Here is a 72,089-nt window from a genome sequence, read left to right on the forward strand (position 1 = left end):
CCCCTTCCCCACTTGCACACTGTCTCTAGCTCTCAAAAATAAACATTTTATATGTATATATACATACATATATGAAATATACTATTTTACCATTTTTAGACATGGATCAGGAAGAAGGAAATAAATGATATTTTGAGTCTGTATTATCTAGGGCAAAGTTTACTACAGTGCTTGCTAGCAAAAGTGAAGGTTAGCTTAAAATGGGAAAAGTAGATGTTAAACTAAATGCCTTTCCCTTCAACCCTTTCCCAGCAATCATTGTTTCACTAAGCTAGTAGTATTTTATTAAGGATATTTTATCTTTTGTTTCATTTGCTTGAGACCAATGAAAACAACAGTTATGAAAATTGAGCATTTATAAAACTTTAGTTGACATAAAGATTCAATAGTAAGCCTATTAAATTTTACTCAAAAGTACACTAAAATCAAATAAAAGCTGAGTTTTTACTAATGATATTAAGATGAGCAATTCATTTCACCATTTCCTAGTTTTAATTCTTTTCTATCACATTTCTAAAAACTTTTTTGTAATATTTGTTATTTTAAATTACCTATATATTGCTTCTCTGTCATCAGTTCAAATAATCAGAGGCAATGCAATCTGAATTTTGGGAAGAAAAGCATCTTATAAACTCCCATTGCTGTATGACATCCAGCAGTAGTCTCCATGATGTTTCCGCACTGTCCCATAAAAATTAGTCTTCAGTCTCTCAGTATCATGAACATATTTTCAATTAGCGATTTTCTTTCCTCCTAAATGAACGTACAAATTGGGGGAGAATTAAGTCGTGGGAGTAGGTCAAATGTGGTCCTTATCGGACCACACCATACATACTTAGCTGTGAAACCAACAAACTCTTAACATACCATCTCTTGTGCTAACAGCACATTGATGATATTTCTCTCTTCAGAGACAAAACGAATGAAGCCTATTTTGCAGAACAGGAACTTTTATCTCCATGGAAACTGAAGGAAGGATATTTTGGGCATACAAAGAGGTGTTCAGGGCTACTGCTCCACTGTGTTCACTCCTACAGTTGCCCTCAGCAGGACTGACCCCTCTATGTTCTTCCTGTCCACCAGCTACTTCCTGCCTTTCCCTTCTTACCCAGCTTAGATGCCTTGTGCATTATTTCAATCACTCCCGACCCTGTCATTTCACCTCAGCCATGTGACAAGCCCCAGCCCTAGGTGAATCCAACTCTCCACCTTCTCCGAGCCTGCCTGTGGACAGCAGAGCAGTGCTAGAGAAAAAGCCCACAGCCAGGCACTGCAAATTCATAATCCAGGATCTTAACTGGGGTACCAATTTCATCTGACAAGCTTAGCCTTTTGGCCTTTTCTAGTTAGCTTACTTTCACACTTCCCGTAACTAGTTAAAAACTTCTCCACTCTATTATTCAATGAACAATGACTGCCTGTGAGGTACCAGGCAGTCTTCTAGATACTAAGATACTACAGTGAACGTAATAGATGAAATCCCTACTCTCATCAAGCACATACTTAATGGACAGAGACAATTAACAACATAAATAAGAAAAAATATCTTAAATGCCATTAAGGAAAATAAAGAAGGGGGTTATAGAGTGCTGGAGAGGTTGTAGTTAAAAAAATGTTTTTGAAATACAATTTAACTATGGAAAAAAGGTCAATAAGCGTACAACTTGCTGGATTTTCACAAGTTGAAAAATCCTATAACTTATAAAAGAGCTGGGAAAGGCCCCACTAAAAAAAATGCCATTTAAGCAGAGACCTGAGAGAAAGGGAGTGAGGCAGTTGAAAATCTAAGGGAAGGGCATTCCAGACAGGGGAAATGGCCAGTGCAAAGGCCCTGAGGTAGCAGCTTGTGAGTCTGGGGAAGCAAGGAGACCAGTGTAGCTGGAATGCAGTGAAGGATGGAAGAGTCATAAAAGACGAGATCAGAGATGTAATGAGGACCAGATTGTACAGAACCTTGTGGGCAACCAGAAGGACTGTGGTTTTTACTGAGTGACATGGAAAACCACTGGAGAATTTTAAGCAGGAGAGTCAGCAGTATCTATGCTGTAAATAGAGGAGGTCTGAGGACTGAAGCCTGAGGTATTGCAAGTTTCAGGTCAGAAATGAAGGGAAACCTACTAAAGCATTTAAAGAGTGGATGAGTGAACTAGAAAGGGTGGCAAGAAGGAAAATCAGGAAATTCATATTATGGAAGGCCCACAAGGTGGTTACAATAATGAAATAGTGTTGAGTGCTGCAGATCGGGTGAGACAGGTCAGTGTTAACCTTGACAAGAGCAGTTTCAGAGGATCACTGGGGATGCATGCCTAACCGGAATGGGTTCAGGAGATCACCAGAGAAAGGATATGAAAATATAGAGCACTTTACTGAGGTGTTTAACTGTGAAAGGGAACAGAGAAATGGCACAGTACATGGGGAGAGTAAGGATTCAAGAGGACTATGGTGGATGTTGTGGTGAACGACTTAGATCTCAACTTTAGGACCAAGGTACTCATTCCCCCAGCACCTTTGAGTGCTGGCTGCTGATGGCTCACAGCTGCAGTGGTGCACACATTGCCTCTGGCTGATTTTGTTTTTTTAACGTTTATTTATTTTTGAGACAGAGAGAGACAGAGCATGAACAGGGGAGGGGCAGAGAGAGAGGGAGACACAGAATCTGAAACAGGCTCCAGGCTCTGAGCGGTCAGCACAGAGCCTGACGCGGGGCTCGAACTCACGGACGGTGAGATCATGACCTGAGCCGAAGTCGGACGCTTAACCGACCGAGCCACCCCGGCGCCCCTGCCTCTGGCTGTTTTACACTACTACAAAAGAGCTGACAGCACAGAGCTCACAAAGTCTGGAGTATTTACCATTTGACCTTTAACAGAAAAAGTCTGCCAACTCCTGCTTTAGTGGCTTCTTTGATGACCGAAGCTACATATAGAATTTATCAAGTCATCAAGTGATAGCAAAATAAAGTAAAATGTCTGGCTCAATTCCTTTCTATACTATCCACAACATTCTCTGGTGCCTGATGTCATAGCTAAAGAGAGATGCTTAGCTCAAGCAAAGGAGGGGAAAAAGAAAAAAGTTCAGATTCCTACACTTGTTCTTCCTTCCAAATCTAGGCCCAATTTTGCCCACCTGTAAACTACAAACACACCGTAACTGAAATGCTAACTTCACAGAAGAATTTCAAAGAGCAGTGATAAAACAGTTTAAAAAGAAAACTTATTGGTACCAGGAAGAACACTAACCTAATTTAGGAGCAAAATTCTCAGTTCATATCCCTTATGAAACTTGTTTGTGGATTAACATTTTCTCTCAATTATCTGCATTTCTTTCTATGCTCCATTTTAAGAGTTTACAAAACTCAAATCTGCTATGGTTCTTTACTATTTCTTATTACACGTTCAAGCCAAATATATACACATGGCCAACTGTTGTCTGCTCTACTGTTTCTGAACTGTTTGTTGTAAGTATTAGTCTGCCCTCCCAAAACCAGGGAGTTTATGGCCTGAATTTTAAAAAGTCAGTCATAAAAAACTGCACCATCACTTTTCCTTTATTCTAGCCTGAACATATGCTGGAATTCAGGGTAGCAATCAACATATTCCAAGAAAAGCACTTAAGGATAGAGTATAATCAACACCCATTAAAAGCCCCTAAACCTACTTATTAGCCATCAAATCTTCCAGAGTCTCAGACTCCATCTGTAAAATGGCATTAACACTGACTGTTGAAGTTTATATACAATTAGAATATAAGCATGCTATCTCACAGCATCTGAAAATATGAATGAAGCCTACTAATGCAGTGAATGCCAGCACAAATCACTTCTAACCACCTTATACCAAACACTAACCATTAACAATAGATAGCACTTACCAAATGTCAGGCATGGTGCTAACTGCTCCCTTGCATTCTCTTACCTTACACTTATACACTTTGAAGTGGACAAATGTTCCTACTATGCTAATCTTACAGGTAAAGAGAATGAGATATAGCGGTTTACTTGCTAAAAGGCATCCATCTCCTGACTGTTGGAATCAGGACTCAAAATCAGGTCTGCATGTCTTTAGAGTTAGTGATTGTGACCATGGTGCTAAATACTGCACCTCTTTAGGTCAGGAATGGACATAAATTACTAACATGAAACACAGCATCACAGGGTAGAAATACATGCTGTTCAGGTAAAGATGGTAGATTGAGCACATGCAACTACTTCCATTCCCTCCCCAAATTCCATTTAATGACAGCAAAGATTTTTGTTTTAAGCCATGAACCTAAATGAATGGAAAAAGAGAAGAGGAGATAACATCAAAAAGAAGTTGGAAAGCGGATGGACAAGTAGTAATTAACATGGTAGACCCAAGAAAAGTGAATCGAGTCAGCAGTAGAAAAGCAAAACAAACAACTCAAGTCACATCACAGAATCCTTAAAAGGTTCAGAAACTGGTACCTTCATAGACCTTTGGAAGTAGGAATGAAGGGGTAGGCACTAAAGTAAGAACTGGTTGAAGGTTTAAGTATTCAGAATGCTCTCTGCAACTTACGGTTAAGCAGCCTCTTTTCCCTAGCTCCCTCCCCAAATCAGAAGTTTACTTTCTGAAAAGGGTAAAATAGAGGGTTCTTTGGATTGTGGGATGCCAGGCAGTTATGGGCACAGGTACTGTACTCAATACAGAGACTCAGTGAGCAAATGCATACTGGACAGGAGATAAACAAGATACAAGATACAGAAAAAGATCCAACATGGAAAACAAGGAAAAGGAATTCCCAGGATTGTGGTAAAGGGAGATCCCAGAATAGAGCCATCCACCAGGCACAGGCGACTGTAGTCCAGACTGAGACAGGTCAGAAAGCTCCAGGAAAGACTTAATCGGGAAGACGGAACAGCACACTTGATGAAACTGAACACTGTGAACAATGTAGATATATGGCAAAGAGTCTAGCTGATTCAGTTTTTAAGTTCATAGAAAATGAAGCCTTGGAAAACCCGAAAGATGTACACGAAGGAAAACAAACATGGGCGCCTGGCTCAGTCAGTTAAGCATCTAACTCCTTCCTGGTTTTGGCTAAGGTCATCTCAGGGTCAGTGGGTTTGAGCCCTGAGTCAGGCTCCGTGCTCATGACACAAAGCCTGCTTGGAATTCTGTCTTCCTCTCTATCTGCCCTTCCCCCACATGTGCACGCTCTCTCTGTCTCTCAAAAATAAACATTAAAAAAAGAAAACTGGCATTTAGAGCCCTCATGAAATTAATTCAAATGAAAGCACACAAATAAGTACATTGGAAAGAAGAAGAAATGAGAAGAGATAAGAGCGCTGGAGGTAAGGATAGGAAAGAGAAGTCAGTAGGCAATGTCTACAACAGAAAAATCACAAAGTACCAATACTAACATGCTATTCAAAGACAAAAGTAAATATAGTTACCTAAATATACCAATATAGCTACCTAATTTAGTTACCTAAAAAGAGGTGAATGTAAGTTGCCTCTACAAAGAAAGTTAAGGACTGTCCTCTTCCCCTAACAAACTTAGAGAACTATTTGACTTAAATTATAGCAATTTTTTCCTTTGGTGGAACTATATATTCCCAGCATCAAGCACTAATGTTGCCTTTCACAAAGACTGCTTAATAAAATAATTTCACTCTATCAGCATTAGCAAATCCTCCAGTCCCAAACAAGAGTAACTCAAATTAACGTAGCTTGTAATAAACAATATTAAAGAGGTCTCACCAGTGATTGTTGGTCTGCAGCAAAAAGCAGGTTAAGAGAAATAAAATCCAATTTTTTTCTTAGTTGGTATTTTAATTAAAAATATAGACTAATGGTCCTGGGCTTAAATGTTGTTGTGGCTGTGTGCTGGCTTCTGTAAAATATAACTAATCAAAAGGAACTCTTCAACAAATATACTCCAGACAGAAGTAAAAAGGTAAACAGAAATGACTAAGAAGACAGTGCTATTGCAGACATAATTCCCTTATAATTTATACTTGCTAAAAAATGGAGTTTAACATTACTTACAATTAATTATATCAACATTCACAGAGGCTGAACATCACAAGCATATGGGTGTACCATCACCACAAAATGTCTTTACTTCTCAAGCAGTTTTAAATTTTAGCTATGAAGGTCAGTTACCAGAGGCCAAACTTATTCTTAATTAGTAGAATTTTTATGTCCATTCAGAGTCTCTTACATCTTCCGGGGCCTATTCATTTGCAGACAGAAGTAGAAGTTGTAACCGGGTTCCTCTTATCATGCATTCACATGTGATGTTCATCTTCATATGCTATCCAGTTTCTTTAGGATAAAAGGTGCTGAAAGAAAAATAAACATCCAGAATTTCAGATCTATTAGCCCATAAGTTATATTATGGAATTTGTAAGACTGGGTGGAAAATCTTACAGATTTAGATTTAGTTCAATACATTTTTTAAGTGACTCCAAACGATGGCCTGCACAACCCAGTAAGAGAGCCCCTGTCTTTCCAGTGTCATGAAGGTCTATTCTAAGTTTTTCTTACACTGTATAAAATCTTTTCTCTAGGAAGTTCTCCCTCATAGGGCCACAAAGAGTAAATTCAATCCTCTTTCAAAGGACATTTTTTTATTCTGGGTAATTTAACTATCAGGAACAAAACACTTGAAGAAACAAATTGGCATTTTCCACCTTTTAAAACCCATTTGAAAAAAGGCAGAAAGTGGGAGAAAACACTTAACTAGGTAATGAGGAGAGCCAGACACACATTTAGGTTCTCCCAATGATTAGCTATATATCACTTATGCAATCCAGATCACCTATGATATAGGTGAACTACTTCAGTTCAGAGAGAGAATGTGTGTGCACCCATGGAGTAGGAGCAGAGAGAGACTCTTAAGGAGGCTCCACGCCCAGCACGGAGCCAGAAACCTGAGCTGAAATCAAGAGCCAGATGCTTAACCGACTGAGCCAACCAGGTGCCCCAGTCCTACTTCAGTGCTTATGGGGGTCTGGTAGGATGGTACACACAGAAATGTCTAGAAAAAAAAAAATGCTGTCATAGGGAGCTAAAGAAGTGATATTATTGTCCTGTGTAAAAGCGCTGTGGCCAAAATAAGCACACGAAAAGAGGTTTAACATTACTAGTCACTAGGAAAATGCAAATTAAAACTACAGTGACGTACCACCTCACACCTACTAGGATGGCTACAATCAAACTGTCAGCAAGGATGTGGAAAACTTGGAACCCTTGTGCACCGTTTGTGGGAATGGAAAATGGTACAACTGCTTTGGATCAGAGTATGGTGGGTCCTAGGAAATTAAAAATAGGGTTATCTGTAGATCCATGTTAGAGCAGCATTATTCACAGTGGCTAAAATGTAGAAGCAACCCAAATCCAAAAACAGATGACTGGAGAAGCAAAAATGGTATACGACGGAATATTAGTCTTAAAAAGAGATTCTGACATACGCTATGACATGGAGGAACCTTAGGGACCCTAGGTGAAGTGAAATAAGCCATTTACAAAAAGACAAATACTGTATGATTCCACTTATGAGATCCTTAAAGAGATGTCAAAATCATAGAGACAAAGCTTCAGTTTTACAAGATAAAGAGTTCTAGAGATGGATGGTGATGGTTGTACAACATTATGCATGTATTCAATACCACTAAACTACACACTTAAAAATATTTAAGATGATAAATTTTACCACAATAAATTAAATTTTTTAAAAAAAGGGAGGAGGCTGTGTGGCCAAAAGAGCTGCCAGAAGTATCTTCTCAATACCCATAACAAAAGTAATAAAACATATTGTTAATATTAAACTGAAGATATTGAGATCTGTTGAAGGCTGACAAAGTTGGCAATATTCCCAGGTATCTCTACTAATTCTTATCAGACAAAACTGTAACATCCATCAGGTGAATGGATAAAAATGTGGCATATCCACACAATGGAATGTTATTTGGCAATAAAAAGGAAGGAAATACTAATACACGCTATAATATGGATGAACTTTGAAAACATCATGGAAAGTGAAATAAGCTAGACACAAAAAGTCACATATTCTACAATTCCATTGGCATGAAATGTCCAGAATAGGCAAATCCATAAACATGGAAAGTAGATTAGTGGCTGCCAAGGGAAAGGGAAAGGGGAAAATAATGAACAGTTAATGGACATGGAGTTCACTTTACAGTTAAAATGTTCTAAAATGGATCGTAGTGATGATTGCAAACTCTGACCATGCTAAGAACCATTCATTATACACTTTATTTTTAAATTGCTTTTATTTTAAATTAAAGTATAATTGACATACAGTATCCCTATTAGTTTCAGGTGTACATCAAAGTGATTCACAATAACTCTAGTTACCACAAGAAATTATTATAGTATTATTCTCTATGCTGTACATTGCATCCCTGTGACTTTTTTTATAACTGCAAGTTTGTACCTTTTAATCCCCTCCCCCTATTTTGTCTATTCCCTATCCTATTCCCCACTGGCAACCACCAGTTTGTCTATTTATGAGTCTGTTTCTGTTTTGTTTGTTCATTTGTTTTTTTAAATGCTTGTTTTTGAGAGAGTGAGCGCAAGCAGGGGAAGGGCAGAGAGAGAGGGGGACAGAGGATTCAAAGCAGGCTCTGTGGACAGCAGAGAGCCTGATGTGGGTGTGAACTCACAAACTGCGAGACCATGACCTGAGCCAAAGTCAGATGCTTAACTGACTGAGCCGTCCAGGTGCCCTGTTCATTTGTTTTCAAAGATTCCACATATAAGTGGAATCATGGCATTCATCCTTCTCTGATTTCACTTAGCATAATAACCTATACGTCCATCCATGGTTGTTGCAAATGGCAAGGTTTCATTTTTATGGCTAAGTAATATTCCACTGTATATACACATCTTTATCCATTTATTGGTAGACACTTAGGTTGAACTGTACACTTTAAATGGGTGAACCATATATTATGAAGTACATCTCAATTTTAAAAGTGGCAATGTGGAACAGTATTCTGTAAGTTAAAAAAAAAAAAACCAATTCATATCAGATACAAAGGTGACTGAAAAGAAGCAAGTATTTTACTGGCAGCTAAGTCAACAAAAAAAAGGTAAGAGGAGAAAGTTAAGTTGGGAGTTGCAAAAAGCTGTTGAAGGAGGACGACTTGGGAGTTTCTATTCAGCAGGGCTCCCTCTCCTGGGGAAGCAGAGTAGTAGCATAGTCACTAAAGGGTTACCAGGCTTCAGGAGCTCTGGCCTAGGCCCAACGTGAGCCTTCTACAGGGTGACCTTGGAATGCCTTCATCCCTGCCAGCAATACACAACAAGGTGCAATGAAGAGTACTGAACTGAGAACGGGGTATGTGTGTGTGAGCAAATAACTTTTGAGATGCGTATCAATAAAACTACAGAAGTGACCTACAAAACCCAGATCTAACATTCAGTGTGCCTTTAACGCTGATGTTTTGCGTTAAGACCCCCTTTGAAGGGTGAGTTCTCACTTGCAAAAGGGATATACAGAATCTCTGGCCCGGCCTCCTTCAAAGCGCTGTCAAATAAGTTTCTGCCAAACATAAATTCAAATAAGCCTTCAGGTATTATTATTAATGCTATAAACTCCTATCCTTTTATTCTCATTCCTTAAAACACAAAACACCGCAATTATTTATTTCACCCTGTGTATTAACAAGCAAAACTTCTTGTATTTCAGAGATCAGCACTGAAGAGAGGAAACCTGGTAGTAGAAGCTCTGGATTCTAGACCAAGATCATTCACTGAATCGCTGAGTGACCTTGAGCCAGCCATTTCTCTGCTCTAGATCTCCGTTTCTGTCGACAAAACGTGGGAGCAGCTAAGGAATGGGGGGGGGGGTATAATCCCTTGAGGCTCTTTCAATTCAAGCTCTCCTAAGGCAGGGCGAAGCTGGACGATAACCCTCGCAGTCCGGACCACCGCGTACACTTCTGTACCCGGACCCCGACCCGCAGACCCTAAGCCACGCATGCGCCCGCCACTCTCGACGCGCAAGTCCCACGCTCCCTGCGACCGCCCAGCTCACTCCACTCAAGGGCCCCCAAGGACTATAGGACCACAGTTAGGTGGGTGGTGTCCGCGAGCTTCCCGCTAGTCTCACGGCCAGAGCCTGGAAGGACACTCACTGACTCGCAGCAGGGCCACGTAGATGAGGAAGTTCCGTATGGAGGCGATCACATCCTCGCGCATCTTCCGTTTCATCTCCTCGGGGTCCAGCTTCGGCGCGAGGCCCTCGATTCGGAACATGCCGGCTTTCCTTTTTCCACTACCAGCTACCACGTTCTGCTTCTCTCAGCGGCTGCCCGGCACCCGGAACTCTGTCCTATCCCATTTCCTGTTCCCGCCCCTTCGTTTTAGCGCGCGGCGACGGGCGGCTGCGAGGGACAATCCTCGTTCGGACCGCGAGGTTCTGCAGGGGGCTGCCTGAAGGGGGCGGTCGCAGTCTTAGCGAGAGGTCCCCCTGGCTGTTTACACCTTCGTCTAGAACTGGGCGCGCCACAGCGCAAAGTGCTTTTACGTCTCAGAGGGGCGAAGCACGTAGATACCACTATAAATAATAATAATTACCGTTCTACGCCGTGAACTGGATATTAAAACCTTCATTTCCTAGATGAGAAAACTGAAGCACAGAAAGCTTTAAAAACAACTTGCCCCCAAATACTTTAAAATACCTTAGGGGCTAAAAAAGTGTTGAAGAGGGAAAATGAAACGGTATTAGCAAAACGTTGTAAATTGCTTAAGCTTGTGATTAACATATTGTTTTAATTTAGTCCATTTTGAGTATGTTTGAAAATTTTCGTAAGTTAAAACAAAAAGATGAAGATGATGACGCTTGAGATTACACAACTAGTAAATGCAGTAGGTTTTTTTTTTTAATATTTATTTATTTTGGGGAGACAGAGTGCAAGCAGGCAAGGGGTAGAGGGAGAGAGACACAGAATCTGAAGCAGGCTCGGAGCTCCGAGCTGTCAGCACATAGCCCTACGCGGGGCTGGAACCCACCAAGCACGGGATCATGACCTGGGCCGAAGTCGGACGCCTGACCAACTGAGCCACCCAAGCACCCCAATGCAGTAGGTTTTTTAAATAAATGTTATGGTCATCCCCATTTTATTATTTACACATTTATTTTTAAAAATGAGCTCTATGTCCAACCTGGGGCTTAAACTCTGGACCCTAAGATCAAGAGTCACATGCTGTACTGACAGAGCCAGCCAGGTGCCCCTGCAGTAGGGTTTTATATTTAGACTTGTGGGACCCTAGCATAAAAGTTTTCAACTCCATATTATTGCCGTATTCTCATTTCTGGTTTTAAGTGATCCTTACAAATTATAATATCGGTACAGTAATATAGTATGTATAAAACGAATTCAGCTCCCTTCAACATTTTACAAATGAGGAGAGGGAGGCTGAGAAACCAAGTGCACTGCTTAAAGTCATTCCGCTAGTGATAGGCAGGGCCAGGGTTCTAATGCAGGTAATCATAATGCCAAGTTGAATTCTCTTTCCCTTGCACCTCTGTTAGTCTTTAACGGTTAGTGCCTTCCTGGATGGGAATCACTGGACTCAGGAGGTAGAGGTTTAGTGCAATCAGATTTCCTGCCACAGATTCATCAAAACGGCGCTGCCCCAAATTTTGCATGCCAACTAGCCGTATATCATTTTTAGACACAAATTAGATAACTGAATTGCTCACATATTTCAAAACCAGAATGTACCTTCTAGATTGCCCACTGCATAGCAACAATGGATTTTGGATAAATTAGAACAATAATTTACTGTGATAACTGATCGCTAAAGCATTGCTGCCCACCTTCCTGGTTGACAGAATATAAAACATTGGGGCAAGAAAGAGAACTCATCTGTGCATTCAGGCTTTAGTAACCCCTTCTATCTATAATTCATGCAGTGGAATAGCAGAGGCAACTCTGGCATGGGAGGGGCTGACTCCCAAGGAATAGCCTCCATCCAACACTTTGAGAGTGTTGAAAGCCTGCACTGATGCTGGAAAGCAGCAGGGGCTGTGGAAAGAACCTGAACAGGAAGACTGGAGACATGGCCTCTAGATTTGGCACTGACACTATCAAGCCATGTGACGAAGGACAAGTCTCTCTTTCACTGCAACTCCATTTCTTTAGAAGAAGAGAGAAGGGAGAGGATATGATTAAGTGCTCTTGAGAGTCCCTTTCAGTTCTAACAATCTAAGCATTTTGAATTCTAATTGTGTCATTTAGGGCATTCTGGTCTGAAGTATATGGATATCAAAATATTATCAAATGTGGTCAGACGTCAAAACAGCCAGTGTGTATTTTCTGGGGTAGGGAGACTGTAACAATAAGGCACATCTCATCCGTCTGAATAGTGAGGCAAAATGAGTTGGCAAGGAATGAGTTCTTACGTGTGCCAGTAACTTAGATCCCTAATGCTGAGTTTAGAAAAACAGCCCTCCTAAAGAACTACCAGTTTTTCTTTACTGAGATGCTTTTGAGTAACTTGCCTGGATTCACAGGGAACCAAAGAGGGAAGAAATTAGCAGAAAATCGTGTATCTTGGTACAAAGATCCAATTTTTAGCATTTGAATTTTATTCATCCAATGCTGTATAAAGCAGCACTTGACCTGACAGGTGATGTGGAGGCAACTAGCTGACCTGATAAAAGGCAACATTATTCTCCTAACAATTCTCTTAGAGAGGCTTTGTGCTTGCCAGCCTACCTGTAGAGAGACAGGAAGGTAGTGGATAGAAATAAGGAACAGTTGGTCTTGAGGTGAGGAACTGGTTCTGGATACAATCTAGGAGGGCGAACTGCTCCTGAACTATTTCAGAAATGTTTATCCTGGGGGCAGCCAGGTGATTCATTCGGTCGGTCGAGTGGCTAACTCTCGATTTCAGCTCAGGTCCCAGCATTGTGAGAGTGAGCCCCTGCGTTGGACTGCACACTGGGTATGGAGCCTGCTTGGGATTCTCTCTCTCTCTCTTTCTCTCTCTCTCTCTTTCTCTCTCTCTCTCTTTCTTTCTCTCTGCCACTCCCCCACTCTCACTCTCTCTGTGTCTCTCAAAATAAATAGGTAAATATTAAGAAAAAACAAAAAGAAATGTTCATCCTGATGAAGGCTGTCTTCCCCTTGCCTGGCTCTTCTAACTTGTAATGGAGGAAACTCATTAAAAGAGGTTAGGCTCCTTTCTTTGTCTTTCTTTTTTTTTTTTTTTTTTTTCAACGTTTATTTATTTTTGGGACAGAGAGAGACAGAGCATGAACGGGGGAGGGGCAGAGAGAGAGGGAGACACAGAATCGGAAACAGGCTCCAGGCTCCGAGCCATCAGCCCAGAGCCTGACGCGGGGCTCGAACTCACGGACCGCGAGATCGTGACCTGGCTGAAGTCGGACGCTTAACTGACTGCGCCACCCAGGCGCCCCTCTTTGTCTTTCTTTAGTGCCCCTCGTTTTTTGGGGGTGGCATGTAGGTGGTGGTTCGTTTAAGTGAGGCAAACGGAGAGAATGTACTTCAGAAAGTTAACACTGGAGTGAGCTGTGGCACAGCTTGGACTCTTCATTTTCTTCCTCATTGCAATGATCAGGGGGTTGGGACTGATCTTTAAAATCACTTGCAGCTCAAAAATGCTGAAATTATATGTTCATCTTTTCCTGTTCTTCCTTCATAACCTTGCATTAAAGGCTAAAAGCAAAGGATTCCCTGTGATTTTGCCATGAAAAGCAAAAATAAAAACTATACACACATAATTTAATATTGATATTTGTGTTAGTCTTATCATAGAGGAAATGGTAGCTGATGTCATAGCCTGTCTTGTTTTCCATTTTGATCCCAGGAGGGCTTTAGGAGCTATTTCCTTTGCCTCAACTTCCCAGACACTACAGCACACAAACATACAGTGGGCACAATTTATCCATGAGAAAATTAAATGCTTTAATTTCCATCATTGGGGAGGAATTTGTATTTATAAGATCAGAGATTGACAGATGATTCATGATTGGGGAATAATTCCAACATGTAATCACAGGAACCTTGTGGTTTCTAATGTATAGGGAGCTATAGGCCTTGGGAATCGAATATTTGAACCCCTTCATCTGACAGATAAGGATACTGAGGTCCAGAAGGAACCTAGTTAGAGGTAGAGCTAGTTGGAACTGAGGTAGGTCTCTGGGCTCGCAGTGCAGCTCTTTTCACCATTACCTTGCAGCTTTAATACTTTGTGGATATTCTCATTGATGATCTTCCCCTCAGAGTTAAGGACTGGAAGAATGGGGTGTTGTTCAACCTCAGCTTGGGAGGGACAGGATAAAGCCTTGCTGCTCTTCATCAAGAGGCTGATGGCAGTCCTTCTTTCCATGTTTCCACCCCTATCACCGGTAGTTAATCTGGACTGTTCTGTTATCCAGCTGCACACCTCTCCTTCCTCATTCCTTCAGGAGATGAACATAGGCTGGTGTTCCCAAAATAAACTTTGTTTTGAAGTCCACTTAGGACCCGACATGAACGAAACAAAGATTGGGACAAGCAAAGGATTACTCTGTGATAGATGTTAACCGGAGTCCTCACCCAGCAGATGGGATAACTTACTTCTAGAAAGTACTGCCCAGCAAGAGTCATCTTCAGGAAGAGGGACTTTTGGACTTTAACAGATGAGTAGAATTTTGATAACCTTCATCTCCCTGGTATTGGCTTTCCATAATACCCTATTCTCTGTTGTAATTTGGGGGGCTTTGTTGTCTGGGTGATTCATGAGTATTTGATCTTTCAAAGTAGACTGTAAGCACCTCAAGTACAAGGAACATGCACTTTAATCCTCCAGACATCTGAGGACAGGTATTTATACATAGTAAAAACTCAGAAAGTATCCCCTGAGTGGATGAATGAATGAACGAATGAACTTCTTATCTGCTAACTTTTCAAATTAAAAAATCAGTTGCATATTACATTGAGAGGAAATTATCCCCCAAAGAAACTTACCCAAAATTCTACATAATATTTTTATTTAGTGATTTGTTTTTCACTGTTTTTGTACAGTGTGCTTTTGTTTGCCTAAATAAAAATCAGGTAAATAATTGGGGCGCCTGGGTGGCTCAGTTGGTTGAGAGACCGACTTTGGCTCAGGTCGTGATCTCATGGTTTGTGAGTTCGAGCCCCGCGTCGGGCTCTGTGCTGACAGCTCAGAGCCTGGAGCCTGCTTCTGATTCTGTGTCTCCCTCTCTCTCTGCCCCTCCCTCACTCATACTCTGTCTCTCTCTGTCTCAGAAATAAATAAACATTAAAAAAAAATTTTTTAAATAAAAAAAATCATGTAAATAATCTTATCATAGACAAAATGAAAGAATGAACCTTAACATTTACTTGCTTTATTTATAGCCATACAATTATATGAAACCCATTTTATGCTTTTAATAACTTCTTTTTCCACAAAATTACTTGTTTACTTTTATGAAATTTAGAAAATACATAATTAAGGGAAAAAGAAGAAAAGAACAGTCCCCTATAATCCCACAACCACTACTGACACATTGATGATCATTCTTTCAGCCTTTCTATTTCTATTGTACACATATGTAGTTCTTTCTCTTTCTCTCTCTGTGTGTGTGTGTGTGTGTGTGTGTGTGTATACACCATGTATGTATGTATGGACCATATAGTATATGATATTTTAACTTGCATTTTTCATTTCAAGTTATGTTGACTATCTTCCTATATCTTTAAATATTCTTTACACATTCTTTCAAACACCTCTAGACCTTTGAGAACTACAAACAGGGGATGGGAAATTTTGTTTGTTTTTAGAAGAGGTTTGCTTCCTTGTGTTATAAATTCTAATTATTTTGTAGCAGGAAAAGTAAAACATACACAAAGCTTAGTTTGCATTGACAGTATTTTTTTAAAATTTTTAATGTTTATTTTTTTTGCGCGCGCACGCACGAGAGACAGGGTACGAGCAGGGGAAGGGCAGAGAGAGAGGGGGACACAGAATCCAAAGCAGACTCCAAGCTCTGAGCTGTCAGCACAGAGCCCAACGCGGGGCTCCAACTCATGAACCCTGAGATCATGACCTGAACCGAAGTTGGAGTCTTAACCGACTGAGTCACCCAGGCGCCCCAGCATTGACAGTATTTAGAGCACATGGTAATTGCCAGCCATCTCCCTGCAGAGATTAGAGAGTTGATTTTGTCACCACTCCCATTCCACCCCCATTGCACAAAAACACATGTATATGCTGTGGAACTATGTTTATACGCTTGGTATAGTTTCTTATTTTTCAATAAAAAGTGCCTTTTTCTTGACTGTAGCGTTATAGGCGCTCGATTAATATTTATACAGTGAAAGAAGGGATTTATTGATTCAATGATTATAGGTGCACCTTCTACACTGATAGACGAGCTCTCATCCATGTCAAGAGCCCTTTGACAAAGCAAAAAGTGAGCTCTTTATTTCCAACCTCCACAGGAAACAAAGGTAAGGCTATCAGTATCTATTCTCCACACCCTGTCCCTAACATTTTCAGGATGACAGACCTGCCTGATAAAAGCCAATGCATAGATACCCACAAGCATATTTTCTTATCTTAGGAAAAAAACAACCCAGAGAGCTTCCTAAAGGTAGCAATACCTTTTGTTATTGCATATTACAGTTGAATTGCTATGCATTGTACACATCGTAAATGAAGGAACATGCCAATCTTCCCATCATGTAATGTTTAGAATTCAGTTGGGGAGAATAAAGGCCAGGCCTTATTAAGTGAAAACGTGTCCTAACTATCTGTTCCAGAGGATCTCTCAAAGTCCTTGTCTGGCGCTTGACCCCTACCTCCAACATCCCTGCTTCTACTTGAACATGACCAGTGGCAGTGAGCTCACCACACACTGGGCAGTTCCATCCATCTGCAGATAAGCAGCTCTTCTCCTTAGAGCCAAATCTGCCTCTCTCTACCATGTTCCCACTGGTTCTAGTTATGCCTTCCACAGTGTCAAAAGCAAGTCTGATCATTCTTCCTTATAGATGTATAAAGGCAGCTGGGTCTTCCTTGATGCTCATTGTCTCCAGGCTAAAAATAATTTTTGCAAAATTCTCTTATAGTTTTCCAGTTTTCCCTTATCTACCATTTTAACTTTTATAGTTAGCAATGATGGAGTGATTTACTCTGAGCTATCTGGCCTCACCCCCTCCCCACTAATTGCTTTCCCAACCCCACCCCCTTATCTCTCACAACAAAGGGGACGTATTGGGTCCTTGGCAAGGACCTCTGAGATTCAAAACCAGAAACTCTTTATTCCTTACTCAGAATTATCCTTGAATAAGAAGCGTGTGCCTGGGTTATCTGTCTCTTCCCTCAGAATGCTCACAGTGGTGGACGGAATTCCTTGACCATTTTAGCTCCCGGACGTTTGTGTTGTAAAATGAAAGCCAGCTGTAGGAAGAGTTCAGGAGAGGTAGTATGGTTGCAGAAGGAAAAATATGGACTTTGGAGCACAGGTTAGGTTTAACTTCCAGTTACCCCATGAAGTTTTTGTTTTAATTTTTTAAAAAGTTTTTAAAATTGTTTCTATTTATTTTATTTTATTTTATTTTTTATTTTAATGATTTATTGTCAAGTTAGCTAACATACAGTGTATACAGTGTAGTCTTGGCTTCGGGAGTAGATTCCCATGATTTATCCCTTACATACAACACAGTGCTCTCATCCCAACAAGTGCCCTCCTCAATGCCTATCACTCACTTTCCCCTCTCCCGGCTCCCCCATCAACCCTCAGTTTGTTCTCTGTATTTAAGAGTCTCTTATGGTTTGCCTCGCTTATTTTTCCTTCTCTTCCCCTATGGTCTTCTGTTAAGTTTCTCAAATTCCACATATGAGTGAAAACATATGCTATCTGTCTTTCTCTGACTGACTTACTTCACTTAGCATAATACCCCCTAGTTCCATCCAGGTTGTTGCAGATGGCAAGAGTTCATTCTTTTTCACCACTGAGTAGTATTCCATTGTGTGTGTGTGTGTGTGTGTGTGTGTGTGTGTGTGTATGCCACATCTTCCTTATTCATCCATTGATGGACATATGGGCTGTTTCCATAATTTGGCTATTGTTGATAGCGCTGCTATACCTCAGGAAACAAGAGACGTTGGTAAGAATATGCAGAAAGCGGAACCCTCTTGCACTGTTGGTAGGAATGCAAACTGGTGCCACCACTCTGGAAAACAGTGTGGAGGTTCCTCAAAAAATTAAAAATAGAATTACCCTACAACCCAGAAATAGCACTACTAGGAATTTATCCAAAGGATACAGGAGTGCTGATTCACAGGGGCACATGAAGTTGTTTCGAGACCTTGTGACAGAAACTTTCTGGGCTTTTGTTTCTTCATCTGTGACAGAGAGATCTAATATCTACTTCAAAGTGTTGTTTTACAAGCTGAATAAAATGATGTACTTAAAGTGCCTGGCCTATGATAGGCATCCTATTAATGGTAGCTACTACTAATCATAAGATACAATTTTTCACTAGAAAAATTACAGCCTCAGCGCACTCTAAGTGGAACAAGTAATTTTTTTTACTGCAACAGTACCTACTATTATTTGTCAGTTTCATTCCCATTCTCTTTGGCCTCCAATTCATAGTAAATATTTTTAAAACTATGATCCATACTCCAAGTGCTCTTTCCCTACCTACTATTTATTCTGTAGCCCAAGGATGGATTGGATTTTTGCCCCCCCCCCTTATCTAAAACTGCTTCAAGAGAAGCCCTTATTGGCAAATTCAAGGGACACGTGTGGGCCCCTGCCCCCCTGAATAATTTGATGCTATTGGTCACATGACACTTTCAGGAAAGCTCTCTCCTCCTAGCTTCATGGATACCACATTCTTCCAGTTTTCCTCTAGATGCTCCTCATCCTTTTTCCACAGCTCTTCCTAAGGCCAACTCCTAAATGGTCAGTTTCTTTAAGGTTCTTTCCTGGGACCTCTTCTCTTCTATACTCATGGACAATCTAGTCTGGCTTCAATTGCCATCCTTAAGCTAATGATTCACCACATATGTCTCTAACCCATAATTCTCTCCAGAAACGCAGACCCGTATATCCAACCAACCTATTGACTTCGCTGTTTCCTTGGATGTCCCATGGGTGCTTCATACATCACTGTTCAAAGTGGAACCAATCATCTTCCCCTTCTAATCAACCTTAACTCCTGTGCTCTGTTGCCTAATGATTGATACCACCATCCAGTCCCTCCAGCTGCCAAAGCCAGAAATCGGGAGTCAAGCCTGAGCCTTCCTTCTCCCTTTGGCTCTATATCTAATTAACCATCACGTTTATCAATTCTGTCTCCTTAGTATCTCTAAAATTCATTATAGTTTCTCTATCCTTTCCACCACTATTTTTGATCAGGCCATCCACCAACTTGTCTTTCTTCTGTCTTATCCCTGCAAGTGTGTTTTCCACCCTGCCTTCTAAGTAATCTTTCCAATACAGTTTTTATAATGTTAGTCTTTTGGATAAAATACTTTAATTATTCCTCATTGCCCTCAGGTAAAAGGTACAAATGCTTTAGTCCTGTGTAGAAGGCCTTTTATTGATCTGGTTCCCATCTTCTTCACTAACCTCAACCCTTTCCACTCCTCTTCCCATACTTGGTGCCTCTTCTCCACTCTTCCTCTATCTGCCTCTTTCCCTCACAAATTTCCCACCTCCACCTCCACATACTTCTACTGGATATTCCCTGAACTCACCAAACTCTTAGTTCTGTGTGTGGTTTCCTTTGTATGTGGTTTCCTTCATGATTAAAATGATTTTTCTTACTTCTTCATCTGGCTAACTCCTAGTGTCATTCAGAAATCACTTTAGATGTCACCTCCTTCAAAAAGTCTCTACTAGTTTAAATTAATGTTCCAATGTTGGCTCCTCAGTTGTAAGAAATATACAACAGTTATATAAGATGTTTATACTATGAGAAACTGGGGTGAAGGATATATGAGAACTCTCTGTATTATCTTTGCAACTTTTCTGTAAGTCTTAAAACTATTCTAAATGGAATATTACTCAGCCATAAAAAAGAATGAAATCTTGCCATTTGCAATGACACAGAGGGAGTTAGAGTGTGAAATAAGTCAAAGAAAGATAAATGCCATATGATTTTATTCATATGTGGAATTTAAAAAACAAAACAGATGAACATAGGGGAAAGAAAGAAAAACATAGGGGAAAGAAGCAACAAAAAAGAGAGGGAGGCAAACCGTAACAGTCTATTAACTACAGAGAACAAACTGAGGGTTGATGGAGGGATGTGGATGGGGGATGGGCTAAATGGGGGGGATTGTTATGATGAGCACTGGGTGTTATATGGAAAGTGATGAATCACTAAATTCTACTCCTGAAACCAATATAATACTATATGTTAACTAACTAGAATTTAAATAAAAACTTGATATACAAAAAAAATTATTCTAAAATAAAAAAGATCATTTAAAAAAGTCTTAACTAACCCACCTGTGCTGGCTTAGATGCTGCTTCTGTGTTCTATAAGATGTGTGTCTGCTGGGGGCGCCTGGGTGGTGCAGTCGGTTGAGCATCCGACTTCAGCTCAGGTCACGATCTTGCAGTCCGTGAGTTCGAGCCCCGCGTCGGGCTCTGGGCTGATGGCTCGGAGCCTGGAGCCTGCTTCCGATTCTGTGTCTCCTTCTCTCTCTGCCCCTCCCCCCTTCATGCTCTGTCTCTCTCTGTCTCAAAAATAAATAAATGTTAAGATGTGTGTCTGCTGTCCTCATGTCAAAGCACTTAGCACAATATCTGGCCCTTGTCCATGTGCCTGTCTCCTCCACTGAAAAAGGATGGGAATCATATTTTCCTCATTGTTTATTCCTGATGCTAGCATAGTGCCTAGCAAATGGGAAATGTTCACTAAGTATCTCCTGAGTAAATTTTTGTTGTTAAATAAATTGCTTTGGGGGGGTGCAATACCAAGCTTTTGCTATAGTGTAATCTGAAATTACAGGCCTAGAAAAAAAAAGAACTTAAAAGTATCAGACATTATAAATGACTCATCAGACTGCTTGTGTCTTGGCAGGACAAACTTGGCAGACATGCCATGCTGGATACACCTGAACATCACATGTGTCCCTACACACTATGTATGTTTCCAAGAGAGTCATGTGGCATTCATTCCTCTGCAGGTAAAGAGCCTCAGGCCAGCTGAGTTGGGTTAGTTCACTCTGGGTGAGCCTTACAGGCTGCTGGCACATCCCAGGAGGGTGTGGACTGTGTGTTGAGTGCATGAAAGCCAACTAGGGCGTAGAGCAAAGGAACCAGTTGGAAGAAGAATGACATCACAGGGAGATGAATCTCCAGTTTGGCAATTCTAGCCCCAGCTCTTTCATTAATGAGCTGTGTGACCTTGGCCAAGTGTCTTCCTCTTTGTAGGCTCCAATGTCTGTATTTGTAAAATGAGGGCGTGCATTAGCCTGTCTCCAACGTCTCTTCCAGGATTGATGCTCTGGGATTCTGTGACCAGCTTGTGATGTGGACACGAGTGAAAGGAAGCAGGTAAGTGTGTCCTCGGAGCATAAGGCAGTTGAACCTTTGGTTCCAGGTCAGCAGCAGTCTTCAGCAAAAGGAAACCCAAGCTAGGATAGAGATTCAAATCATCCTGGAAGTAGAGGCCTCTGGGGCACAATAGCTCACTATTGTGTCTTGAGGATCTAACTTAAATCTGTCAGAAGGAAGCAATTCTAAGGATTGGAGCAGGTGAAGGTGGGTGGCAGAGGGGTGGTAATTTTCACTTAATGATAAAAGGACAACATTTGGGGAAAGTTTTTATGTTTATTGGCCACTAGTTTTGATTATTTTCTTTGCACTGAAATGATCCAAAATGTTAACGTTAGAGGTGATGCAAGATGTACCACCTGGAATGTGGCTGGGGCAGGCACGACAGCAATGCGGTGTTTTTGAGTGGAACTGTTAAGTGAGTGAATTGAGATTATTTGGAGTTTGAGGCTATCAAATCATGGAAATTCAGTATTGCCTTGGCCAAGTTAAAAAAAAAATCCAGTTTATTTTGAAGTTTACCTGTCTTACATGGGTGGTAGTGGGTTTGATAATTAAAAATTCCTTGGGAAGTGCAAGGAAAAGTATGTATTTCACTAACTGAATGAATACATCATAACAAACCATTACTAGTTAAGAAGATCTAGAGAACTTAGGTAGAGAACTTAGGGTGAGTAGAGAAGAAAATAACATTATGATTCAAAAAAATTCCTGGGAGTATTCTTTTTGCTCACTGTTCATGGGAATCAGAATTTCTGAGAGGTGTGTGGAAACACCTGCCTTTGTCTCTGAAAGAGCTGGAAATGTGTGGGTACAGGTAATGTTCAGGCTCCTGGCTCAGGATGACTCCTTTCAAATTTGTTGACCAAAAGTTTACTTTTCTTCTTAGAAAAATACACGATGATTCAATTGGGTTCAGAGGAGGTAGATGATCACTTAACCTCTTAAAGGCTATGGATTTGAATCCTGGTGGATAAGGTACCAGTCAAATGTTAGAATGGAGATGCATTATTCTTGACCCTCAGCAGTGGAACGGGCCGGGAGCAAAGAAATACCCCTCCTGAGAGATAAGGAAACCAGTCAGATGCAGAGAGAGTTAAGGGAGATGGGCCAAGCTATAGGCCCCCCAGGAAGAGGAGCCAAAAGTCACAAATGGTAGTAGTTAAATTTATTATTTACTCTGTGCCAAGCATGGTTCTAAATCATAATTCTCATAATGAGAATTATAGTAGTAATTCTCACACTATCCCTTTGAGGCAGGCTCTCTTATTTCCATTTTCTAAATGAAAAACTCAGGTAAGAGAAATATTCACCCAAGGATAATCAGGTGGCGAGTGGTAGAGCCAGAATACAACCCAGGCAGTTCAGCTGCAGTCATTGCTGTTAACCACTTGTGCCCTGGTGCATATATAACCTTTCAATTGAGTCTCATTCTGTGTCTCCGGCATCCATCCCTGGGCTGAGAAAGTAATGGACTTTGTTGAGTATTCTTGAACTGAATGGAACAAAGTACACTCAGCCTGTGCCGAAATCTGGTACCTGGAGTCTGTGGGAGGCCCTGTTTGGCTCAGCACAGTGTGGGGTGTGCTGAGTGTGAGCCAGTACCTGAGGTCTGGTGGCAGAAGCCCAGTCCAGCCAGCTGATGTGGGATCATGGGCAGGATTCCCCCTTCCTACACAGGAAGGGAGAAGAAATCCATGGACACTCAGGAACCCAGGGCTAAGGGGTATTAGGAGGCAGCCTGGCCACCCCAATCATGTCTGAGATCTCACTCTACATAACCCCTGTGCTGGGCAATGGCCACTGTGGATATAGAGTTGGGTTGTGCACATTCCGTGCCCTGCAGGAGCCCCACGTCAACACTGAGAAGGACTGCCTCTATCTGATAGGACCCCACAGATTGCTTTAGGATCCCTGTCCTGTTTTGTATAGCCAGACAAGACTAATTCTAAATCCTATTATCTCTCTTGCTGGGATTTTATATATTCAGCCCAGTGTCTACTAACTGAATTCGGGAGACAGGTTGTATAATTTTCAGACTCCTGGACAGACTTTCTGGATCAAGGATATAAGGGCTAAGGTGATGGCAAGGCTGAGTAGACAGAACTTGCAAAAGGATTCTGCAATTAAAATGGTTAGTGAGATTGTTGAATAAGAGAAAGAAGGAAAGAGGAAAGAAACCTACTCATATATTCATAAAGCTCTAGGACCTACTTATCCCAGTAGGAGATGAGGGCATTTATCCTCAGCGTTAGTTGTGGAAACTTCTTTTGAGTTAGGTCTCTTGAACAAAGGAGAGATTTTGGTAGGCTAGGGACTCATTTGGTGATCAAAGTGACATCCAGTTGCCTGGATAGTCCCAGTTTATGCTTGTTACAGTGGTGGCATTATTTATATTGCCATGTTTCACTTAGAAAAGTATCCTGGTTTGGGTGATAAATTTTGTGGTAATGCTGCCCATAGACAAAAAACACTTGTATTATTCTGGTGAGCCAGAGTTCTGAATTTTAAGCCCCAAAGAGATGTTGGGAGTATAAACACCTCTTCCTGGATAGCTTTTTCCTCTGTCACCACCATGCCTAAATGTGGACAAAACTCTTTCCTTTTCCTCCTTAGTTTTGCTGGAAAAATGTAAAACCAAAAGTTACTTAAAAATTAATGGAAAACAGAAAATATTCCCTTTAAAATAAAAAGAACAGGGGCACCTGGGTAGCTCAGTCGGTTAAGTGTCTGACTGCAGCTGAGGTCATGATCTCGCGGTTTTGAGTTCCAGCCCCACATCAGACTCTGTGATGACAGCTCAGAACCTGGAGCCTGCTTCAGATTCTGTGTCTCCTTCTCTCTGCCCCTCCCCCACTCGCACTCTGTCTCTCTCTCTCTGTCTCTCAAAAATAAATAAACATTAAAAAAAATAAAAATAAAATAAAAGGGAAAGAACAGACACAGGCTACAAATTCACTAAATTCTTGCCACAGATCAACTTGACTGGTTCAGGTTAGACCTCTCAGCTCTCCTGCACCTAGAGTTCTGGGACACACAGCCAGAGAGAGGCTGGGGAGGGGGACCTGTAGGAAACCCGCATGTCCTGCTGGGCTATGGGACCCCAAGGTATTAGTCTCTGTGGGATCCTTTCCTGACTCCTGGGGGAAAGGAGAGAGAAGAGTTATTTTCTCATGTGGAGCCGCCACTGGAAATCCACTTGAAGCCTGGTCACTGTGAATGTAGCAATTATTAGAAACTTGCAAAAGGATCAGGGAGAAGGAATGAATTGGTGTTTCATGGAGTTTAATTGAGCATTACTCTGCTCATTAGCAGCAATCAACTCAGTTTATGTGGCCTCATTTACAGATGGAAGAAAACAAAGATTCAGGGAAAAAGCCTTTCTTTTGTGTCTTTTCCTCTGTCCTCCCTCAAAAGTGTATCATCTACCCCGTCTGTGGTGTTGTGGTGCTATTGCTAAATCTGTGATTGTACGTGACCTTAGTCATCTATTTGTTACAGATGCATTTTTGGACTGTTTGAACCGCTTCATCACCTCTTTCCTTTGAATACAGATGGAGATTACGTGGTTTATTAACAGATAATTATTGAGCATTCGCTCTGTCGTAGATGTTGAAGAGAATTACAGGGTCAAGGATTTTATAGTTAAAATTCAAAAAAGATGTAAAAAAGAATGAGAAACCTCAGGACCTTGTTTAGGTTTTGAGGCCAGAAGTTCAGTGATTCAAAGATCAAGAAGCGTGTGATAAAACCACACCAGCTCTGTTTCTACTCTCAATGTAAAATAGCTAAAGATCACTGAATAAATTAACACAAGATAACAAGAGTGTGCCTCTCCAAGAAAGTTCCTCTAAGAAGCTTGCTATTTCAGGAAGACATGAGTTGTGGCCTTTGTGAATCAATTTTAAAATGAACAAGATGAACTTGTGACCAGCGATTACATCTGCAGCTACTGAAATCAAGACAGGGTAGTCAGTCATTTGTTATGTGTCCTTCCATTTAGCCCTCCTGTGTCCCAAGGGACCACATGAACAGGCTGGAAATGTCTTCCCTGCAGGGTCCTTGCTGGTATTCAATTTCTCCTGATAAACTGCTTCATTCTTCACATCAGACCCTCTCCAAAACTCGAAATAAATCCTGGGTCGATGGAGGAACACACTGATTATTTAAGAAATGTGACATTAATCCATCTACAAAGGCTGTTGAATGCATGCAAAAGCCTTCTAAATTTTAAACTCTGGGAGCTAAAGACCAATTCCAAAGTCACTGCCATTGCTCAAGACTCTTCTTCTGCAAATCATGCCTGAGAACTGACATCAGAGACAATAATCAGTCTTTTATTTTGTTATTTAAATTTCTTATGAATATAATTTATTGTCAAATTGGCTTACATACAACACCCAGTACTCATCCCAACAAGTGTCCTCCTCAATGCCCATCACCCATGTTCCCTCTCTCCCACCCCCCATCAACCCTTAGTTTGTTCTCTGTATTTAAGAATCTTATGCTTTGCCTCCCTCCATCTCTGTTTGTATCTATATTTTCCCCTTCCCTTCCCCCATGGTCTATTGTTCAGTTTCTCAAGATTCACATGTGACTGAAAACATATGGTGTCTGGCCTTCTCTGACTGATTTATTTCACTCAGTATAATCCCTTCCAGTTCCATCCACATTGCTGCAAGTGGCATGATTTCATTCTTTCTCATTGCCAAGTAGTATTCCATTGAATATAAAAACCACATCTTCTTTATCCATTTGGCAGTTGATGGACATTTAGGCTCTTTCCATGATTTGGGTATTGTTGAAAGTGCTGCTATAAACATTGGGGTACACGTGCCCCTATACATCAGCACTCCTGTATCCCTTGGGTAAATTCCTAATATTGCTATTGCTGGGTCATAGGGTAGGTCTATTTTTAATTTTTTGAGGACCCTGCACACTGTTTTCCAGAGCAGCTGCACCAGTTTGCATTCCCACCAACAGTGCAAGAGGGTTCCCATTTCTCCACATCTTTGCCGGCATCTGTAGTTTCCTGATTTGTTCATTTTAGCCACTCTGACTGGTGTGAGGTGGTATCTCAGTGTGGCTTTCTTTGACTTATATTTCCCTGATGATGAGTGATGTTGAGCATCTTTTCATGTGTCTGTTGGAAAAGCAATCACACTCATAACTTTATAGTAATGATAGAAATGCTGACTGAAAGTGTTTAAGTTTTCATTAAAATAATAGCTAAAATATGGGGCACCTGGGTGGCTCGGTTGAGTGTCCTACTTCGGCTCAGGTCATGATCTCACGGTTCATGAGATCAAGCCCCACCTTGGGCTCTCTGCTGACATCTCAGAGCCTGGAGCCTGTTTCAGATTCTGTGTCTCCCTCTCTCTCTGCTCCTCCCCCACTCATGCTCTGTCTCTCCCTCTCTCAAAAAAATAAATAAAACCTTAAAAATTTTTAATTAAAAAATAGCTAAAATATATCAAAGGCATATTGTGTGCCAGATACTGCACTGAAAGCTTTATATGCATTGTCTTGTTTCCTCCTTCCTATAATAAGTATTATTTAGTAGGCATTACTGTATTAGTATTCCAATTTTACATGTGAATATTATTACAGCCCAACCTCCAGAATTCCAGACCAGATATCCAACTGTCTACTCAGCATCTCTGTTTGGATATTTAATAGACATCTCAAGTTTAAAATATCCAAAACTTGGCTCCTAGCATTTGCCCTTTTATTCCCCTTCTTCCAACAACCTCGCACCCCTTCAGTCTTCCTCATCCCAGGTAATGGTAACTCCAGCCTTTTGGTTGTACAGGCCAAAACCCTCGGAGTCAGCTTTGACTCCTCTCTTCTGCTCATACCTCACGTCCAATCTGGTCAGTAAATCTTGTCGCTGCACCCTCAGGCTATTCCAGAATTTGACCACTTCTTACTCCTCTACTATAACTTCCTGTTTCAAACTATGGTCCTCTAGCCTGGATGATTGCAGTGACCTTCTTCTGCCCCTGCCCGTTTCAAGTGCATTCTCATCACGGTTGCTGGAGTGTTCCTGTTAAAATGAAAGTCCAAAACCCTCCAGAAGCTTCCCATCTGACTCAATGGAAATCAAAAGACCTTGCAATGGCCACAAAGCCTCATCAGGGGCCAGCTTCTTTTCTGATCTTTACCTTGAGTTTACAGACTCTGAATTTTATGAAATCTTTTGTTCATATCTGAATCTGTGTGTTCTTCTGGAGGGGGGGGTGGCCCATGTGGCTTGTCACCAGATTCTTGAAGGATTCAAAGTCTTCCAATAGCGTAACAATCTCTGCTTGGAGAAAGCTTTACACTTGAAAATCACTTGAAATTTACACTTGAAAATTTAAAGAAGGGATTTATTTGAATTATAAAGTGATTTGGAAAAGGTTCTTTGTTTGATGAAAGGAGTCACTGAAAATGTCTTGTGTGTTTGCAAGACAGTGAAATTGACAAAATTAAATATATGCACTTATTTTAGTAGACTCTTTGTGACCCAAATGTATCAGTTCTTTTTTTTTCTTTTAAAAATTTTTAAAAATATTTATTTTTGAGAGAGAGAGAGAGAGAGAGAGAGAGAGACAGAACACGAGTGGAGGAGGGGCAGAGAGAGAGAAGGAGACACAGAATCCAAAGCAGGCTCCAGTCTCTAAGCTGTCAGCACAGAAACTGATGTGGGGCTTGAGCCCACAAATTGTGAGCTCATGACCTGAGCCAAAGTCAGATGCCTTTTAAAAAAAAATTTTTTTTAACGTTTATTCATTTTTTTGAGAGGCAGAGACAGAACATGAGTGAGGGAGGAGCTGAGAGAGAAAGAGACACAGAACCTGAAGCAGGCTCCAGGCTCTGAGCTGGCAGCACAGCCTGATGTGGGGCTCGAACCCATGAACTGTGAGATCATGACCTGAGTTGAAGTCGGATCCTTAGCCGACCAAGCCACCTAGGCGCCCCCGAAGTCAGATGCTTAACTGAATGAGCCACCCAGGCCCCCCCAAGTGTATCAGTTCTAAGAGGATTCAGAATAAATCCCACTACCATAAAATCTATGTGTAACAAAAAAAATGTTTGAGCCTCCAGCTAACAGTCTCTTATTTTAAATAGTATCAAACCTGCAGGCATATCTTTGGGCCTGTTGTGTGTAAGGTGCTGTAGTTGGAAACATATTTGACATATTTCAGTACCCAGAGGCTAATACAGAGCTTTGGCACACAGTAAGTCTTTGTTTTCCATCTTCTGTATGCTGTTTTCCCTTTACCCCTCATCCGAGAATTTGCAGCATTTTACTGATCTGGTTTTTATGAAACTGAACCCAAGGTGATTCTGTCACCGAAGGAGAGAGACCAGTGATTCAGGTGGATCGGCCTGGATATGGGTTCTTGAGCCACTGAGACCCCAGCAATGCAATTCTCTCCTCCACTGGACCCTAGCATTTGTGCCAAATATGTTGAGGCCCTTGTCTTTTGTGTGATTCCCTTGACCATTTATAGGTGTAGAAACTCTGACCTATATCCCAAGGGTGTTATGTGGATTAACCAGTAAACCATAATTAATTGCAAAGTAAACATTAATTGTTGTTATCACCTTCATTTCCGGTCTGGGTTCCTGACCCAGAGAGAGAACTTGCTCAGTGGCTCTCTGTGGGAGTGCAGAACACCTCACAGACTTATGAGGGATGAGACCTTCTTTGAAGTGTATTAGGAGTACTCCAAAATATTTTAAAGTACTTGAGTTGACGCTGGAGACATGTTCTGTTTGTAAGTGACTGCAGGGAACCAAGTCACTGTCCCTAACATCAGAAGGGCTGCTGTGGTGGATACCATGTGGATTTGCCCTTCATTGGCCCAGAGGGCAGAACTAGGACCAGTGGGGAGGCAAATGTTAGCCCAAGAGTGGGAAGAACTTTATTTTTTTAATGTTTATTTATTTTTGAGAGAGAGAGAGAGAGAGAGCAGGGGAGGGGCAGAGAGAGAGGGAGACACAGAATCTGAAGCAGGCTCCAGGCTCTAAGCTGTCAGCACAGAGCCCAATGTGGGGCTTGAACCTGTGAGCCACAAGATCATGACCTGAGCCAAAGTTGGATGCTTAACCGACTGAGTCAAGGGGTAGGAAGAACTTAAATAGCTAGAGCAGTTCAACTGTGGAAACAGCTGCCTGAAAAAGCAGGAAGTTCTTTCCAGTCATGGAAAAACTCAAGCAAAGTTCAAGAAAATTGTTTACTTGCCATGTGCATGGCATTGGTCTAAGTGCTGGAGGAACCCAAAAGTGAACTTGGCAAGTACCATGCTCTTAGAGAACTTCTGGTGTAAGAGGGAAGATAAATCCATCCTTCTATCCATCCATCCATCCCCCATCCATCCATCCATCCATCCACCCATCATTCATCCATCCATCCACCAACTCACCTACCCAGTCAATGAATATACGTTGAACATCTACTATGTGGCAGGCATCTTAGCACTGGGGATATAGCAGTGAACAAAACAAAGATTTTTGTTTCTTCATGTGATCAATGATACTGACAACAAGAACCCCTAAAGCATGAAGTTAATGTCAACCTTTGAGTATGAAATTAGAAAAAGTGAACATGAAGCAAAATCAGTCAGTGAATGGGGATATAATTATACCTAAGAAAGGTTAAATACAACATATGGTATCGTACTTTGATGACTGGGAAGACTCTGGTGTAAAGGAAGGTGGTCTTCCTGGACCTGGAAGACAAGGGGGGACTGAGGAAAAACATCAGTGAATTTGTTCCTAGCATTATCTGAAGGCAGGATAGTTGACCAAGGACTGTTGCAGCTGAGTGACATTGGTCACTGAGATCATTCAATTTATACTCTTTCAAGCACCCTCCTCTTCTTCTTCTGGCTAAGTGCCAGCTCAGGTTTTGACTGAAATGTAACTTTCCTAGAAGAATCTTGTTTGCACTCTGACATCACTCTGTACTTCTCCTTAATGGCACTTATCAGAGCTTTGATTTATTGTTTCTCAGTGTTCATCTTCCCCACTAGACTGGAAGCTGCATGAGGGTAGAGGCCCTGTCAGTCTTATTTACCACCATATCCCACTGCCTAACACATAGAGGCACTGAGTAAATATTTGTTAAATGACTGAATAAATAAATGAAAAGTTGAATGAATTTTATTTCCCAGGAAGATTTTCCTATAAGGGAAGAATGCTCTGAGTGAAGAAATGACTTTTATTTCTGGAAATCTTGGAGACCTCACTCTTACTGTAGAATTCTTTTTTGTTGTTGTTTTTTGTTTGTTTTCTTTTCTCTTCTTTTCTTTCTTTTTTTAAATTTACATCCAAGTTAGTTAGCATTTAGTGCAAAAATGATTTCAGGAGTAGATTCCTTAGTGCCCCTTACCCATTTAGCCCATCCCCCCTCCCACAACCCCTCCCGTAACCCTCAGTTTGTTCTCCATATTTATGAGTCTCTTCTGTTTTGTCCCTCTCCCTGTTTTTATATTATTTTTGCTTCCCTTCCCTTATGTTCATCTGTTTTGTCTCTTAAAGTCCTCATATGAGTGAAGTCATATGATTTTTGTCTTTCTCTGACTGACTAATTTCGCTTAGTGTAATACCTTCTAGTTCCATCCACGTAGTTACAAATGGCAAGATTTCATTCTTTTTGATTGCCGAGTAATACTCCATTGTATCTATATACCACATCTTCTTTATCCATTCATCCATCGATGGACATTTGGGCTCTTTCCATACTTTGGCTATTGTTGATAGTGCTGCTATAAACATTGGGGTGCATGTGCCCCTTCGAAACAGCACACCAGGGGCGCCTGGGTGGCGCAGTCGGTTAAGCGTCCGACTTCAGCCAGGTCACGATCTCGCGGTCCGTGAGTTCGAGCCCCGCGTCGGGCTCTGGGCTGATGGCTCGGAGCCTGGAGCCTGTTTCCGATTCTGTGTCTCCCTCTCTCTCTGCCCCTCCCCCGTTCATGCTCTGTCTCTCTCTGTCCCAAAAATAAATAAACGTTGAAAAAAAAAAAAAAATTTAAAAAAAAAAAAAAAAAGAAAAAAAAAGAAAAAAAAAAAAAAACAGCACACCAGTATTCCTTGGATAAATACCTAATAGTGCAATTGCTGAATCATAGAACTATCTTACTGTAGAATTCTAACATAATACGGAGAATGTGAGTGAGCAGGAAATTAACTATGGGACTTCAGAGGTGGAATTGCAATTATGGAAGTGATTATGGAAGACAGGCCACCTGACTTGAGTCTTGAATAGAAGATGGGATTTGGCCTATGGAACTGAGGGATGGAGGGAAAGAGGTTATTCTAGCCAGAGATGGACAGCATGACCAAAGATATCAAGTTTGGAATTCAGAGGGCATATAGAGATGTCAGTTTAGTAATTTACAGGGAAAACTATAATTGGTGAAGATATCAAATGCTCAAGTCCTATGATAAGAGCATTCTAGCCTTGTAAGCAGGCTGCATAAGAAGTCATGTTATAATTAGGTGTCAGGGGCACCTGGGTGGCTTAGTCGGTTAAGCGTCTGACTCTTGATTTTGGCTCATGTAATGATCTCACAGTTTGTGAGAGCGAGCTGTCAGTGCAGAGCCCCGGGTCAGGCTCTGCACTAACAGCAAGGAGCCTGCTTAGGATTCTCCCCCTCTCTTTCTCAAAATAAGTAAACTTAAAAATATTTAAAAAAACAATTAGGTGTCAATTAATTGATTCACAATAAAAAATATAGTTGTCAAAGGATGCCCAAGTCCAATGACTAGTGTATTCATTTCCTGCAAGTGGATCTACATGGGAAACCAAAGTGAAATCAGAATGCTTGGTAAGCTTACAGTTAGGACAAAAGGAAATCATTAAAAGGATGCTTAGAGACATCTGATTTAGACTTCTTTAATAGGAAGGTACTTGTCACCAGAATTACCTGGGTCACCTTCTTAACCAGAGTTACTTCTCTGCCCTGTATGGTATTAGATGGGTCATACTAGGGTTTGCCTGTCTGACCTCCTTTCCTTGTTGTTTTTTTTTTTTTAATTAAAAATTTTTTGTTGTTGTTGTCAAGTTAGCTAGCATACAGTGTAGTCTTGGCTTCAAGAATAGATCACTTACGTTCAACACCCAGTGCTCATTCCAACAAGTGCCTTCCTCAATGCCCATCACCCACCTCCCCAGCACCCCACCCCCATCGACCCTCAGTTTGTTCTCTGTGTTGAAGAGTCTCTTATGGTTTGCCTCTCCTTGTGTTTTCATGGCTAGTTAATATCCCTTTTGACTGATGCTTTACTTCTTCAGCTATATTATTACTTTCAATCAGATTTCATCAAGTTTTCCTGGTCTGAGAACCATTCTGTTTCTTTAAGGTGACTTAGCAAATCTCTGCTGTAATCAATTATGCGTTAATGTCCTCATTAAACTCTCAGAGGACAATCTCATTTCTAATTCTTTCAGGATCACTCAGTGTTGCCCCTAGTACTGACAACACTTGCCAGTGTTGAGATTCTAGGGCACCCCAAGTCCCAGATGGCTCAGAAAAATCTTATCTAACGTCGTCGTCAGAATTTCACCAACTAGATAAAACCTCAGTGATAATAACCCCTGCCATTCCATTCATGTGCTTCTTTGCAACCAAGATACATTTCACACCTGTTATTCTATTCAGTCTTTCTAAGAACTCTTGAGGTAACAAGGGCAGGGATTGGAGTTGCTCATGGTCACATAGTTCACAAGAGGCAGTGACAGAGCTCGGACCTCAGATTACTTTTGAGTACATCCTGCTGCTTCACCAAGAAAGAGAAGAGAGTTTTCTTTTAAATTCCCCTTACACTGCTAAGAAAAACCAAATAACACTATTGTTTCATTTATCCACTTGAAGGTCAAGCACAGAAGTCAGGTGTTGAGGCTTAGCATGAAAACTGTGATTGAGGATTTTAGTATCAGAACTAGGACTTGATTAGCAGTACACGTGCCCAATCCATCCCTACATCAGGGAAGCAGAACAGTGGGGTTAGACGGACCCCTAAGGGCAGAGCTGGCAGGGGCCATAGGAACATAGACCAAATCACAGACTGGAATGCCCATCAGTGAGTCCAGAGCTGGAAAAAGAGAAGGCCGGTATCCCTGAGGGATATTGTGACCAAGCTGCAGGGAAGATAAGGTGAATGGCCCCTCTCAGCCTTTCTAGAATCAAAACATTCTTTCCTCTAAGCACTGTGGGATATACAAGGTTATGTTCTTAACTCTTTGCTTCCCTGTCTCAGATTTCACAGAGACCACCTCTCTTTATGATAATGACTGTTAATGAGCACCCGCATTGTGCCAGACTTGGGACTGGGTACATTATTTTGCTCATAACAAGCCTGAAAACTGTATTGCCTGTGTCCTACACCCAAGAAACTGTAACCCTTAGAGGTTAAGTAACTTGCGCCAGGTCATTCACTAAAATATGATGGAAATGGGGGTCTAAGCAGGTCTGTTTGGATGAAAAACTCAAGTTTTTCTTTAAAAAAATTTTTTTTATGTTTTTATTTTATTTTTGAGAGAGAGACACACAGTGAGAGCGGGGGAGGGGCAGAGAGAGACGGAGACAGAATCTGAAGTAGGCTCCAGGCCCTGAGCTGTCAGCACAGAGCCCAACGTGGGGCTTACACTCACAGACTGCGCGATCATAACCTGAGCCGAAGTTGGACGCCCAATTGACTGAGCCACCCAGTGCCCCAAAACTCAAGTTTTTCTTATTGCATCATGCTGACCCTCAGTACATTCATGTCTCAGAAGGAACTGTCACAGTTCAGGCCTCTTACGTCTTCCATTCCTGCTGGTCAGAGTGATGAAAACAAGAGGTAAGAGAAAAGCAGAAAGTGATGTGTTTAGTACGCACTAGAGCTGGACTGCCTGGGTTCGAATTCAGACTCTAACACCTGCTGGCTCTGTGACTGGTGGCAAGTCTTAACCTCTCTGTGTCTGTGTCCTCACCTGTAAAATGAGGATAATAATAGTACTCGCTTTATAGAGTCATTGTGAACATTTAAGTATGCTATTATAACAACGGCGCTTAGAAAAATGTTCAGCACATAGTAAATGCTCAGTAAAATTAGCCATTATCTTTTGGTTAAATTGAGGTCTTGATCTCAGTCAATCTGACCCCTTCATTGGATTTGAGAGACACTGCAGCCTCATTAATTCCATAATTCTAAGCCATCTCTTGAGGTGGGTTACTTCCTGGATGGGCCCTCTCAACCATTTTAATAGATCCCTACTGACGTAAATATCAGATCTCATCTAGAATTCAAGGGTCACACCATGGGTGGTCCCTACAGTTGGCCACTGCTGTACCCTCCTCCTCCCTATCCTAGAAGTGCCTGCCTAAAGTGACTGTGGGTTTCCTGGAGAGTTGCCTTAGTGTGGGTCCAGGCAGCCCTCTGGTCTTTAGCCTTCCCCACGAGAGCCCATTCTTTGCATGCTTTGGAGCCCAGCAGGCTCCCTGAGTCTTGTCAGTCAGTGATGTTCCAGATGCCAGAGCTGGCATGAAAGGGTGAGGCAGCCCCAGCTGACTCCAGAAAGGAAACCAGGTGTGTCCATACAGACAGCTGCAGACCAATTAAAATGGTGCACGAGCTAATTAAGGACAGTGAACAAGGCATCACTGCTCTGAGGATCCCCAAAAATGCCAGAGAAGGACATTCTTGGGCAGGAACCTTCTATGACTTGGAATTGGATGACTTGGGTGACAAGATTAAAACAAAAAGGACAAAACACCTGCAAGACATACATTTATATATCCAAATTGATTCTTTGATGCAGTTCAATTTCAGAAAGATTTACAAAACCTAATTAGGGCAGAGAATAGTGCTGGACATTACAGAGATACAAATGGGTGACACTCCATCCCTGACTCAAGGGTATCAGTTCTCCATCCCATGGCCACTTCTCACCAGCACCTATGGTCTCTCTCACTTGGACTGTTGTAGTCACCCCCTAACTGGTCTCCCTAACTCTTAACCTTTCCTCAACCACAATCTCATAAAACAACTTCGGCCACATACGTGTCACTCAAAATGGCTTCCCACTGCCTACATGTTAAATGCAAATACCTTACAGTATTTAAAGTCCTCACGGATTGGTCCAATTTAGTCTTCCCAGGTTTTTCTCTACTTATACTGCTCTTCTCCACCATGTATCCTACATGCCAGCCTTATTGGTCTACTACAATTCCTTCAAACACCCTGTCTCCCTTCTTTCCCCCATCTTCCTGCTTTCCCTGAATCTGTCATAAATCACACCATGCCTTCCTTTTTGTCTCTGACAGGAGAGATCTTGCTCACTTTTCAAAGCGTACCTCAATACTGCTTCTATCCTAAAGCATTCCATGATGTTGGCCTTCTCTAATGGGATGTCATCGATCCCCACAGTATCCTCTATTGCACTTGGTTTAACCTTCTCTTGTGTCACAGAATTCTTCTCCTGTGTGTTCCCTGAGGGAGTGAGTCTGGGATTGGTTTTGTCATTTTCTTCCCCCACAGTATAGCTAGTACATTACTCATGTGCAGTGAATTATACTGAATGGAATGGAGGAAATAAACCCAGCCCAAAGTGACTGATAGAAGCCAAAATGCCACAGGGTTCTCTGACAGAGCTCCAAGGTGGAACAGAATTCAGGTTGGAATGGCAATGAAATATGGTCGCAACAGGAAAAACTGGGAAAGGTTTTGTTTTTTCATGTAAACCTTCCCTCATTTCTCCTCCTCTTTGGCCCCCAATTGTATTCACAACCCAGTACTGTAAATTGGATGCTAATGTGTCTGATATATTTACTAGACTATGTAAGATTCTTGACGGCAGGGACCCAGCTTTAAATCCTTGTTACATTGGTATGAAATCCAGTGCTTGGCACTTAGTAGGTACTCAAAAAGTATTTGTCAGAGGAGGAAAGAGAGGGTGGGAGGGAGGGATGGGAAGGTTTATTCACGTAGAGATGGGTCAGGGTGAAGGCCGCAGAGAACTGAAACCAAAGAGGCACAGTCCTATGTGGGGATCCTGCCATATTGTCTTCGTAGATTAGCTTGATATAGTGAAAGTGCTCACTCGCTACATACTGTTTTCTGTAGGGGCTGACACTGAGTAATAAGAAAACACCTTATATTCCCAGCTCCTTCCCTCCCACTTCCCCCCACATCCGGGAATTGGTGCAGATACATTCCTCAATAGGAGACAATTAGGAGGCCATTGGCAGCTGCCCTCCATCCCTGTTCTGTAACAGAGGGTCATTGTGATTGCTGAAATTTCACTAGCACAAAGGCCAGTGGGTCACTTAGGGTAGCTTAAAAAAAAATCAAAGTTTTCTAGATGAAGATGAAATTCCTTTTCCCTTGCTTCTAGACAAATAGGCAAAATTGGGAGTGGAACACTCATTTTTCTCTGTCTCTAGATCAGTGGAAGGAGCAAGGGATCTGGCATGACTGAGAGCCAAGCATAACTAACATTTTCACCACTAAAGGCACACAACTTAAGACAAATGCCTTAATCACTGAGACTCATTTTCCTCATCTATAAAATGGGAAAAAATAGTATCTTTTTCAAAGGACTGTTGTGAGAATATCACATGCCACAAATAATTTAGTCCAGCGCCCCATATAGAAAAATCCCTAAGTGAATGGTAGCTATTGATCATCATGATTATTTAAAAAAAAACTATTTAGGGTAAGGATTCAAGGGCTTAGGAAAGTAGACAGCTGTTATATGATATTTGAGAAATCCTATTAGAAGTTCCAGTTGTCTGGTAGGGCGGTTTTAGAGCACTTGGTATTCCTTTCAACTCCTGTTTTCATTTTATCCTGTCCATATGGCTGTGTTTATATGCTATATAAAGTATGTTTGTTTAGCAATAATTAAATTCCTTTCTGGCCCCTGTTTATCCCCAGCTTGTTTCCTACCACTCCTGGCCCTATGGACTGGGAACACATGATAAAGCATCTCCTCTACTAAAACATTTTAAAGACTTGTGTTTGCAATAGGTTTGCAAGAACTTTGTGACTTGAACTTTGAAGAATACAAATCCAAAGAGACAACATTCTATGCTTTGGGCTAAAAAAAGTTGCTATAAAAAAAGTTACTGTCCAATATTTTCATTATTTACTGTAGCTTTTCATGTTATGTTTTCTCAGTTTGCTTGTTCTCCATTTTGGTACAGAAAGTGAAAACATTTTTTCACATGTGTCTACAGTGATAGCTGGAAGAGAGAGAATGAATTGATTCTCCATCATAACATTTGATAGCAGGAAGGTAAAGAATAGAATAGACGAGGAAGAGAAAAGAGGTGGGAAACAGGAACATTCCACACTAATGAAGACTTTCAGTGACTGTTGACCAAATACCTGAATCAATTGTAATGGAGGCTTAGACTACAAGTTCCTGCAGAGAATCCAGACGTGGTAGCTACCAGATAGATCAATTGTGGGGCAGCCCACCTAGAAGAATCTGGATAAAGGATTTAGCAGAAAAGTGGTTACATGACTCTTGGGGCTGTCACTCACATCAAGGGTCAAAAGATACCATTGTTGAGGCTTTTGAAGAGGATTTCTTTGGAGGGAGCAGTGAATGTGCTAAGTGCCACTCCCACCTCAGGGAGTAAGGAGTGTAGGTGCCCACCTATCTCATCCTTCTCTCAACAGAACCCATCAGAGCTTGGGCTGCATCCCCCATTTAGAGGCCCAGGTGGGTCTGAATCCCACCCTGGAAATTTACACAAAAAAGAACAGGGATGGCTAGCTATTGCTTTGGCAGTGGAGCAAAGGAGGTTGCTGCTGCTTCCTGATTGGCCAACACTCCCAGAATTCGTTAGGTTGAAGAGTGCTTCAAGGGGCAGACATAGGCCCCTGCTGGGGAGAGCTAGAGTGTGAAGCACCTTAGATCTGCTTAATAGGGAGTCAATAAATAGGCCCAGCTGAGAAGCTGGATGGGGCTAGGTGATTTCTAGAGCCTGAGGCAAAAGCTTCTGTCTGAATGGATTGTTTTTGCTTAATTAAAGGATCCTCAACTGAGAGACCACCGGGAGTGGGGGGCAGGTCTTAGAGGAACTCACAGGAGTAATACCTTATGACAGAAAGTTCTAGGGGCGCCTGAGTGGCTCAGTCTATTAAGTGTCCTACTTTGGCTCAGGTCATGATCTCACAGTTTGTGGGTTTGAGTCCTGCACTGGGCTCTGTGCTGACAGCTCAGAGCCTGGAGCCTGCTTCAGATTCTGTGTCTCCCTCTTTCTCTGCCCCTGCCCTGCTCTCACTCCGTCTCTGTCTGTCAAAAAGTGAATAAACGTTAAAAAATACATATTAAAAAAAAAAACAAAGAAAGTTCTAGATGACTGCTAGCCCTAGAGGGTATGGTGCCATGTTACCAGGGTCCTAATCAAAGAAACACTTTCTGCCGCCTTCCTTCTCTCTTTCTCCAGAAGGGGTCAAACTCCATTTAGCAAGATGGGAGTATAAAGAAGGAAAGAGAAGATTCATAATGTGGTTTCCCACCTGCCAAAAGCCCCCTGAATGAGATTAGAAATTTCTGTTACTACGTGGATGTGGCTATTTTAATTTATTGAATTGAAACTGTGTTTATAACTGTGACTTAAAGTGAAGGAAGGACTTTTGACTACCTAGGAGGGACAACCGAAGCCCAGGGGCATGCTTGAGTTTCTGTCCAGAGGCAGAGGAAGATCTCCCCCCATTTCACCCCTGATAAGTTTAAAAGGCAGTAGGAGATTAAAAAGAGTGTTTTCATTATATTCCATGAGTTTTAGTCGTTCAGCTCACTGGCTACAGAATGAATATGTGAGCAGATGGATAAATGAATGAATGAGTATTGTTTTTATTAGGATGTACTGTGATTTCAAATTTAGGCCTTTAAAAAATTAAATTCTTGTAACATTTTATTACCTTTGTAGTTGTACGTGGCAGACTATTCTGTAGCTCTTAGCTATATTAAGATCTGATGCTGAATTAATACCACTCTGCCTGTTTCCTGTTAACTCAAAGGCTGTAGCAAGTGGTGTCAGCAACGTGTTTGTTAAGCCCCCAACCTCCTTTTACTCTTAGTACCTTCATGACCTGCTTAAAACCTCAGCCAGCTGCTCTGCTGAGAAGGTGCTGAGAATGCGTTCGTACTCAGGTGTAAATGAGTTACAGAAGTGGCTATATGCTTATTTCTGGAGACATTTTTGCTTGAACAGTCAAAGTGACTGAGTTCAAAGAAAGGCAGCCTATGCCTTCATGGTGGGGCAGGCAGCAGGCAAGGGTCAACAGAGATTTCTCTGGGCAGGGGCATCCCAGCTCCTTGGGGACCATCCTTCATATGCCCCTGACCTCTGGGCACACGGGCAGCTACCCCGGTGTATGCCATCCTCTAGCCTCACTTGCCCTACAGAGTGAATGCGAAAGCATGTTGTATAACGTACCATGTGAATGTGAGCCGGTGTCATTATCGTTGTTCTTTAATAGCTGGAACTCCTGACAACACACCCATAAGTGTTTCTCAAAAGGTTAGTTACCCACACAGATGCCTCTGCTGTCCTTATCAAATTATTTCCTTATAATTGGAATTTTCTAGTATCCCAAAGGGCTAGAAGCAACTCTCACCCATCAGACAAAGTGCTAAAAATCACAGGTTTAGTGCCCCCCCTCCCCGCCCCAGGGCATTTCTTCTTTCTCCTTTTCTACTTCCACCTGCCCAGAAGCATTTCTGCTTCAGATCCTATCAGTCCCATCTTGCAACTGAAGCAAAAACTCTCGCCTTGCCTGAGCTTTTTCTGTGTGTTCAAAATGATAAGAAACAGCTGTCCTCGGATTAATGCCATCATCCCTGTTATGATTCAGCCATTCAGCTTGTGGCAGCAATTGTGTGTTAGATGAATGTCTTTCTAAATTCAATCACCCCAAAATAAATACATTGCAGTAGCCTCATTAAACAAAATTGGATGCAAGGAAAGGATGGGGCTGACTGATAGGAAATGAGAAAGAAGTAGAATATTTCAAAGCTGCACGCATCCAAGTGCCCTTCAGAAACCTCTTCCAGGACCTTGTCAGCTTTGGCACATCTAGGTTTTTGTTTGCTTGTTTGTTTTTAAAGATGCTTATGTATGTGGTACCATTTTCCCCAAAGAGATATTTTTTTGAGAGATCTTTTTTATTTTTTATCTTATTCTGTTTTTTTAATTTTATTCTGTATTTTTATTTTTAGAGACAGTGCATGCATGAGTGGGGGAGAGGGGGAGAGAGGGAGAGAGAGAGAGAGAGAGAGAGAGAGAGAGAGAGAGAGAGAGAGAGAGAATCTTAAGCACAGAGCCTAATGCAGGGCTCAATCCCACAACCCTGGGATCATGACCTGAGCCAAAAACAAGAGTCAGACGCTCAACCAACTGAGCCACCCAGGTGCCCCAAGAGAGATCTTTTTATAAATGAAATAGTATATATTCATATTAAGAGACGGTCACACAAAACAGGCAAATATGCAGGTGTGTTCATATACGGCATCTCATATAAGACACTTAGCAGGCATTATCCAGCTTGTTCAGCTTATTCAAATTATTCTAAAGTCTAACCACAGTAGATGCTGTGTTAGGTGCTGAGGGGATATGAAGTTGAATCCATTCATGCATTCATTTATCCAACAGATATTTGCTGTTACTGTTCTGGGCTATGCCCTGTGCTCATCATTTGAGGTACCACCTTGAACCAACTGCCTCTGGTTGAGAAAGAGGCTTCGAATGGGCTATGGGATAGTATGGACACAGATAAATGTACTGAGACGTTCAAACTGCTAAGTGCCGTAAGAAAGGGATGCAAAAACACCCATGAGAGTTTAGGAGAAAGTGGTTGTTTATCTCTGTAAGGACACAGAAAAATTTTCAGGCAGGAGGCAATGTTTGGGCTGGACCTGGAAGTCTGTGAACAGTTTCAAAGTTAAGGCCTTTCTAGACGAAGGGGATGGTGTAAATAAAATTAAGATCATATATTTTGGAGAGGGGTTGAGGAACAGAGAGCACATGCACACACAGGGGAGTTGTAGATAAGGCTGGACACACAGGTGAGAGCTCTGCATGCTGGCTAAGGAGTGTGAACTTTATTCTATAATCATTTGGGAGCCATAGCAGAATGACATAATCAAGTCTGTGCACCAGGAAATTTAGTCCAGTAGCAGGCTGTGGATAGAATTGATTGGAGGTAGGAGGTGTTAGAGATGGGAGTCTACTCAGGAGACCATCACAAAAGTTCAGGCCAGGGATAAACAAGGGCCCAGGGTAAGATTGTGGCAAATAAGCACTGGAGAAACAGACATTAATTATTAAAAGGGAAAAATCAATGAGTTCGTGACTGTGGATGTTTTAGGCTCACTGTGTTCCTTTGGGCATTAGATTTATTTTTACAGGTTAGAGCTACGTGGGAGAGACCTGTGTGTGGTTCAGGGTCCTAGCAGGGAAACAGAATCTAACTGAGGTGGTTCAAGAGATTTTAATGAAGACAACATTTGCAGGGGTATGGGTGGCATTAAGGAAACCAACAAGGGGAGGTGAGGTACCCAGACATTAACAACAGGGGGAAGCTGTTAGCACCCCAGAGAGGGGGGACAAGGGGAGAAAATGGTATTGCCAGTTTCCAATGAGAGCGGGAGTCATGGAGGTGCTGTGATCTAGAAAGCAGTCAAGAGAGAAGGAAAGAAATACCCTTACCTCTGTCTGTTGCTGCCCTTTGGTTTGCTGCTTCCTTTCACTGGCCAAACTCTACTGAAAAGGTGACTAGTTACAGGGGTGGGTCTTTCAGGGCGCAGAGCAGGGGGAATCATGGGCAGAGGTTAGGGGGGCAGAAATACTTATAGGGCAGAGGGTAAGGGGGGACAATGGAAAATAACCAAAATCCAGTGCTAAGGTGTGCCTGCCATATGTTAGGCAATATTTAATGTCTTGGAGCTTCTTAAATCCTAGGGATTTCAAACAAAGGGGTTTCATTATGAAATCTGATTCTAATATGATAGTTGTCACACACTTAATAATATCACATAATTTCACTGCTGAATCTGTTTGTCTGTAAAATGATGCTATTTATTCCTGCTGTACTCACTCTATAAGGTAATTATGAAAATAAAGCAAGATAAAAGTTATAAACATATTTTTAGATTAATTTTTGGCATAAATCACTATTAAGATGTATAGGGTTGTTATTGTTGTCTGGGATCATTCCTTTTCATTTATGGTGTTTTCCACCCCATCAGCACAGTGTCTGGCCCAGAGGACTGCTCAATCAGTCTCGGTGGCATTGAATCAACTTGAATTTTCAGCACATACACTTTCTCCCATGATTCACCCATGATGCCTTTCAATTCAGCTTTATTACTCTGGGACTTTTTACCTCGTCAATGTATTCCACTGCCCTAATACCTGTCGGGAAAAAAATTAAGACCCCTCTTAGGATTAAAATCACTGGAAAATATTAAACTTCACTTCAGCAAGGGAAAATTTCATCATATGTTCTTAGAATGAGGCATCATTAGTAGTTTTGACCACATATCCCAGGTCTGGACACAGGCTTTGTTACCTGAATTTACTAGCTTCCTTTCACAGCCTAAAACTGCTGCACACACTGATTTGGAGGAGGTGGCAATTCGAAAGATGAAAAACCCTCCAAAGCTGTATGAAATCTCTAAATCCCACGCATGAAAAGACTCCGTTCTTGTACCGTAATTGCTTTTCTTAGTCTGGCCATCAGGGATAGGCCCTAAATGAGATACTAGGCTGGTTCCATCTCCAGTACTTATGGTTTTGCATTCACATGTCTGATTCCGCGGAAATATGTTAGATGAAATGCAGGCAGAGAGCTCTCTGTTGGGAAGGCATCTGAGAAAGTCCGCTGCAAGCATAGGGAGGCTCTTGTATTGTCAGGAGCACTCCTCACCAGCTGGTCCCAGACAGCACAGACAGATGAAGCCACCCTCAGGAGAGGGCCCACATCGCCTGAACCTTGGGTGGTTCTTCAATGTTTCTGGGCATCTGTGGGCCACAGACCTGTGCCAGGGACATGTCGATACGGTTGCTTCCAGAGCCGAAGGACCTGGAGAAAACAGTTAAGTAGCTGCAGGAGCTGCAGGTATAGGGCATGGAGAAGAGATAACTAAGGTGGGGAGCACGGTGTGGTTTTCACCCTGCAGCCATCACAGGGAGGCAGGGGCAGTGTCCTCCTTGCCTGGAAGGACACCTCCTTGCACCCACGGCTTCGTCCCTCCGTGCCCAGCGCTCCCCCTTACTAGGCTGGCCGTGTGAGCAGTGCTACTCAAAGTGTGGCCTGTCCAGCCACAGCATCAGAATCACCTGGGAGCTTCTTGAAAATGCAAATTAGAGGCATCAAGCTGCAGACCTACTGAATAGGAACCTCTGGGGGCCAGGCCCTGATATTTGGGTTTGCGCAAGGCCCCTAGAGGATTCGCGTGCTCTTTGAGAAGCACTGGTGTAGAGTACAGATATTGCTGGGCTGTAGAGCGTGCAGATCTTGAGAGTGAAATCATATGCAGAGAGGCGACTGTTTGCCTTCATTCCTCTTAGTGGAACAAGAGGAACAGAGCTTCACACGGAATGGGCTTCTAGAACGACTTCCAGTTCCTCCATCTTCACGCCACCTTGGCTAATCCAGTGTTTCTTACATTTGCCCAGAGTTGTTTCTGTCGGCTTCGTGGTCCCAAAGAAACACAGCCCCTTCATTCTCCAATCTCTCATCTCCAGCTGGAAACAGTGGTCTCCATGCTCCTCCGAATTCCAGCCCGATCCCTGTACCTCAGTACCCCGTGTTGTATGACTTCCCTGGTCTTTCTCTTTCCTTGAATCCCAAGACACCCCTTTGCTTTCCCCCTCTTTTAAGTTTTCCTGTTTTGTTCCCTACCTTCTTTAATTTCTGAAGTCGGAACTCTCCTGACAAAATTTTATTTCTTCCTCTTTATATCATCATCCTTCGTCACTGTCCCCGCTGGGTCCTCCCCTTTCATCTCCGGCCATTGTCAGGTTTCCATTTTAGGCAACTCAATTTTATTTCATCATGACTTCCTCCAAAGTGGGTTACTCGTATGTAAGTTCTTTAGTTTTGGGATGCTGGGGAGAGTAGGGTATGTCCTCAGGCACGATGATGGAGTTGCCAGATTTTGGCTGGGAAAATAGCCCATACTGGCTACAAAGCAACAGGGAGAATGAAAGGCTCCTATGAGTTATCAGCTTATTCAACTAACCCTTACTGAGCACCTACACACTGAGTAGGATGTGTATTAGATGCTCACGAATAGAAGCACGATGGATAATGGCACTGTTAAAAATAGGATGATGCTCAGACACAAAAGCAAACCCAATACTGGAAGACCCCAATTACTAATGAGACATATTCCTTTGCACATAGTAGACACTTAAGAATGTCTTTGTTAGGGGCACCTGGATGGTTCAGTCGGTTAAGTGTCCAATTTCAGCTCAGCTCATGATCTCGGGGTTTGTGAATTCAAGCCCTGCCTCGGGCTCTGTGTTGTCAGCTCAGAGTCTGGAATCTCCTTTGGATTCTGTTTTTTCCCTCTCTTTCCACCCCTCCCCTGCTCTCTCTCTCTCTCTCTCTCTCTCTCTCTCTCTCTCTGCCTCTCTCTCAAAAACAAATATTTAAAAAAATTTTTTAAGAGAACATTTTTGTTAAATGAAGAAAATAATTGCTAGACTAACATGCCTTTGATTCTGCACGTCATTTCACCTGATTGCTGTGAATTTGGGTTTCCACAGAAAGTTCTTTGGGTAGTGTTTTATATTGTAGGACTCTGTGCACCAATGCTTCCGGTCATGCTTGTCTTCCTTCTGCTTCTGCGATAATGGATGGGGCAGCAGCAGGATGGAGAGTCTTACTGGAAAATGTGAAGGAGACACTTGGACTCAAGACAAAAAAGAATTTGTAAACATATTATTCTTTGGGGAAATTGTACTGCAAATTGCTCTGAAGAATGTAGACAGAGAGAAAAAGGACGGAGCAAAAGGAAGGGTGAAGGAGAAATCCAGTTTTAAGAACAAACAGAAATAATGGCTTAGATTGGGTGGGTTTGTTGCACCAATAAACCTAATGACCCAAGGAGTCTCATTTGATTATTAGCAGCTATCTTTGAAATTTAAATATAAAACTTAAATGTTTCAGTACAAAGTGCTTATCAGACCATTTAGCACTCCTCTCTGGGTTGGTGACTGTTGTAGCTACCTGAGAGGAGGCCACATGGTGTAGCATCACGAGGAGGAGGGACTTCTTCGGTCTCCTGGTTCAGCTTCCCCATAATCTCACGGTATAATCTTTGGCAAGCTCCTTCCCTTCTCGGTGCTCCAGTTTCTTCGTAAAATGAGTAGTTTAGACTAGGTCAGTGGTTCCAAATGTGTGGTCCCTGAAGCAGCAACATCGGCATCATGTGGGAACTTGCCAGAAATGCAAATTCCTACTGCATCAGAAACTCCCTCCAGGTGATTCGAGTTGGACACTCCCCAGACTAGTCCTTCTGTGTTTCTATAAATGAACTATCTGAAGCACGTAGAGCACATGGAGGCAAGTGAGTGCTCTCGTCCCCCAATTCACAGCTGTTTGGTTGTGGGGTGCAGTGGGCCTGTTCTGCATGGGGTCGGCTCAGCTGCAGTTCCCATCCTTCCCTCCCTCCAGTGCCAGATGGCCCATCGCAGGCACACTAAGTACACGTCTCGGGCACTAGCAAAGCAGGGCTACCTACCAATGGTATTTTTGTTTGGAAAAAACATGATACCTGATGTTTTCCAAAAAGCATTAAAGTATTCCTCATAGGAAAAATCAGAATGTTGTTAGGCCTCTTCATTTTTCGTTTATAGCTTAGTGCTTTTAAAAAGTAGTTTGAGGGGTGCCTCAGTGACTCAGTCAGTTAAACAGCCAGCTTCACCTCAGGTCATGATCTCGTGGTTCATGAGGTCAAGCCCCACATGGGGCTCTGTGCTGACAGACAGCTCAGAGCCTGGAGCCTGCTTTGGGTTCTGTGTCTCCCTGTTTCTCTCTCTGCCCCTCCCCTGCTCAGGCTCTGTCTGTCTGTCTGTCTGTCTCTCTCTCTCTCTCAAAAAAATAAACAAACATTAAAAAAAATTTAAAAAGTAGTTTGAAATTCTCAGGGCAGGGATGGGACATGATGTACACTATATAATATTTTCAGTGTTAGGATATTTCAAGTTCTCTGTCCTGTCCTGCCTTTCCCCTTGCTCTTCCTTAAGGTATGCAGGAAGTAATTCACCATACTTCACAGACTCTAAGAAGCTCACCTTTTTACCTCTGAGACTGGGATGTATCTTACAATTGGTGGCGCCTTAGGTCCAAGGAAGTGTGGTATATTGTTGATATTGCTGATGTTCCTTAGAAGTCATTCTGTGTCAGGCTCTCACTCATAGTCTTCCCTGAAGTCTAAAACTCTTGTATAACTCTTGAATCTGGAATGAGAGTTCATGGCCAGTGTGCACCATGGTTCAGGCATTCTGACAAACTCAAGTAGAAGGGATTTATTTGGTTCTTTGCAGAGCTCCCACAGTTGTGGTGTCCCCTAGGTTATTCAGTACTGGAGATAAGCAGCTTCCTCTAGGCAACTTGACTACTTTGAGACAATGACTAATGTTCTGGAAGACAGCATAGCAGGGGGAAATGTCTTAGATGCACACCTGTCATTAAGAAGCTCACATTTGTAGTGGACACTACGTAGAAGTCAATAAGGAATAATAATGTAATATGCTAAATGCTGTAACAGAGGCAAATGGAAACTTCTATAGGAGGGAGAAATTTAGTCAGTGTGAGTTTGCTGGGTGTGACTTCACAGAGGAGGTGACAGCACCTGGGTCTTGAAGAAGAATAGGAGATCACTAAGTGGAAAAGGAAGGCAATAAGAACATGCCCAAATGTACTTGGGATACGCTTACAGTGAGTGCATTTTATGGCATTTAGATTATACCTCAACGAAGTTGTTTTTAATACCTTTTTAAAGGAAAATGCTTCGAGCCTAAAGTGCACGGTCCATTTGGGAAATGATGAGAAAAACGTTGTGACACGCGAAGAGGGTGCTGTGAGTGGTGAGGGGTGAGGGAGGAGGATTTGGTTGTAGTCAGATTGGGAAGTTTGGTCTGTCATACTAAGGAGTTGAAGAAATTTAGGAGATGGTATTGAGTAGAAAACAGAGATTTGGAAATCGGCAGGATAGACTGTGAGGCTGTGGGATTTGTCACTATCAGCCAGAAAAAGTTGCCGTCATTTAGCAATAAATGTAACTCTGATTTCCTTGGCAGCCCAGGCAAGAAGAAATGTGTGGTGAGTGAGATAGCTTTCATTAAGTGATAAAGGGAAGCAAGTCAATTTGTCAAAAGAGACAAATTATTTTCCTAGTGCTAAACTCTAAGGAATTTCTAATGTGCGCTTTAATATCGGGTCTTTGAACAGCACATTTTAAAATAATAATTTCATGGGGCACCTGGGTGGCTCAGTCGGTTAAGCGTTGGACTCTTGGTTTCTGCTCAGGTCATGATCTCATGGTTTGTGAGTTCGTGCCCTGTATCAGGCTTTGCGCTGACAGCTCAGAGCCTGCTTGGGACTCTCTCTGTGTCTCTGCCCCTCCCCTGTTCATGCTCTCTCTCTCTCTTAAAACAAATAAATAAACATTAAAAAATTAACAAAATAATAATTTCACATTTCTTTATACTAACTCCTGACCCTATGGCGATGGTGACTGGGTGACGTGTCTCTATAATTCTACAAGTCAGGGCTCATTAAGTCTGGTGGAATGACTGACTGACTCTCAGAGGAAGTGGGAGGCTCAGTGCTCAAGACTCCCTGCTTCCTGGAGAGGAGACTGACCCAAACCCCAGAAATTGGTGCTGTGCTAAGTCATTAAGGACCCACAGGGCAGGCGGCATTGCAGCGATAGTGGTGGAGAGGGGACACCCTGCAATTAACTCATCATGGGACTTTGGATTAAGTAACAGGAAATCTAAAATAACAGTGGCATTAGCACAACATGGATTAATTTTCTCTCATGTATTTTCACAAAGTTAGCTCACCCATGTGACCAGCAGCCAGATAAAAACAGAATATTACCTGGAAGCCTTCTTGTGCCTCCTTCCAGACCTTAGCCCTACCCAAGGGTAGCTACTCTCTTGGCCTCTAACGCCCACAGATTAATTTTGTCTGGTTTTGAACCTTGTTAAATGAAATCATTAGTATGTGCTACTTTCATCTGACTTCTGTTTTAACCTCTTTTATTGTAAAATCATACATAGATACAGAACACTGCAAAGAAATATGTAGTTTCATGAGTTCTCATGAGGGTTATATATAACAAGTTCTTGTAGCTTAGATCGGGAAGTAGAACTCTGCAGCCAACACAGGGCCCTTCATATGCCTGCTGTGGCCTCACCTCCATTCCAGTAAAAGTGATTACTTTCCTGACTTTAGAATGATCATTTCCTGGAATGTTTATACTTTTATCACCTATCTCTGCATCCCGAGACACTGTATTTTAATCCTGCCCATAAAAGATCTTGCCTATTAAAGTTGATTATGTTATTTAAATCTCTTTTAATCTACCAGCCTCTCTTCCATTCCTTTCTTTTTCTTACAATTTATCTGTTGAAGAACCTGGACCATTTGACCTGTGGAGTTTCCCACGGTTTGGATTTCTTATTGCACACTTCTGGTGCAGTTTGACATAGTCCCCTTTTCTTTGTATTTCCTGCAAAATGGGCAGCTGGATCCAGAGACTCTACAGAGTTGGGCCGGATCCCATTGGCAGGACCCTAAGTGGTGTGGCATTCTTTCATCAGGAGGCACACGATGTTCGGTTGCGTTTCCTAGTGTGATGTTAGCAGCGGAGGTGCTCAATGCCAAGATCCATTAATTCACTGCAAGTTGCAAAATGGTGATGTTCTAGTTCTATCATTTCCCTTTTACTTTTACTTATAAGTTGGAATGCTTTTGATTAAGAGGTGTATCCCTTCACCGACTGTTTTATTACTCAGAGATATCGTCAGCGGTGTGCCGGAGTCACATTTACCAGCTTGTGAGAGCTAATTGTGCACACCTCTTCCCATTGGTAGCTTGAAATTGGCCACAATAAGAGAATTTACACCATGGAAATTTGCAAATGATGTAAATCAGGGCTTCCCCCCCCCCCCCCCCAGAGAGCCAGTTGTTAAACATTTACCAGCACACGACCGGGTACAGTTTATATAGGAAAGGCGGGATAAATTCTCCGTTCTATCCCTATATTTAACAGTTTTCAAGATAATGAGTTGGTTCCCTGGCATTGTCCTAAGATGATCAAGTAGGATTTTTATATCATTATGAATTCATGGATTTGCACATATCAGGTGAATTTTAATCCAGTGCTCTTATATCCTATTGAGGCCCAGATTGTCCCCACTTTGGCCAGGGTGTGGTTATGACAACTGGGGTGCCAGCAGCTATTTATTTAGGTTTGTGATTTGTTTGAGTTGATAGCCACCATCTTAGTATTTGTTTTCCATTTGCCTCACCTGTTTTATATTCTTTTCTCTGGTTTTCCTTGCCTTATTTTGGATTAATCAACTATTTTTTATTATTCTTTTTTTCCTCCTTTCTCAGCTTCTTCATTATACATTTTTTATTATTGTCTTAGTGGCTACCCTAGAGATTACAACATATATCTAGGCTCCTTTTACCCTTTTGTTCCACAGTCGCTAGCATAGGTTTCTATCTTCAAGGTCACCTCATGGTCCCAATGGCTTCCTCAGCTATAGCTACAGCTATCATCTTCACATCCCAGGCAACTGGAAGGAAGAATTAGGAAAGGACAAAAGGGGGCACTCCATTAAACAGCTTTCCTGGGAATCCCTTTCCATGACTCATTAAATCCTAATGGACATCTTTAGCTGAAGTGCAGGCTAGGATATGTAAAGTTTTGTTTGGGCACCATACCCAGGTGTTACTAAGGAGGGAGTTACTGTTACTAAGGAGGAAGTGCAGGATGGATACTGGGTAGGCAGTGTGCAGTTGCTGCCTTACTTTCTTTGGACCTCATCAGAAAAAGTGGGCAATTTGACTGGAAAACAGATATGGCAGCTTAAGAATTCTAAGCATGGTCAGAAATACTTTTATACCTCTACTTTCTTAGTAATGTAAAGACAAATCAGCAAACTTTTCTCCTTAATGAAAATTCTGTGTTATGTTCCTGACCTTTCTAAAGCACATTTTTATGTTGTGAAGAAAATTCAATGTCAAAATCTAATAGAAAAGTGAATAATTGAACAAAGCTCTCCAAAGACTATGTTTTAGGAAAATATAATGTCCTCTACCCTCTCTCCCCATGTCCTCCAATGATCTGTGTTTTGTCATCAAAAGTTTTTAAGGCAAGAGACTCTTTGAATAATCTGGACAGAGATTGTTAGAATAGTGTCATTCAAGTGTTTCAGAAATGCAGCTGAATTAGAGCAATATAGTGATCTGTTGACAGGGATGGATTGGTGTAGATATAAGTACACAAAATTATAGACTGAGAACTCTAGGGCCCAGAGGGACCTCACATATTATCAGTTTTCCTTATGATGCAAGGAAATAGAGGAGTTAAGGATTCTTGGCAAGTCAGGTTTGAGTAGAGCTGGATCCCCATCAAGTTGCTCCCCTCTATGGATAATACTTGAGTCGTCCACCAACACAAATTTGATAGAGCCTAGTTTTGCTCTGATTAGTTGTAAGGTCAGGCACTACCTCTCTTGCTAGTGTAGGAGGGGAGGAACCCTAGACTGACACGGAAGTCTGACTTAACTCCTAAAGTCTTCCTTCTATTGACTCCAGCTCTCCTTCCCAGCCACCTCCAGTCCCATTGGTTGTGGCTCTGCCTTGTGAGGCCCACAGAACAAGCCTAATTTGTCTGGTACCACATGAGCCTCCAGAGAATTGAAAACAGCCATCATCTTCCCTCGTACTTCTGATTTCTCCCCCTCTAAGAGCTCCACATCGCCATGGGGTACTTGTAAATATCCATAGCACCTTTCTGGAACAGAGGGCATCTGCAGTTGTTTGCTGCAGAGTGAGATGGTATCTGCGGTGTTGATGTAAAGCTGTCATGTTACACACCACCTAGGGGCATGTCCTCATGAATGGCCACCTTGCATACCTCCTGAGAGCACATCCTTATGAACTGAGGGTGCCAGTGTTGCAGCGGCCCCTGCAGAAGCTGATGGCCCATGGAAGCAGAGGCCCCCTACTTTTGTGGGTTTGCTGGACAGACTGCCTTTGCTGATCTGGATCCAGATTTTAAAGTTGCAGGGCAGTTTGTGAGCAAACTAAAAATGCTTACTGTACACTGTGAAGATGGCACGCCATGAGATAAGCAGAGACTTTCATCTGTCTTTCTGCTAATGGTGAGTAACTATGCCCAGCCATCCATAGACTAGTTCCTCCAGAGACTATAGTCTGTGAAATATCTTGTCCAGACTGGGACTCAGTCCACGTCCAGGGTACAAAGAGAACCCTCCCAACTGTGACTCACATAGTAGCAGAGCTTGGGAGGAACCTGAGGGAATACCTGGACCCCTCTATGGATGAACAAATGATGCATAGTTACATCCACCATCTGCTCTAACCAGTTATATAGACCAATAGCCCATTCTTCTCCCTTTTCAAAACAGTCGTTTCCATGGAAAAGAAACCCATAACCTTGATTAGAGACTTCTGCCCCCCAGAATCTCTGTTTCCTTATCTGTAAGTTAAGGAGGATCTCCTCAAAATAACCAAGACCTGTTTCAAGTTCCATGACAAGTGAGACTAGAGTCACAGATTGAGCTAGGGAGAGGATCCAGGCATTCTAGGTCCTAGCCAGGGGCCAAGCATATACCCCTTGCCTCTTAGCCTTCTTACCTTGTCTCCCCCAGCCCTCCACAATGAAATAGAAAGAATCCTTTCTTGTCTTTTCAGAACTGCGTAATACAATTATTCTGATTACTACAGAGGGCACTTACCACTAAACATGAGGATTCATTTTCTGTAATGCTGAAATTTATATCAGGATCCATTTAGGCTCAATTAGCCTCATGGAAGATAATGGAGGGCAGTTGCAATCTGTTATTTTTTAATATACATGCAGTTGTTTAGATACCTTTTGTTTGTTTCTCGGTGCTGCTCTATGGGAGAAGCAAGTGTAAAGGTGCTTAGATAAAAACTCAATATTAATAATGAAAATGTTGCCTGACTGGCTAAATACGACAATACTATTGGACAGGCACTTTATATGTATCTCCCCTGAAGTATGATAAACATATGAAAACATATTTTAGCTTCACTTGTAATCAAATAAATGCAAATACATTTTTAAAGTAATGAGATAGCATTTTGTTACCTATAAAATTATTAAAAAAAAAAAAAAAAAGGTTTTTTAATGACTCTCAGTTTGGCAAATGAGAGGCAAGAGGGGCACCTGTATATGCACAGTGAATTGGTGCATCCCTCCTGGAATGCAATTGAACAGTATGTATGAAGAGCCCTTTGACTCAAGAATTCTACTTTCAGAAATTTACTCTAAAACCTAATCAAGGAGGCAGATGTCGATTTATGTATAAAGGTATTAATCATAGCATTCTTTAGGGGAAAATTGGAAACAAAATGTCTCAAAATAGGCAGATGATTATATAAATGATTGCAGTATATCTCTAAACTTAAGACTGCTTTAAAGCATTGCTGATTACGGTTTTGAAAACAGTTAACATGAAAAATGTTAGGCTGTAATGTTCAGTCCAAAGAGTAGAATGCAAAATTGGATGCCAGGTGGTCAATTTTGTAAGAAACAAAATAAATAGAAATAGAAATAGATGGTGTATGTGGTAAGATTATGGTTGTTCTTTTCTAAATTTTTTGTATTTTCTAAATTGCATACGATAGATGTGTATTATTTTTTTTATAATCAGAAAAAACGAGCATTGTATTTGAAAGGAAAAGAAAGGCCAAGGGCTGAGGTAAATTCATGATGGTTTCTAGTGTAGAAGTGCTTGCAGAGGCCATTGAGGTCCACCTTGCCCTTCCCAGAGCAGCCCAGAGACTTCCTTATTTTGATGCAGAGCCACAGTGGACAAGGAGAGCACAGTATGTGTGAGCACATCTTTAGCCAGTTGTGGATTCATCTTGCTCTCCCCCAACACGACTTGGGGATGCTTTCCTGAACACAACCCCTCACCACTGAACCACCTTGGCATTTTTGATTCTTAAATGTTTCATGAGTGTCTCATGAACACCGTGTTTTAAACTGTCCCTTCCTTCAGCCACCCTGAATCCAGACTCTGCTGCAAGTAAGAGGTTACAAGGTATAGGATGAGCACTGCCCCCTCCCAGGAGAAAGGAAAAGCACTGGGCTAGCCTTGCCTCAGTAGGCTGGAGGCAGGGCACCTCAGGGGATGATGTGTTCCTGCCATTTCCCACTGGCTTGGCTCTCCCCATCCAAGGCAGAAACCCCAGTAGGGAGAAGGTCATAACAGCAATGGAGAGGTGACAGCAGCCCAATACATTCATGAAGAGCTGTGGTCAGCCTTGGATAGCGCTCTTTCCAAGAAATCCTGGGGATCAGGAGGGTTCAAAGAGAGGGACCAGGATGGGGAAGGGCCTTTCCTAGAACAAGCAATTTGGGACTCTGAGCAAGCTTGGCCAGAGAAGTGATCACTTTGAGTATTCAAATATCTCAAGAGCCTCTAGATTGAGAGGGGTTAAACCTACTTTACATGTGACTCTAATGATAGAAGCTGAATCAACAGGCAGAACCCACAGGGAGACAACTTTCAACTTAATACATATGAGCCCCTATATTTGAACATAATGTGCTTAAAATTTTTTTGTTGAGTGCATAATATTTGCACATGGTAAAACATTCAAAAGCCACAAAGAGATAGACAGTGAAAAGCAAGTTGTTTTCCCATGTCTGTCTGTCGGTCACATGTCAGTCCCAAGCTGCCCTCCCCCTGCCAAACTACCCCTGGCCCCCCACCACCACTGGGCAACCACTATTAACAGTATATTCTTCCAGAAATAGTCTATGGTCTTGTATAGTCTATATACAAGCATACTATTAGCAGGTAATACATTCCATTCTACATATATCTTTTTTTAATTCAAAACTATTTAAAAAATTTTATTAAAAAATTTTTTTAATGTTTATTTTTGAGAGAGAGAGACAGAGCACGGACACAGGAGGGGCAGTGAGAAAGGGAGACACAGGATCTGAAGCAAGCTCCAGGCTCTGAGCTGTCAGCACAGAGCCCGATGTGGGGCTCAGGGCTTGAACTCACAAACCATGAGATCATGACCTGAGCCCAAGTCTGACGCTTAACCCACTGAGCCACCCAGGCACCCTGCCCTGAAAACTATTTATAGTTATTCTCCCTCAGTCTTTCTTCTTCATTTTAAAGTTTCTTTATTTTGAGAGAGAGAGAGAGAGAGAGAGAGAGAGAGAGAGCAAGTGGGGGAGAGGCAGAGAATGAGGGAGAGAGAGAGAATCCCAAGCAGGCTCCACACTGTTAGCATGGAGCCCAATGCAGGGCCTGAACTCAGAAACCGGGAGATTGTGGCCTAAGCTGAAGTTGGGTAATTAACAGACCAAGCCACTCAGGTGCCCCTTTCTTTTTTTTTTAATGAAAGCATTCAACTCTTTGAATAACTGAATTATAATTTATTAAGCTCTCCTCTTAATGAGCATTTAGGATGTTTGCAGCCTCTAGTCATTATATAAAACACTGCAGTGAGTGCCTTTGTATATATGGAATACATGTGTAAATACATTTGTAGAGTTAATACCTAGAATTGAAATTGCTAGGTTAAAAGATCTTATCAATATTAAAATTTAAAACCATTTAATACCAATGTGAAGTTCAAAATTCAGAAGCTACAAAGTGTGTAGGTGAGAGCCTGTCCTTCAGCGTTCTAGTTCTTTCCCCCAGTCAGCTAGTGTTATGAGTCTTATGTATATTCTTAAATAACAATTTGTTTCTCTTTTTAAAAATACAAATGGTAGCTAATGGTACTCATGATTTTGTGCCTTGCTTTAAAAAAATTAACAATATATTGTGAAAATTGTTCTCAATCAGCAGTAGCCAAAGAGCTTTCTTTTTCTTTTTTTAAAGAGTTATATGGAGAAAAAAAACCAGGGCCTAACTTAAAAAAAAAAAAAAAGTTATATGGCATTTCATTAAATGCATGTGCCATAATTTATTTCTACTTTAATGTTGGGCATTTTGGTTGTTTGAAATGTTTTGCTACTGGTACACATTTAAAACTTTTTCATAGATACTGCCAAATTGCCCTTCATAGAAAATGTACGAATAGACACCCCCACCAACAAAACATGGGTTTGTTTTCCAACATCTCCAACAACACATGTATTATGAAACTTTTGGTCTTTGTCATTACATGATATCTCAATGCTGCCTTTATTTCAATATCTTTAATGAGTGAGGTTGGGCGTTTCTATAGATGAACCATTTATAATTGCTTTACCATCAATTAGCTATTTCTATCTTTCGCCAATTTTTCTACTGGGTTGTTGATCTTTTAATTACTGATTTTTATTTTTATTTAAAAATATTTTTAAAATCAATTATTTATTTTAGAGAAAGAGAGGCGGAGAGAGAGAATCCCAAGTAGGCTTCATGCTGTCAGCACAGAGCCCGACCTGGAGCTCGAACCCATGAGCTGTAAGATCATGACCTGAGCTGAAGTTGGATATCCAACCAACTGAGTCACCAGGGCTCCCCATTAATTACTGATTTTTATCTTCTATTGAATGTTTATGACCTTTCTTTCTCCAAGATTAAATTAAACTGTATTTTCTTCTAGTACGTTCATGGTTTCACCACAGAAATCTTTCATCCATTTGGATTTTATTTTTCTTATTTTTATTTTTTAAATTAAAAAAACCTTTTGTTTTTTAAGCTGGCTCCACACCTGGCATGGAACCATGTGTGGGGCTTGAACTCACAACCCTGAAATTAAGACCTGAGCTGAAATTGGGCACTTAACCAACTGAGCCACCCAGGCACCCCTGGATTTTATTTTAAAATGAAAAGTAAAATATAAGATGTAAGAAAGGGAGTCAGCTCATTTATTTTTTAAGATCATCATATAATTTATTTAAACTTTAGAGCCATTTCAGGGTCAGGACCATGTGTGATTCATCTCCATAGCACCTCTTACTAACAATAACTAGCACTTAATGAGAACTTAGTAGGGCCAGGATGTCCATATATCTGTGTGCTGAATTATTCCAAAGCTCTTGAATTTTCTAGGACACTACTCCCTTCATAGCGTAGTACTTTATCCTATGGCTCCCAGTCAATGTTTATTTTATTTTATTTTATTTTATTTTATTTTATTTTATTTTATTTTATTTTATTTTATTTTTTATTCTTATACTTTAATTGTTTTTATTTTATTTTTTAAATATAGTTTATTGTCAAATTGGTCTCCATACAACACCCAGTGCTCATCCCAACAGGTGCCCTCTTCAATGCCCATCACCCACTTTCCCCTCTCCCCCACCTCCCATCAACTCTCAGTTTGTTCTCAGTATTTAAGAGTCTCTTATGGTTTGCCTCCCTCCCTCTCTGTAACTTTTTCACCCCTTCCCCTCCCCTATGAATGTTATTTTAATGAATGAATAAATGTGGGTATATTTAATTTGGGCCACATCTTGATTCAGGCTAACAAAGAACAGAAATTCACAGAACCCAATCAGTCCAAGTAGACGGCTCTACACATCCAGCATGGAGTTGGGCGATTGCACTGGACTAAGCGTAGTTCTACCACTTACCTCTGACCTCCAAGCAAATACTTTAACCATTGTGTGCTTCTGTTTTCCCCATCTGTGAAATGGAATAACAAAACCTAGCTCAGAGGAGTATTGTGAGGGTCAAATGAGGTATTGTCTGCATAAGGTCTTGAAGGATATCAAGGTGGTGTGCCTTAAGAGATTATGGCTCAAGTGTGGATAACGCAGATACCCTTAATGGCACACACCTAGTTATATGTCTTTCTGGTAGGACTGAAAAAAGGGGGGGAGGCTGGACAGAGGACAGAGTTATTGGGAGGTGGGGGCTGTAAATAGCTATTTCTGTTCCCCAAGTGACCATTCTTTAAGCATAGATTGAAATTCCCTGTGGAGCCACACTAATGGACACATTAGGATCAGTTGACAAAGTACCGTATGCTCTCAAATGTTCTCCCATTAAGCTTCATGGGAAGCGGCAGGGATTCATGGACCATTATAGGAAATCTGCCATGACTTTAGCCTCTGGTAAACCACAGGCTCTGGAAGATTAGGCTATGCCCCCAACTATATGATGGTGCACAAAGCATCACTTATATTTTAAGACAGAAGTTCTGTAAAATTAGGTTATCCTTATCTTGTCCATACTAGAATCAGAAAAGCATCTTTTATTTTTGAAAATATGTATGTTTTAATAATGGATTATTCTGTAAACACTCTGGCTGTTTGGTTTCAAGCTAATCAGCATGTGCAACAGTCATTAGTCAGGGTCTAGATTATAAAAGTGTATCATTTCTTCAACGTCACTGTGGTTTTTCACAATCCACACCTTACATTTACAGATTTAAAGTATGGCCGACATTCCAGAATTTGCAAAAAGTATCATCTCTTTTTACATCAATTAACTTACAGTTTTAAAAAAAGGAAAAAAGAAAAAAAGAGAAGAAAGAAAGAACCAAGCTCCACAAATTGTGAAAGAAGAAGCAGACTTTAAGTGTCAAGATCTCAGAGTTTCAAATAATAATAGCTGCTTTTTATTAAATGTCTACAGTACACCGATTCTCTGTTGGGTGCTTTATCCTTATTATTTAATTTAATCCTCACAACACTGCCCAAAGTCGGTATTATCTGTTTATTATGATGTGAAAACTGAAAGGTTACATAGTTGTCCAAGGTCACAAAAGCTAGCAAGGGCAAGAGCTGGTATTCAAGTCATGTCTGACTCTACGGCCCAGATCCTTCCCAGAACATCCCTGATTCAAAGAAAAGACTAAGACACAATGTCTCGGTACGTAGTCCATCGTAACAAAATATGAATAAATCCTTGTTTTTAACAAAATCAAGGTCATCCACCTCTCTCCCTATCCTACACTAAGATGGGAGAGAGTGCCTCCAACATGCTCCCCTGTGCGCAGGGCCTCTCCATGTACTGGTTTCAGAACTCAGGGCTGTAACAGAGTGCTTTAACCAAAGAGGGTCTAGCACTAGCCCTCCATCTTCCAGCTCCCTTCAGTCATGTTTGCTCTGCTTGTACCTGTCTTCTACATTGGGCTTCCATTTAATAGGATCTGAACTGAATAAAGGATTCCAGTGGTCTGCCCTTCATTCACCAAAGTTAGAAATACACTAGGGGTTCCTGGCTGGCTCAGCTGGTACAGAGTGTGACTGTTGATCTTAGGGTTGTAGTTCTGAGTCCCATGTTGGATGTAGAGATTACCTAAAAATAAAATCTTTAAAAAATTCCTTCAGAGCACCTGGGTGGCTCAGTCAGTTGGGCATTCAGCTTCGGCTCAGGTCATGATCTCATGGTTCGTGGGCTCGAACCCCATGTCGTCGGTTTCTGTGCTGACAGTTCAGAGCCTGGAACCTGCTCTGGATTCTGTGTTTTCCTCTTTCTGCCCCTCCCCCTCTTACACTATGTCTCTCTCACAGAAATAAATAAACATTAAAAATAATTTTTTAAAATTCCTTCAGCTTAAGATATTTACTAAGGCAAGATGCCATAGGCACTTGGCTGGCTCAGTCATGTGACTCTTGATCTCAGGGTCATGAGTTCAAGCCACTTGTTGGGCATAGAGTTTACTTAAAAATAAAATTAATTAAAAAAAAAGAAAAACACTGATGATGCTCAATTCTTTTTTTTATAGATGACACTCAGACCCAGTGGACTTGAGTAAAATAACCCAGGAAGGTAGGTAGATCCTTTTCTCTTTAAAGTTTTAATTGCTGGGTCACTACAGGGAAACTATGGAATGATAATGACAACCATCGTGGAAATATGTTCCAAGAGCCTTTCTGGCCTGTTGACCCAATAGCAGATTGCGGCTGACCCAGTTTTAAATTCTGGCTCTATCACCTACTACTGGATTATTTTGAGCAAGTTACTTAACTTTGCTTAGTCTCTTCATCTGCAAAAGGGACACCCTAATACCTGCTTGTTGGGGTTTTGTGGTAGTTAATAGCGTATTTAAAACACGCAGCATGTAATAGGTGTTCCTTTCCATCCTCAGAACCTCCCAATGTGCTGTTCCCTGTCTGGAAACTCTTATCTCTCTCTTATTTAGGTAGCTAACTTGTACTCATTCTTTAGTTTCTTCTTTCATTTCTTTCCCTGGGTTTGAATCTTCTTAGATTCTTACTAATCAAGTGACCTTGGGAAAGTTAGCGTTAATTTCCTCCTCTATAAAATGGGGTTCCATAGAATTATAAAAATGAGATCACATAAACTGCTTAGAACTGTGACTAACAAATATTAGGTCTCAATACATTTTAACAAGGGCAGTCTGTGGAGTCCACAAAATAATTCTGGAAGACCCTCTTTCCTTCATAAGCAAGCTATTCACATTGCCTACAAGCTTAGGATTGTTATGCTTTACTCTTGGAGTTTAGGATTTTCACCAGGGCATGTTTTTAAAAATCCATCTGCCAATCTCTGTCTTTTAATTGGTCTATTTATACTACTTACATCTACCTTAATTATTGAAATATTAGAACTTAAATATTAGTACTATAAGTCTGACATTTTATTATTTATTTTCTGCTTGTCCCTCATTTTTCATTTCTGTCTTTCTTGCCTCCCTGTGATTACTTGAGCAATTTTTTAGAATTCCAATTTGAGTTGTCTGTAATGTTTTTGGGTGTATCTCTTTGTCTAATTTTTTATTTGTTGGTCAAATATTAAATTGTGCATACATAACTTGTCACAGTTTACTGATGCTGACATTTTACCACTTCAAGTGAAATGTGCATTTTTGTCCCTTTACCCTCCCTCCTTTTTAATATAATTGTCTTAAATATTGTATACATTGAGATCATCCAACAATATTTATAATTTTTATTTCCAATACCAAACACAAATTTAAAAAATTAAAAAAAATTTTAATGTTTATTTATTTTTGAGAGAGAGAGTGAGTGAGCATGAGCAGAGGAGGGGCAGAGAGAAAGAGAGACACAGGATCTGAAGCAAGCTCCAGGCTCTGAGCTGTCAGCACAGAGCCTGATGTGGGGCCTGAACCTATGAACCACCCAATCACCCCCCAAACACAAATTTTAAAACTCAAGAGGAAAATGGCATTTTATATTAACCAATATTTTTACTCTTTGTGTTATCCTTTCTTTATTGCTGATGTTCCAAGTTTCCTTCTTTTATCATTTCTTTGCATCTGAAGAGTTACCTCTACTCATCCTTTTAGGGGAGGTTTATTGGTCACCACAATTTCCCTTAGTTTTTCTTCCTCTTAGTCTTCCACCTTCCTGTCTGAAGGATATTTTTGCTGGATATAGAATTCTAAGTTGAAGGTGATTTTCTTTCAGCACTTGAGAAATGTTGCACCACTTCTTTCCAGCCTCCATTTCAAATCAGAATTGGGCTGTCATTGGAATCAGTGTTCCTCTGTAAGTCGTTTGTCATTTCTCTCTGATGTCAAGATTTTTTTGTTGTTGTTGGTAGTTTTCAGAAGTACAAATATGATGCCTTGGTGTTTGTTTATTTGAGTTTATCCCTTCTGGAATCTGTACAGCTTCTTCAATCTAGACTTTTGTCTTTTGCCAAATTTGGGGAATTTTCAGCAATGATTCTTCAACTGCTTTTTCAGTCCCACTTTCTCTCTCTCCCCTGTCTTTCTGGAACTCCAATAAGATGAGGGATAACTTCCTCCTCCCCCCACCCCCAATCGTTTTTCTCTCTGTTGTTCAGAATGGGTACACACTATTAATTTGGCCTTAAATTCACTGATTTTATCCTTTGTTACCTCCACTCTACTACTGAGTTTATCCAGGGAGTTCTTTTTTAACTTCTTTTGTTGTATTTTCCAGTTATATAATATCCATATGGTTATTTTTTATAATGTCTATTTATTTGTTGATATTTCCTATGTTTTCTTTTTTCTATTGTAATCATAGCTTAATATTCATAATATTAAAATACCACATACATTTTAATTTTGAAGTCATGTAGCAATTAATTTTCCTCTCTTGAAAAAAGGAATGACAAAAATAAGACCTAACTCATAGAATTTTCCTGAGATTAAATGACGTAATAAAAGTTCCTATTACATTATATGTTCAATAGACATCAATTATTATTGAAGATTTCTAATCAGTTTCTAATCAGCATTTTTTTAAATTTCTGTTTTGTTTTTATTTTAATTTTATTTTTTTAAATTACATCCAAATTAGTATATAGTGCAACAATGATTTCAGGGGTAGATTCCTTAATATCCCTTACCCATTTAGCCCATCCCCCCTCCCACAACCCCACCAGCAACTCTCTGTTTGTTCTCCATATTTAAGAGTCTCTTATGTTTTGTCTCCCTCCCTGTTTTTATATTATTTTTGCTTCTCTTCCCTGTGTTCATCTGTTCTGTGTCTTAAAGTCCTCATATGAGTGAAATCATATTGTATTTGTCTTCCTCTGACTGACTAATTTCACTTAGCATAATACCCTCCAGTTCCATCCATGTGGTTGCAAGTGGCAAGATTTCATTCTTTTTGATTGCCGAGTAATACTCCATTGTATATATATATATCACCTCTTCTTTATCCATTCATCCATCAGTGGACATTTGGGCTCTTTCCATACTTTGGCTATTGTCGATGGTGCTGCTATAAACATTGGGGTGCATGTGCCCCTTCGAAACAGCATATCTGTATCCCTTGGATAGATACCTAGTAGTGTAATTGCTGGGTCATAGGGTAGTTCTATTTTTAATCTTTTGAGGAACCGCCATACTGTTTTCCAGAGTGGCTGCACCAATTTGCATTCCCACCAGCAGTGCAAAAGAGATCTTCTTTCTCCGCATCTTTGCCAACATCTGTTGTTGCCTGAGTTGTTAATGTTAGCCGTTCTGAAAGGTGTGAGGTGGTATCTCATTGTGGCTTTGATTTGTATTTCCCTGGTGGTGAGTGATGTTGAGCATTTTTTCATGTGTCAGTTGGCCATCTGGATGTCTTCTTTGGAGAAGTGTCTATTCATGTCTTTTGCCCATTTCTTCACTGGATTATTTGGTTTTGGGGTGTTGAATTTGAGAAGTTCTTTATAGATGTTGGATACTGACCCTTTCTCTGATATGTCGTTTGCAAATATCTTCTCCCATTCTGTCAGTTGCCTTTTAGTTTTGCTGATTGTTTTCTTTGCTGTGCAGAAGCTTTTTATTTTGATGAGGTCCCAATAATTTGCTTTTGCTTTTGTTTCCCTTGCCTCTGGAGACGTGTTGAGTAAGAAGTTGCTGTGGCCAAGATCAAAGAGGTTTTTGCCTGCTTTCTCCTCAAGGATTTTGATGGCTTCCTGTCTTACATTGAAGTCTTTCATCCATTTTGAGTTTATTTTTGTGTATGGTGTAAGAAAGTGGTTCAGGTTCATTCTTCTGCATGTCGCTGTCCAGTTTTCCCAGCACCACTTGCTGAAGAGACTGTCTTTCTTCCATTGGATATTCTTTCCTGCTTTGTCAAAGATTAGTTGACCATATGTTTGTGGGTCCGTTTCTGGGTTCTCTTGATTCTGGGTTCCATTGATCTGAGTGTCTGTTTTTGTGCCATCCTATGTTTTCATTTGAGAACTCATGATTGCTTATTGAAGGATTTTTAGTTTATCCATTTTGGTGTCTGCTGATTGTCTTTCTCTCACCCCAAGATGAGATTTTTTTTTTGTTCTTGGTAGGATAACTGATTTTTTAATAAAGCTTTTTTTTGGGGCGCCTGGGAGGCGCAGTCAGTTAAGCGTCCGACTTCAGCCAGGTCACGATCTTGCGGTCCGTGAGTTCGAGCCCCGCGTCGGGCTCTGGGCTGATGGCTCAGAGCCTGGAGCCTGTTTCCGATTCTGTGTCTCCCTCTCTCTCTGCCCCTCCCCCGTTCATGCTCTGTCTCTCTCTGTCCCAAAAATAAATAAACGTTGAAAAAAAAAAAAAAGTAAAAAAAAAAAAAAAAAGCTTTTTTTTTTTTTTTACGTTTATTTATTTTGATAGAAAGAGTGAGAAAGAGAGTGCATGGTAGAGAAGGAGCAGAGAGGGAGGGAGAGAGAGAATCCCAAGCAGGCTCTGCACTGTCAGTCATAGCCCAATGCGGGGCTCAAATACTTCCCTGCTGCCACCCTGAACTATAAGGTCATGACCTGAGCTGAAGTCAAGAGTCAGACACTTATAACTGATTTTTAAAATTGTATCTCAGGGGCGCTTGGGTGGCTCAGTCGGTTGAGCATCCAACTTCAGGTCATGATCTCGTAGTCCTCGAGTTCAAGCCCCACATCAGACTCACTGCTGTCCACACAGAACCTGCTTTAGATCCTCCCTGCCCCTCTCTCTGCCCCTGCCCCTCTTGCTCTCTCCCAAAAATAAATAAATATTTAAAAATAAATAAATAATAAATAAATAAAATTGTATCCTGGACATTTGGGGTATTATGCTATGAGATTCTGGATCTCATTTGAATTCTGTTTTAGCAGGCCTCAACAGACACTGTACTAGTAGGGAAAGGTAACCGTGCCTCATGACCCCTGGAGTGAGGATGGAAGCCCAAGTCGCCCACTGAGACCTGCTGACACCCCCCGGTGCAGAGTGGGAGATGTGTCTTGTGACCTCAGGGCAGGGGTGGACATCCCGGTTCTCTGCTAGCTTCCACTGACCAGGGGTGGGAGAGTGGGAGTAGGAATGTTGTGTGTCATTTTTTTCTCTGGAGTTTGGCTGGAATGGGGTACATGTTGTCACAAAAGCTTCTGTCTTGTTAGGCTGCCCTTTCCCATTCCTTTGGCTGCAGAAATCAGAGTTTTCTTGCGGCTATTTTTTTTCTTTTGTTTGTGACTGTTGGCGTTTCCTACTCCTGGGCTCCTCTGGTGCCCGGTCGGGATACATAGGGCGCAAAAAGAAAACCCAAGGAGTTTGTTGCCACATCGTTCTTTGTGTCCTGAGGTGCCTGAGCTGGTCTGCCTTCTCTCTCCATCAATCAGAATTTTCTTATGTTTGTTTTACATATTATGTCTAGAGATTTCAGCTGCATTTAGCAGGAGGAATAGAGAGAAATGTGTCCCCTGTCTTGTCCAGAACAGAAAGTCCTAGGTATGTGTTTTTCGGTGACTGCTGTGTAGCATTCAGTGAAGCTTTTTGATCTGAAAATTCAAGTTTCTCGAAGCTCATAAAATTTTCGTCTATTGCTCCTTTGGTTATCGCTTCACTCCCTTATTATTTTTGCTCCATTTGGTTATCCTACTAATTGTGTATCTCCTAGATGCTTCATCCATGTTTTTAAACTTTTTCACTCTAATTTCCATTTCTTTGTGGTTTTGGTTTGGTACTGTGGGATTGTTCTCCTTTTGCACATTTCGGGTCACTAAATCAATTTTCAGTGGTCCTCATTCTATTTTTCACTTCCACAATTAAATTGTTTAAATTTAGGAGCACCTGGGTGGCTCAGTCGGTTGAGTGTTTGACTTTGGCTCAGGTCATGATCACGTGGTTCATGAGTTCAAGCCCTGCATCAGGTTTGCTACTGTCAGCAAAGAGCCACTTTAGATCCTCTGTCTCCCTCTCTCTACCCCTTCCCTGCTTGTGGTCTCTCAAAAATAAATAAACATTAAAAAAAAGTTTAGCTTTAGAAATTGTCTTTTTAACTTCCCAAAACCATGTGTCTTCATTCTGATTCTTTTTTCTATTTTTTTAATAAAAAAAATTTTTTTAACGTTTATTTATTTTTGAGAGAAAAAGACAGAGTGGAAGTAGGAGAGGGGCAGAGAGAGAGAGGGAGACACAGAATTGGAAGCAGGCTCCAGGCTCTGAGCTGTCAGCACAGAGTCCGACGCAGGGCTCGAACTCATGAGCTGTGAGATGGTGACCTGAGCTGAAGTCGCATGCTTAACTGACTGAGCTACCCAGGAGCCCCTGATTCTTTCTAATTTCTTTGTGAATCTCCTTAAAATTCTTATTTTAAAGACTCACTTTTTCTTCTTCTAAATCTGTCTCAATATGAGTCCTCTCTTCTAGTTATTTAACTTGGTCTTCTTCCTTCAAGTTATGGGGTCTCCTTAAATAATCTCTGATCTGCTTTGGCTGCTCATATTGGCACCTGGGCAACTCCGTCTATGTGGCCTCTTGGGTAGCAGCAGTTCAGCAATCATGATAACAAAGGAAGATGATGATTCTCCAGTGGCCTAGTGGTGAACAAGCCTGATTAGCAGGGCCCAGCATGCTGAGGTGAAGTGGGAGAGGCTTCTAGGATCTTCAGACACCCCCATTATGAAGAGGGAAGGATTGGGCTGTTGTGTGCCATTGTGTAGGTTGTCTACTGTACAAGGGTACCTAGTTGAAAAGATAAGAGCTAAAACCCACTTGCTGAGCTGTGTACCATGGTGTGGAGTTACATCTGTCTGAAGGAGGGGAGCAGTATTTTCTTGTTTTCACGAAGACATCTGAGGAGGTGATGCTTTTTTTTCCTAATCCATAAAGGTGTTGTATGGGCTAGTAGTGGCCCTGGGAGGGGTAGTTTGGCCCAACTGTGACATTCCCCTCCAGGGAGACAAACCTCGGCAGAATCAAGGGGCTTCCCTCGGGGCCACATGCAGGAAGTGGGCAGGGGCAGTTCCTCCTTACCTGCAAAAGAATCCCACCCTGTTGGGGCCGGCTGGGCCCCTCAGGTAGCCCCAGAATCAAAAGCCTTCACTTTAGGCTCACTAGCAAGGCAGGAACTTTCCAGGCTCCTGGGCTTTGGTCCTTCCCGCAGTTTTAAACAGTGTGGCAGAGATGGCATCCTTCACCAGTCCTGCACTGGTTCAGTCTCCCTGGGTAGATGTGACATCTCCTTCATGTTCCAGCTCTAGGCCCTCTCAGCCTACCGTCTCCATTCACTGTGTGCCTCACAGCATGACTTACCTCCATAGGGAGCCAGCTGAGAGGGAAGTCAGTTTTAGGATGCAGGTCCTCACCTTTAGAGAATCCCCCTGGCAGGTCATCCCAGGGTGATTTATGAAATTTCTCCATATTATGATTCTGTTGCAATCATCTTTCTCCCCACAAGAAGAGAGCTCCGTTGCCTAGATAAGCATTTGAATTTTGAATCCCAGTCGCCAGATGTGACCTCATACAAATCATTGGACTTCTCTGAGCTTGCCTCAGGTTTTTCTTCTGTACAATGGAGATAATCACGTTTGGGTTGCATTCCTCAAGGAGCTATTGAGAGAATAAAAGATGATTGCTCTGCCCGGTGTTTTTACAAATGGCAAAGTGCTATGGAAAGTAAAGGGGACGAAGAAAGTAATGATAGAGGGAAGAATGATAGAGGGAAGCCCCCCTGGGCTGTGGGGACCAGAGCAGTGGTGTGGAGTTGCAGTCACCTGGCACATTCAGAGCAGAATCGAGCCCCGGGGTGACTGGTACAGATGTAGTGGCAAGACCAGAGTAGGGCCATGCCAGACCCTGGCCACAACCTCAAGGGCATGCCGTTGGAACCTATCTCCCAAAAGCTGAACCAGCAGAGAAATAGAGAATTTTTTAAGAAGTTAAAAAGAAAAAAGATGATGAAGACACTCCTATATTTTCAAAGCCATCCCTCAGAACGCTGAAAGATTTATCATCTCAGGAATGAGATTAAAAACTTGTCTGACAGGAGACATAAAGAATTCAAATGTTTTCAAGAAATTGTGATAATCATTCTCAGCTCTATCCCATCCTTCCCCTCTCTTTTCCAACCCGGTCATAAGTCTATTGCATTAGCCATAGATTAGAATATCAGTTTCATCAAGAAGCAGAGAATGTGATTGGGGATAGGAAAAGAAGTGTAAGCAGACAAAGCAAATATGAGAGCTAAGGAAGCAATCCAGAAAGGAGCCGTGCTTTCCACATCCCCATCCCCCACCCCTCCTAAAAAAAGTACAAATGGACCATCTTTAGGAGCATGACTGTGATCAGTCATGGAGAGCACGGCGAGATGGGGCTCTCTTCACTAAGGCACAGAAAACGGACCCTCTCTTCTAACTCCCTGTACATTGTATTTTACAGTGAACTGGAAACTCATTTTTAAGAAGTGAGCAGTGAATGACTGCTTCTGTGTCCTAGAATCTTGAGAGTAAGAACATGCTGTTTTTATGTCATTGTTTCACTCCGTGGAGCAACAATTTACTTGTCCTCAAGAGGTAATATAATCCTCATGATAAGCACCCAGTTTCTTTTGCAGACAACAGCCAGACCTCTCTTTCTGACTAGGTAACACTTTAGCTTCCTTAATCTCAAAGAATCATTTGATTTGGAGCTCAGGAGACCTTGGTCTATAACGTGTCATTCTCTCCTTTTACAGAGGAGGAAATGGTAGTGCAGAGAGGTGATGTGACTTTCTCCTAGCCACACAGCAGGGTAGGGACAGAACTGGGTTCTAGAACACTAGGGCACTGCTTTTCTTTTAAAAAAAATTTTTTTTAACGTTTACTTATTTTTGAGACAGAGAGAGACACAGCATGAACAGGGGAGGATCAGAGAGAGAGGGAGACACAGAATCTGAAACAGGCTCCAGGCTCTGAGCGGTCAGCACAGAGCCCAACGCAGGGCTCGAACTCACGGACCGTGAGATCATGACCTGAGCCGAAGTCGGACGCTTAACCGACTGAGCCACCCAGGCGCCCCAGGGCACTGCTTTTCTACAAGCAGCTTGCCATAAGTGCTGGCATGGATCTCATAAAGGGCTATTCCTAAGTCTTCCTGCAGTACTTCAACAGTCCATGAGTCTCGGCTCACCCTAGTCTCAAAGAAACTGTCTTCGTTATAGTTCATTATGAAGTCGCTCTTGAGTACTAAAGACACATATTTAGTTTTTGTTCCATAACACTCTCTTAACCAAACCATTCCATTCCCCATCTGGTCTGGGTTTAAGTTTAAATCACAACACTTCAACAAGCATAAGTCCGTAGTAGGTACTCAACAATGTTGGTTGAATGACCACTTGAAGGCCCATTAAGGAATCATGTCATTTAAAAATTTTTTTAATTTCTTTTAATGAATTAATTAATTAATTAATTTACATCCAGGTTAGGTAGCATATGGTGCAACAATGATTTCAGGAGTCGATTCCTTAATATCCCTTACCCATTTAGCCCATCCTCCCTTCCACAACCCCTCCAGTAACCCTCTGTTTGTTCTCTATATTTAAGAGTCGCTTATGTTTTGTCTCCCTCCCTGTTTTTATATTATTTTTGCTTCCCTTCCCTGTGTTCATCTGTTCTGTGTCTTAAAGTCCTCATATGAGTGAAATCACATTGTATTTGTCTTCCTCTGACTGACTAATTTCACTTAGCATAATACCCTCCAGTTCCATCCATGTGGTTGCAAGTGGCAAGATTTCATTCTTTTTGATTGCCAAGTAATACTCCATTGTATATCCTCTTTATCCATTCATCCATCGATAGACATTTGGGCTCTTTCCATACTTTGGCTATTGTCGATGGTGCTGCTATAAACATTGGGGTGCATGTGCCCCTTCGAAACAGCATATCTGTATCCCTTGGATAGATACCTAGTAGTGTAATTGCTGGGTCATAGGGTAGTTCTATTTTTAATCTTTTGAGGAACCGCCATACTGTTTTCCAGAGTGGCTGCACCAATTTGCATTCCCACCAGCAGTGCAAAAGAGATCCTCTTTCTCTGCATCTTCGCCAACATCTGTTGTTGACTGAGTTGTTAATGTTAGCCGTTCTGAAAGGTGTGAGGTGGTATCTCATTGTGGCTTTGATTTGTATTTCCCTGGTGGTGAGTGATGTTGAGCATTTTTTCATGTGTCAGTTGGCCATCTGGATGTCTTCTTTGGAGAAGTGTCTATTCATGTCTTTTGCCCATTTCTTCACTGGATTATTTGGTTTTGGGGTGTTGAATTTGAGAAGTTCTTTATAGATGTTGGATACTGACCCTTTCTCTGATATGTCGTTTGCAAATATCTTCTCCCATTCTGTCAGTTGCCTTTTAGTTTTGCTGATTGTTTTCTTTGCTGTGCAGAAGCTTTTTATTTTGATGAGGTCCCAATAATTTGCTTTTGCTTTTGTTTCCCTTGCCTCTGGAGACGTGTTGAGTAAGAAGTTGCTGTGGCCAAGATCAAAGAGGTTTTTGCCTGCTTTCTCCTCAAGGATTTTGATGGCTTCCTGTCTTACATTGAAGTCTTTCATCCATTTTGAGTTTATTTTTGTGTATGGTGTAAGAAAGTGGTTCAGGTTCATTCTTCTGCATGTCGCTGTCCAGTTTTCCCAGCACCACTTGCTGAAGAGACTGTCTTTCTTCCATTGGATATTCTTTCCTGCTTTGTCAAAGATTAGTTGACCATGTGTTTGTGGGTCTGTTTCTGGGTTCTCTTGATTCTGGGTTCCATTGATCTGAGTGTCTGTTTTTGTGCCAGTACCATACTGTCTTGATGATTACAGCTTTGTAATACAACTTGAAGACTGGGATTGTGGTGACTCCAGATTCGGTTTTCTTTTTCAAGATCACTTTGGCTGTTTGGGGTCTTTTCTGGTTCCATACAAAGTTTAGGATTGTTCATTCTAGCTCTGTGAAGAATGCTGGTGTTATTTTGATAGGTATTGCAGGAATCATGTCATGTTAGATCTGAAAGAAACCTTGAAGGTCATTCTGTCTCACTTCTCCTTTCTTCTGTAGCCTGAAGATTGAGGGGATTTGGGCAACGGACAGAACAGTACTAGAATCCTTTTTGTTTTTGTTTTTTCCTGCCTCCCAGACCATTATTATTTCTTCACCTGCACTGCTTCTCAGTAATTTGATATGACGGCATTAAAATTGCCAATGTATTGTACCAATGTACTGGTATACCAAATAAAAGTTTCTAACGTCTACTTTAAAAACACTACTCCATACAAAGTGACAGCAGCAGGTTTAAAACAATTTTTTTAGCCTTGTGGAATTCAATCATTCTGAGGAGGAGCAAAAACTGTCTTCAATCACCACAGACAGTAAAGCTAAAATTTGAAGCAGTAAACTATTCTATTTTGGGAACAATAGATATGAAGTCAGGAAGAGTTAGGCATTCGAAGAAGGAAATTATATAGAAAAGCTAACTATTAAGTCAGCTCTCAGAAGTATTTGGATGCAAAGGAGATTAATACGGATAAAGGGAAGGTATGGGCACTTAGCCAGTAACAAATGACACGCTTATGCTGTGGAGAAAGCAAAACTTTTAGCTGAAATGGTACTTATGGGAAATAAATTCAAACCTCAGATGTTTTAGTCAGGAAGTCTCATTAGGATGCAACACAGCTTCTCATTATGGGTTATTACATAGTGTCACTAAAAAAGGAGAGACATCTGAGAAGGACAAGGCGTGATCAAATAGCCATATGAGAGATTTCAGTCGTGCTGTATCTTGCTCTATATTAATATCAGATCATTTGATGGTATTCTCTCACCAAAAATGACTTGACAGTGACAGAAACAGAGATTAAAAGTGATCTAGATTGAAATGACAGCTGTTAGGGTAAAGTTCCTTTGAGAATCTTATGTATGTTTTATTCATTGATTTATTTATTCATTCAACAAATATCTATAGAGTTCTAGGAAGACAAAAATAAATAAGGTAATTGTCTTTCTCAAGGAGGCTTCAAGAAGACGCACATGTGAATAAATCATTGTAATGTGGGGGCACTTGGCGTTTTATTTGAAGAATCGCCCAAGTGCAGCACAGGCACACGGGAGGTACTGGGAAGACCTCATAGAGGAGATACTTTTGACCGGGGTTTAAAGGAGGAAGAGTCTGTCTGGCAAGTTGCAGTAAAAGTAGGAAACAAACGGGAAACCAGGAAACGTCCCAGAGTGAGCCAATAGCTTATGCAAAGCACTTAGCTGTGGGGGATTTAGAATCCCAGGTGAGGCCCAGCACTGCTACTGTAGGGCTTTGGGTCTTAGGTGAATGACTGCACTTCCTAGGGCCTCAGTTTCCTTCTGTGAAAAAGGAGCATGGCAGCCCTCACTGCATACACTGTTTATAAGTGTGACTAAGTGCTGGCCAGCAGGGAGTGAGCACTGTTTTACCTCTGGTCACTCTCGGTTGTTCTTCTTCCGCTACGTTTGCAGAGGGAGAAACCTGGAACTGAGAGGGTGTGGAGCTTTCCCTTGCTTATACCGGTTAACAAGTGGCTGGGTTGGGATTTGAAGAGAGGCGGTTTGGCTTGAGACGGTATTGTTTAGCGCTATGCTTCACGTCTTTCCTTACATGAAATGTTGTGTGTAAAGCACTTAACACGGTAAGTGGCAGACCGTAGTAAGTTAATAAATTGTAGCTATTTTTACTATTG

General features: G+C 41.5%; 1 protein-coding gene across 2 annotated transcripts; it reads right to left on the reverse strand.

Moving 5' to 3' along the window:
• Positions 1-341: 341 nt before the first annotated feature.
• TOMM5 (translocase of outer mitochondrial membrane 5) lies at positions 342-10,337 on the reverse strand. 2 transcript variants are annotated; one of them, XM_030293786.1, is made up of 3 exons: positions 10,130-10,337; positions 6,012-6,307; positions 342-753 (listed from the first exon to the last, which is right to left on the reverse strand). In XM_030293786.1, the coding sequence occupies exons 1-2, from the start codon at positions 10,248-10,250 to the stop codon at positions 6,273-6,275; spliced, it is 156 nt and encodes a 51-aa protein (XP_030149646.1). In that variant the 5' UTR covers positions 10,251-10,337; the 3' UTR covers positions 342-753; positions 6,012-6,272. The 2 variants fall into 2 exon arrangements, with proteins under 2 accessions (XP_030149646.1, XP_030149645.1); XM_030293785.1 differs by having other exon boundaries at positions 344-753; positions 5,724-6,307.
• Positions 10,338-72,089: the final 61,752 nt, after the last annotated feature.

Source organism: Lynx canadensis, chromosome D4, assembly GCF_007474595.2.
Source record: "Lynx canadensis isolate LIC74 chromosome D4, mLynCan4.pri.v2, whole genome shotgun sequence".
In the NCBI taxonomy this organism is placed as follows: domain Eukaryota; kingdom Metazoa; phylum Chordata; class Mammalia; order Carnivora; family Felidae; genus Lynx; species Lynx canadensis.

Excerpts from the sequence above, each read along its gene's own strand:
- TOMM5 (XM_030293786.1), bottom strand. The coding sequence starts at position 10,250 with ATGTTCCGAATCGAGGGCCTCGCGCCGAAGCTGGACCCCGAGGAGATG. Across the intron at positions 6,308-10,129 it reads CGTGGCCCTGCTGCGAGTCA|CACCTTTTATCCTAAAGAAA; the intron begins GTGAGTGTCCTT and ends TTTTTCTTTCAG.